Below are 69,660 nucleotides of genomic sequence, written 5' to 3'. Positions count from 1 at the left end.
GAGGTTGGGTTATGTGTGGGGATGGGACTGAGGAGAAGGGGCCAAGGTGCTCTTGGGTGCTCACCCTGGGGTACCACCCCATTGAGCAGGATGCAGATGCCTGCCAGCAGCAGTGCGGCCATCTGGGCAGGCCGGCGACCCAGGGAGTTGATGACAAGGAAGCCCACAAGCTTGGCAGGTAGGTCCACAGCACCAAAGATCACCTGGATTAGGTAGATGCTGACTCCAAAGCCCTGCAGGTCCATGACCAGCCCATAGTATGCAAAGCTAGTGGCAAACCTAGCAGAAGAAGAGAGGGATATGGAGTTTGTTAGGGAGGCTTAAAGTGGGGTCCTCTTTCAAAAGTGGGGGAGTTGCATTGGGTACCCTGCTTAAGGAGCTGGAATCTGTCTTGGCTAATATTTCTTCATTTAACCACATAATCAAACTGCAGGGTTTAAGTATTGAGGTAGTCCTCTAATACTCCAAATTTCTCAATCTTCTGATAACTAGGGTCCCAGTTAATTGGGGGAATTTTCACTTAGTTGCTGTGTAGGATTTACGTAGGTTTAGTTCTCATCTTATCAGTTGATGCTGGGCTGAGGGAGGGCAGGTGGATATCCAAGCCATCTTCAGGGCCAAGGCAACTGGGAGAGTACAGAGCCTTCTGGGACCTGTCCATGGTCCTGGGATGAGTGTTGTGCTTTTTAAGATGTCAAGAGCCCAAAAAACGAAGCTCAAGAGTATTGGCTAGAGCCCATGACTGAGAATAAATCCCAAATTGGAAGCAAATAATTCATTGGCAGGATTGTTCCTTCTGATCATGTTTCCCTTAACTGTCATGGGATTGCTATGGTGATGGGAAGGAAGGATAATGGGGAGTGTTGCAAAGGGAAAGGAAGATTTTCTTTGGCCTTGGCCAAAGTGTTCGTTGGAGATGAGTTTTAGTCATCTTGTTGCCTGTGCCTGTGTTTCTGGCAGGCACCATCAAGCCAGTAATATCTATGAATATTTTGCAAGCCAGACTGGTCTCTGCCTTCATGATGTAAGTCTATTGACTCTGGAGCCCATTGGTCCTGATGAGGTGTCTCCATATTGGAACAGGGCTAGTGAAAGGACAAGATGGGGAGACTGGTGTCCTGTGTAGAGACTGGGACTGAGTCGAGGCTGGGGGGCATTTGGTTCCTAAGGGTGATCCCTAGTGTGGGGTTACTGCTTCTCAGCATGTCTGCTGACTTTCCTGCCCTCTTGTCTGGCCTCTTCCACCCACTGTGTCTCCTCCCACCCCAGCCAGCCTTTTGTCTCAGTCTGTCCATCTTTCTGGGCCTACCACAGCATGGAGAGGCAGAGGAAGAGGTGGCGGAGGGTGGGGCAGCGCAGCAGCTCCATGGCCGATGCCTGGCCTTTGCCCATGGTCAGCTCCTTCTGCAGACTGGCCCGGAGTACCTGCTGGGACCAGCAGAGCTCAGGGCCCGGGATTTTCCCAAGGAGCTCCTCCCTAATCACTTACTCAGAGGAGTTCCCTGGGCCCTGGGTTTGGGGTTTGAGGATGAAGCCCTAGGAGGTTATCATGGGAAGTCTCAGGGGATCTCACCTCCAAACTCAACTTGGCTGCTTCTTCCCGCTTCCCATTGATCCGAGCGACTCTCTGCAGGGCCCTCAGGGTGAGGTCCAGCCTCCCAGAGGAGGAGTGCCAGCGGGCCGACTCGATGAAGAACCTGGGAGCAGGGGTGGGGGTGGGGGTCAGCATGGCTTCAGTTCCAGTCAGCTGGGTGGGGGGCTGGGGCTGGGCTTTCCAGGGGCCTGCGATGGGATTTTATTTAAGGTTGGGAACCCAGGGGCCTTGCCAAATCCCTCTGTCTAGGACCACGAGGCAGTGCCCAGCTTGGTAATGACATATTCCCCAATCCAGAAGCTCAGCTCTTGGTTGCTGGTAGGGGGAGCAGAGCAGGCAGGCTGACTGAGTGGGGGAAGCCAGAGAATTGGATATCCTGGGGCAAAGCCTTCTCCCCGCAGCCTTGTTTCCCTATCATACACACCGAGGCATTGTACTGGGTTTGACCTTCTCTCCATTTGTGGGATGGGATGTGTGCTGAGCTCTGGGAGATGTCCTGTCCCTTACAGCCCTCTGGGCTCCTGTGGCAACCATGTCCTACCCTAGGCCCCACGCACCAGGAGTAGATGAAGAAGGCAAAAAAAGGCACAGAGACCAGCAGCTGCAGGTGGCGCCAGTGGGGCACAGCATAGGCCACACCGGCCAGGAGGAACTGGCCCAGACTGTAGACATAGCCAATCAAGGTGCCCACGCAGGCCCGTGTGTGGATGGGCATCCACTCCACATCTGGAAAGAGGGTTAAGACAGGATGCTGCAACTCCCTGGGCTGCTGGGCTAGTAAAGACCCTCCCTCCATCCAAACCTTGGCCTGTCCCAAGGCTCAGTGGAAAATGCATCGAGTAAGTTGAGTGCCGGGGTGATGAGAGCGGGGCAATTTCAGTGGAGGTATGGATGGGGAATTGGGTTCAGAATATCCGGGAACTGCCCGGTCCACATTCTGGATTTTTTTGTTTTTTCTGCTCCTCCTCAACCCATTCTCCTGACTAGAGTTCCTTCTCCATTGAGAGCACCTCTGGCCACTCGGTCTGTCTTCAACAGCAACCATTCTTCTGGTCTTCCTCAGCTGTGGACTGGACTCCACTCTCACTGGCCAGAGCAGCTTGGAGGAGGCAGTGACTCTTCTGCATCCCGGAGTCTTGAGGTAGGAGTGGGACCACCTGTCTGGTGTGGTCTGGAGAGGCCTACCTCCTGTCCAGGTGGGCTCCCCATTGGGCTGCTGGGACAAGGACTTGGATACTTAGGCTGGACTCGGGGGCTGGATTTCTTAGGTGTCTTGCCCAGGTTCTAGCCCAGTCCCGGTTAATTCCTCTAGTCCAGAGAATCCCAAATCCTTGGATTTCCTTCTGTGGTTGAGGAATGACCTTGGGTAAATCCTTTCCCTTCTTCTCAGCCTCAGATTCCTCATTTGAGAAACATGGGGTAAGAGGGGGTTATCTATCAGAGGATGCACATCCATGGCCCATGGAGAGACCACACTTAGTCCACGGATGTGTCTTGTCTGCACGATGCTGCCTCACCCTATGTTTATTATTAGAGTTAATTGCAAACATTAAAAACACTGGGATATTTTACATTAATCAAAGAGGAGGGGGAAGCTATGACAGCCCTAGGATCTCCTGCCTGGAGCAGTTGTGTGCCTGGGGTGTCTCTGGATGAATGTGTCTCTCCTTTGAATATAGTTCTCACCATTCCCTAATGCCTCCTGCACCTGGCCTGCTTGGCCTCTTGCATGACCTGCTGGCTCTAACAATGGAGTTCGCAATCCTGTTTTTAAATGAGGGGTCAGGGTGGCATGAGCCTGAGGGAAAGTTGTTCTATTGGCAGGAAGGTGAGACCCAAGAGAGAGGCTGGAGGGCAGGCAGGGCTCAGGAGGGGCAGGCTGGGAGGGGAGGCTGGAAAGGGGTTGCTGGGCTGGGTGGCCAGAGGGGAGTGGGCTGGTAAGCGTCTCTCACTCAGTGTCATGCAGTTGAGGGCGATGCCAGCCAGAGACATGCCCGAGAGGAGCCGGAAGGCGCAGTAGATGGGGAAGTTGGGTGCGAAGGCTGCACAGGTCCCTGACACAGCTGTCTGCAGGTAGTTCAAGATCAGTACCTTCCGGCGGCCTAGCCTGTGGGAGGAGGGGAGACCTGTAACAGGGCCCTGGAGACTGATGGGGGCCAGGCTGAGCCAGGAGAGGAGGGCTCGCACTGGATCATGCCTAGGCTGCGGTATTTTGCGGACCTCTGTGGTATTAGGAGACTGGTGCTGTAGATTCTCAAACCAGCCCCGGCTGGCAATGCCAAGCTCCCACCTAGACCCCCTGAGCCCAGCTGAGCCCCTAATCCCAGCCCAGCCCCTTGACCCTACCCAGGACTGACCTGTCTGCGAGGTAGCCGAACACCATGGCTCCGAGCAGCACCCCCACCATGTACAGAGACTGGGCCAGCTGGCGTAAGGCCCTGTGAGAGCACACGAGGTCCCACTGTGGGGAGAGGAGCAAGGGTCAGGCAGAGATGAGTCTGGCTTCAGAGAATCCCCTTCCCCTCCTTCAGCTGGTCCTCTGGGGTCCATGTCACCCTCTTCCTCTGGCACTTTGCCCTTTGCTTCTCTAGTCCTGACAGCTGAGAGCGTTTTTCTTTTTAACTCAGCAATTAAAAAACTCAGCAGTTAACTTCTCCATGTACATTTTTTTTTTAACAAAGGCCCCCATCTTCCCATCTTGGCCCCTGGATGGGGAGCCCCAGGTCCTCACCTCAGTCACGATGGTAGATGGGAAGGTGCTGTTGTCATAGATCCAGCCATCGGTGCAGGGCTCTGTGGCCCCCGTGCCATTGGCTTCTGTGCCATTGGGAAAGGGCGGTCCCCACTGAGGGGAGGTGAAGCGGAGGCAGGACTCAGGCTGCCCCTGCCTGTCCCGGGGCAGCCAGGCCTCCAGCCCCCCGTCCTTGCTGAGGTTGGCATTGGCAGGTGGGCGGCAGTGGTGGGTGGGGATGGCAGCGGTGAAGTTCTGCACAGTGTTGTGAGAAGCCATCAGGAGCAGGGGGAGGACCACCAGGGTGACCTGGATCTGCTGGAAGCGGCCGACACCCCCCACCTGCTGCAGGAGGTCATTAAAGGCCATTGGGCCAGGCCCAGCCCAGCGGCTGGGGGCTGAGGCCTCCCAATCCCAGGACCTCTGCCTCTCTGCCTGCCTGCCGTCCTCTGCTGGAGGAGCAGCACTGCCGTTGCCTCCGCAGCTGGGTTGCTCCGGGAGCTGAGTCCGAGCTGCTCTGTGGGGGGACAGCAGCCTCCTTGGCTGCTCCTCCTTCTTCCCCGGTCTCCCTGGTCTGTCCCTCCCTTTTCCCCTTGCAGCTTCTCCTCACTTCGGGGGTCAGGGCAGCTCGGCTTTCAGGGTCGGCTGGAGGCCTGACCCTTGCATGGGCAGTTTTTAATCCTTGACCTGGAGGGAATGAGTTAAAGTGTGACTTGGTATCAGAAGGATTAACCCTCCAAGGATTCCTTGTGTCAGTGGAATTTCTCCAAGTGGTTATAAAGGGCAGGAGAGGGTGGACTGAAGCAGGAGTGGGGAGAGGGGTGTATTGGGGGGGCATCTGGGCGTCTGGGGGTAGGAGGAGCCAGAGTAGGATCTATTGGATCTATTTGTCTTCCTTTTAAGAATGAGACTGGGCTCTGGGAAGTGTGGTGGCCTCTTGAGGAGTTTCTGCCCTTTTTAGTGGATGAGATCCAAATAGTCTGCCTTTGGGAAGGGTTGCCAGGGAAATTACAGGGCGCCCAATCAAATTTGCATTTTAGGTCAATGAAGAATTTTTAAAAGTATGAGTATGTCTCTAATATTGCATGGGACATACTTATACTAAAAAATTCTTCATTGATTTGAAATGCAAATTTGGGCAGCCTGTATCCTTATTTGCTAAATGTGACAGCCCCAGTCGTTGTTCTTCTGGGGACAGCTCGCATCTTATAGAACCACGGGCTTGTTCAGTTGGAAGAAACAACAGAGGTCAGAGGCTGCTCTTGGAGTGGGACCTAAGACCAATGTCATACACAACGTGGGGTTCTGCAGTGGCTCTTCTGGCCCTTCCAAGGGTTGGATTTTCCCCTAGTCATATTGTCTTCTGTCCAAAGTGTCTCTTTCCTTTTCTTTTCATTTCTCTTTTCTTTTTCTCTTTTCTTTTCTGACACAGTCTCACTCTGTTGCCCAGGCTGGAGTGCAATGGTGCAATCTCCCCTCCCCTCACCTCCTTTTCTCTTTTCTTTTCTTTTCTGACACAGTCTTACTCTGTTGCCCAGGCTGGAGTGCAATGGTGCAATCTCAGTTCACTGCAACCTCCACCTCCCAGGTTCAAGCGATTCTTGTGCCTCACCCTCCTGAATAGCTGGGATTACAGGCATGTGCTACCACGCGTGGCTAATTTTTGTTATTTTTAGTAGAGATGGGGTTTCGCCATGTTGGCCAGGCTGGTCTCGAACTCCTGACTTCAGATGATCTGCCCCCCTCGGCCTCCCAAAATGCTGGGATTACAGGCGTGAGCCACCACGACTGGCCTCTTTGCTTTATTTTTGAGATAGGGTCTCACTCTGTCATCCAGGCTGGAGTGCAGTGGCACAGTCTTGACACACTGCAGCCTTGACCTCCCTGGTCTCAGGTGATCTTCCCAGTTCAGCTTCCTGAGTAGCTAGAACTACATGTGCGCACCAGTACACATGTATTTATTTATTTATTTTTAAGAGATGTGGTTTTGCCATGTTGCCCAGGCTGGTCTTGAACTCCTGGGCTCAAGCAATCCACCTGCCTCAGCCTTCCAAATTGCTGGGATTACAGGAGTAACCCACTGCGCCCAGCCATAGTGTTATTTTTTAAAACAATGAGCATGAACTTACTGTATTTTTAGCCACAACTCTAAGAGGACATGAATTCAATGACATGAATTCCTCCAACAGAGTTTTGGCTCCTGAGTCACATGTGATCAGGGAAGTGTGGAGCTCTGATTGGATGGGCTTCCATGGGATCCCGTTGGTTGGATCCCAGATTGGGGACACTGAGAGACAGTAGGTGGCAGCTCCTTGTTATTAACTTGTGTAATTCATATTATATAAAACATGGACTCTGGAGTCAGTCTACTTGGACCCACACCCTCACTCCACACTTATTGGCTGTGGAACCAGGGGCAAGTGACTAAACTCCTCTGTACCTCAGTGTCCTCATTTGCAAGATGGGGATAATAGCTACGTTTGCTGCCTTGAGTTTTTGGAGCATTAAATGAACTAATATCGATAAGAAACTTAAAGTAGCTCAGATGCCCTGTAATTCAGTGGTTACTGACTCTTCTTATTTGTTTCTGGTGAAAAGGTGAGACTATCACATTGATTTTAGAAAGAAAATGTGTCTAAGTACATCTTATCCAAAGAAGAGTGATTTTTGACTGGGGGTGATTTTGCCCCCCAGGGGACACTTGGCAACGTCTGGAGATATTTTTGGTTGTCACGACTCAGGATGGTGGTGGTGCTACTGGCTTTTAGCGGGTAGAGGTTAGGGATGCCGCTGAATATCCTGCAATGCACAGGACAGGCCCCCACAACAAAGAATTATCTAGACCCCCAAATATCAGTGGTGCTGAGATTGAGAAACGCTACCTTAAAAGATGTTGCAGGCCGGGCACAGTGGCTCATGCTTATAATCCTAGCACTTTGGGAGGCTGAGGCAGGCAGATCACAAGGTCAGGAGTTTGAGACCATCCTGACTAACATGGTGAAACCCCATCTCTACTAAAAATACAAAAATTAGGTGGTGCGCACCTGTAATCCCAGCTACTCCAAAAGGCTGAGGCAGAAGAATTGCTTGAACCTGGGAGGTGGAGGTTGCAGTGAGCTGAGATCATGCCACTGCACTCCAGTCTGGGCGACAGAGTGAGACTTCATTAAAAAAGGAAAAAAAAAAAAAAAGATGTTGCAGAGTTTGTGTGTTTAGTAATCAATCTTATACCTGCTTGGTCAAGGAAAGATGACTCCTATCAAAATATTTCCAGGAACCCCCAGGATCTCGTTTTGTGAAGAAAATGTTTTGGAAGGCAAGGAAGAGAAATCCTCCTCCTCCTTGTTCTGCTGGAGGACAGCTGGATAACCTGGCCTCTAAAGGCCTGCAGCTCTTCCCCAGCCTGGGCCCACCCAGCCACTTCCACCACTGGGGTGGCTGAATCAGGAAACGGATCTTCCTGTGTCTGCTCTAACACCCTTCTCCACTATGTCCTAGCTTGACTGTTGAGCTTGGCTTACCATGCTGGACTCTTCCTTGCCCTTTATGGTGTGTTTCCATTCTGGGTCTCTAACTGTCCCTCTAGGTAACCTGGCTCCTGCTGACTGCCCCTCCACCTAGCTTTGTCATTCTCTTGGCATGTGTCTAAACATGATGGGTGATTAGGGTTCCATCGTTTTACAGAAAGCAGTCTAGGTCCTATACAAATGAGCTGATGCCAAGGGTCATGAGAAGAAAGGATGTTTCTCAATTCTTTGGGGCAGAAATCTCCGTCTTGCTGTTGAAGGGATGTAGTTTGATGTCCAACTTCTCTCGTTAGAAGTCGAGATGCCGGGCCGGGCGCGGTGGCTCAAACCTGTAATCCCAGCACTTTGGGAGGCTGAGACGGGCAGATCACGAGGTCAGGAGATCGAGACCATCCTGGCTAACACGGTGAAACCCCATCTCTACTAAAAAATACAAAAAACTAGCCGGGCGAGGTGGCAGGCGCCTGTAGTCCCAACTACTCGGGAGGTTGAGGCAGGAGAATGGCGTGAACCCGGGAGGCGGAGCTTGCAGTGAGCTGAGATCCGGCCACTGCACTCCAGCTTGGGCAACAGAGCGAGACTCCGTCTCCAAAAAAAAAAAAAAAAAAAAAAAAAAAAGAAGTCGAGATGCCCTGTTCATGTTATGTAGTTTATGCAAACTTCAGTCTTGTGCATGAGGCTGGGAGGGTATTTATCATTCATCAGGACCCTGAGATCCATGAAGTCTTTGATTGGTTCAGACCTATTCTGTCTAACTTCAAAGCTGAGTTCTTAACTGCTGCTGTTGAGGTGTAGACTGCCCAGCCCAAAGGGTTTTGGATATTATCTGGGCTCATTTGCACAAAAGAGAAAAGGGGAGGCCCAGAAAGGGATGCAACTCAACCCAGCCTTCCCCCTCCCACCTGGTGTTGGTTCTGGGCTGGGACCCAGTGGGTATCCAGATGCCTGACAACATTCTCCAGGCCAAGATACATAAGAGTCCTGTGGTCTGGGGTTGCGAGGACAGCTGGACAAACAGCTTGGGGACTATGGGGCCAGTCTCCTGCTAGGACCTGGTGCCCTCATGGGGGAGTGGGTGGAGTGTTGAGGGCAGCAGGGGATGGTGGGCCCCTACAAGCACCCTCCCTCTCTAAGCCTGTGCCAACCCCGCCTTAGAGAAGAGCTCCCTCCTGACTGCCTGACGAGCTCCGAGCCTGGCTGAGTCTGGAGAAACCTCCATTGGAGACTCTGGGCCCTGAATTGTGTTTGGGTCCTGGGATCATCTGAGTGGCAAGGGATTCCCAGCAGCCTCCTGGCTCATGGAGAGTTTCTGGATGGGCATACTCGCATGGCAAGTGATTTCCAGAGCCAGGAACTGTCCCTTAGGGGAAACTTCTGGGCCACTGAAACCTCACAATTGCACTTCCTTGTGCTGACTGGAATGTAGACTTAAATTCTGGTCATACTTACTGAGAAAGGGTCAAATCTGGGAATCTCTGATTGGCCCAGAGCCATAGAACCACATGTCATCTAAGTTGAACACCATCACTCAGGTAAAAACGTCTCATTGTACACATAAGGAGACCAAGGCCCAGAGCAGGCAAAGGATTTGTCCATGATCACACAGCAAGCAAGTCTGGAACTCAACTCTTTGGACTCCATTGTTCTTCCTACCATGCCAGCAGCCATCACATATCCCAGATTTTCTGGGAGAAGTCCTGATTTTGTATAACTTTATTCCATTATATAAATGGGATTTAAAGTGTGGGACTACCTGTGATTTTGGTTTTTATTCTTTTGTGAGACGTTTCAAATAAATAATTTACAGATCTTATAAAACAGTCTTGCTTAGATCACGTGCCCTAACCATGGGTTTGAAATGATTGACTTGGGGAGGAGTCCAGCAGATTCCAAGTGTCTGCCAGGCCCCTCGCAACATTGAGTAAGGAATTCTGAGATACACTGTGAGCTTTGTGCCTTGTGGCCTGATTATCCTGGCTGATGGATGGTGCAGAAATTAGAAATTCCTCCAAAGACTTCCATTTATAGACTGGACATGAGGCCAGTGACCTGTGAGTTGACACAGCATGAGGACTCTGCCCAAAAGTGGTGCTCCATATTGGATCTCCATGCATCGAGCCAGGTGGAGTCCCTGCTTAGAGACAGAAGGGAGGGAGTAGAAAAAGCAAGCGCACCTGGGGTTGTAGAGGAATAAGCAGCAATGGAGAGGAGGAAGAATCCAGAATGGGGATTTGGGGATTGCAAGAAGAACCGGTCTTGTGAGTGGCCGGTTTGTCCTGACCAACATCCCAGTTCACCATGAGTCCTGACCATGTACCTGGAAAGCATTTTCCTGGGTGGCTTCCCTTCCCGTCATGCATGTCCTTGCAATAAGCACCCCGAAGCAGCACAGGAATAATCATGGCCAGGACATCCTGGCAACCACTCTGAATTCTGGACAGCTGAAAGATGGGGGCATGGCAGGGTCAGTGTTCCTCCCTGAGCCTAGTCCTTCTCCCTCCAGGTTGAGACCCAGTCAAACGAAGGGGAGGCATTGCTGGCTCTGTTGTCAGCTGATCCTAGGCTCCAAGGTAGAAACTCTGTAGGTAGAAACCAGGTTCTAAGATAGAAACTAGGTGGCTTCTCCCCATTCAACCCCATAGCACTTTCAGCATAAGGGCCAGATCTCAGGGGGCAGTGTGGCACAAGGCTGGTCCTAGGTGCCAGCCCCAGGTGGGCAAGAGGGAGTCCTGCATCCAAAATGATCACAAATGGCCAGTCCCAGCAGCTTCCCACGTGGCTGGGTGACAGATGGGCTGGGATGGGAGACCCTTCTTCCCTTCTCATTCTTTTTCTTCTTGCCTCTTGATTCTCTTCCCTGACTTACCCCTGACTTCCCCTACTTATGCTTTCTAGGATCTCCTGCCAAATAATCTATGGTACTTGGACTCAAATTCTTGTCTTGGAGTCTGCTTCCAGGCAAACACCCACTAAGACACGACTGTGATCATAGTTCATTGTCTGATAAGCAGGTACCCAACCCAGGCTCTGGGGCGGGCGGGGAGTCCCAGAAGGCTTTTCAGAGGAATCCATCCAAGCTAGGCCTTAAGGATGAGTTGGTGTGAGCCAAGTGCTGTGGAGTTGGATGGGGAGAAGCCAAGCGCTGGACATGGTGAAGAGCAGAGGCAGTCTAGGATCTGAAAAAAGTCAGTGGAGGCTGGATTTCTGGGTACAAGGTAGAGAGTATCAAAAACCAAAGCTGTTGAGGCAGGTTGGGCCTGGTCATGGCAGGCCTTGTGAAAGACTTTAGATTTTATCCCAGTGGGAAGTCACCAGAATGTTGAAGCAGGGGTACAATACGACCCCTTTCATATTTATTAAGCTGTCTCTCAAATATCTAAATACAGATTTGAGAGTAATTAGCTCCGTGTCTGATAATGAACGCCCTGTAGTATGTCTGAGTTGTCCAATGTGGTAGCCAGTAGACACTACTGTGTGCTTGAATTGAGTTAGTCCAAACTGAAATATGCTGCTAGTGGAAAATACACAGCAGAATTTAAAGACTTAGTTTGAATTGAAGGTTATAAAATATCTAATTAATAATGTTCATATTGATTAATCCTGAAATGCAATATTTGAAGATATTGGGCCAAACAAATATTATTATATTATATATATAATATACTCAAGATTAATCTCACCTGTTTTCTTTTAGCTTTTTAAAAATGGCTACTAGATGATTTAGAATTACATACGTGGCTTACACTCTATTTCCCCTGGACAGTGCTGGGGAAGAATGTTACAGGAAGAGGTCCTAGGAAAGATTCCTGAGGAACATCAGTGTTGAAGAGATGACAGAGGGAGAAGATCTGCTTTTGGAGCTGTTTGGTTACAAGGAGCAGCCCATCAAGTTAGCTTAAACAGAAAGGGGAATTTATTTGGAGAATTCAGGGATAGTTCATAGAATCCCAAGGTAAAAAGCGCATCCAGGGCTGATGAGGAACCGAGACCTGGAATTCATTAAGAACCAGTGGAAGTCGCCTCACCAGCTCTTTTCATCTGGGCCCATGTGGTCTCTTGTTCTCTTTTTCTCTGTGCACCTGCCTTACTCTCTTGCTGCAACTGGCCTTGTCTGCTCTATCTGCGTCTGGGTCAGCCTAGCCTCATGCTAGCTTGCCTTCCCAGGGCAAGGACAAAGACATGGATAAGAACCTCTAAGATCTCAAATCCTAGCCTAGGAAAGAGTATGTGATCAATGAGATTTGGATCTAGAGTGCCCTCTGGTCTAGTTGGTCACTACCAGAGATGGTGGGTCATGGAACTGTTCAGTTGGCAGATTCTGGGGATGCAGATCCTTAGAGAAGGGGTTGGGGCAGGATAGGCAAAGTGAACACTGCAGCATTTACAGGATACTCCAGAGGGGCCTGAGAAGGAGTAGCCAGTGTGTGGGAGGGAGCTGCAAACACGTGGCCTCTCAGAAACCAAGGAAGAAGACAGTGACCAGTAGGACCAAATCTGCCGAAAGGGCAGTAAGAGGAGGGCTGAAGAGTGACTTATGGATTCAGCACAGGGAGGTGATGAGCGTTCTTGGTGAAAGCAGTTCCAAGGGGAGAAGGGGTAGGGGCCGGAGTGCAGTGGGGGAGATGTATGAGGCTAGAAGGTGGATACAGGGAGGCAGACAGTTCCTTTATGAAGTCTGGCTTCGCAGGGGAGAAAGAGCCAGTGTGGCCCCTGGAAGGAGATACAGCAGCCTGGCATGTGTTTGCTTTGATTTTTGTTAAGTTGGGAGAAGCCTAAGCTTGTTTAACTGGTGATGGGCAGCAGCCAGGATAGAGGGAATGGGCAGAGACCCCAGAGGGAAAGGGATGGCTGCCGGTGGGAGAGGCTGGATGTGGAGGGACTGGCTGTTCTCCTGTGGAGGGAACCGGGAACGTGGCAGCAGACACTGACAGCGGTCAACTACCATTGTAGTTTTCTCAGTTAACAGGAGAAAAACTCTCTGTTGGGCATGGGGCTGAGACATAGGTCAGAGATTTGGGGTGATCAGGGGAAGGGAATCAGGATTGGTGGGGCTCTGGCTTCTGTCTGCAGCCACTCTGGGCTTGGTCAGTCATCTGCTCACATGCATACTGGGACATGTAGACACACACATGTATTTTCATGCACAGGTGTGGTGTACACACCTCAGAGCACTCACACGTGCTTGCTCATGTTCACATCAGTCCAGCTTGCATGTACCTGTGGTGCCTGTACACAGGCCTGTCATACATGAAAGTGTGGATGGACAGATGTGCATGCTCACGTGTCCACACAGTGGCCAGCTCCCATCCCCACCCCCACTCCTGAACATCATGGCTTGAGTTCTTATTGATGTTTATTGAAACCTCCCATCAAGGAAAAGTGTGGGAGTCAAGAAGGGGAGGACTTCTTATCTTGTTAAGACTCAGTCTTGTTAGGACTGAGCCGGGGGACATCAGGGGACCTCAGGGGAAGAGAACCAGGACAGTGGAGGAAGGTGGCCAGTGGGGAAGGGCTGGACAGAAGAATGGCAGGGCCTGGGTTGCAGGGAGAACAAGGACAGGGATAGGTATGGAAAGGTCTATGGCTGAACCTTTGAACTGGCCAGGGCTGGGCAGGAGGCTCTGGTGGTGGTGATGGAGACACCTTCACCAAGCTCTCAGAAGGCTTCATCCTAGGAGGGTGGACCTATCTGGGGCCTCCCTGTATCCCTAAGGTGCCTGGCTAGGATCAGTCTCTGGAGGGAAGGGAAAGGGGGTTCCGTTGTCCTCAGCTGGAGCCCAAGTCTGGTCCGTAAGGCTGCAGAGGGATCCTCTGGGAGGCCTTTTCCACCTCTGGCTCCTGCTTTGGCTCCTTTGCCCGCAGGGACCTAGGGACAGAGAGCTCAGGAAAAGCCCTGGGCCCAGACCTGCTTCCCCAGGGAGGAGCACTGATGGGGCTGGAGGCAGTGACTGACCAGTTTTCCAGGTCTTCGATAGTCTCTGGCAAGGGCTGATTCAGGGTCTCAGGCAGGAAGAGGGCAGCACTGCCCCCGAGGAGGGCGGTGATCCCGTAGATGATATTGGGGATGAAAGGCTGTACCTCACCCGTGATTTTCACCAGCGGGGACAACATGCTTCCCACACGGGTCCACAGGTTACTTACGCCCATACCTGTTTGCCTGTGAGGGTTCAGAGTAGGGATTGGCAGCCTGTGTGTGGGGTTCATAAAGGATGGCTCCCCTGGGCAGAAGACAGGAAAATGCCACAGTCCCACCTGACTTGTGTCCTCTGGCTGGGCCTGGCCCCAGGTCCAGCACCTACCTGATGACCGTGGGATATAATTCACTTGTGTAGAGGAAGAGGCAGCTGAAGGAGCTGGATAGGCATCCCTTCCCAAACACAGCCAATACTGTCCTCACGGTCTGCAAGTCTGCAGAGGGAAGAAAATGTGGTGGGCCTCGGGGTTCAGGAGCACCTACGAGTTCTCACTCCTTAGCTGATCTTGTCTCCCTTTTTGCTTTGGCTTCCAGGAAGCTCAGATCCAAACTTAAAGCTGAGTAATAGTCTTTCCACTATTCCTAATGCTTTGCATGCTTGTGTCCTGCTATGTTTGTGTTTTTCCCTGCCTCTGATCCTCTATTTCCATTTGTATTTTGTTGTATATGTTCTTGTTCTTGTCTTAAAATACCTCAGGTTCTTTTGGAAGGATATAGGTGTATCAACCAACTAAAATAAGCATAACTTTAAGCATAGCTTTTCCAGGGTCATGATGGAGTAGGTTGTGGGGTCTTTCTTGAGCATGAGCTCTGTCATTTTACCATCTCAGCTTATCCTCTACAGTGATATCACTCAGGACAATCTCAATACTTCAAAAATTTTCACACTATCCAGATACCACCGTGCTTTGCCCAGTCCAAGTCAGATCTGGAAAGAAGCTTTGATGTCATCTAGCCCAATTGAGTTATTTTCTAGATGAGAGACCCTGAGCCCCAGAGAGTGCAGTGACCTGCTCAAGGTAACACAGTGACTTAGAGGCAGAGCTAGCAGTGAAGTCCCTGGTGCCCAACCTGGCAGCCTCTTCCAGAGGGTTCTGGGGTAACCCCAGTCTCTCACCCAAGGGCACAAAGGTGAGAGCCAAGATGGCCCCTCCTGCCAGGAGTAGGGCAGCGGCCTGAGTGGTATGCCGGCCCAGATAGCTTAAGGAGAGGATGGTGATGAACTTGGCTGGGATATCGACCCCACCAAAGATGATCTGGAGGATGTAGAGGTTGACTCCAAATTCTTCCACACCCATAGCCAAACTATAGTAGGCAAAACCGGTAGCAAACCTGAGAGGCAGAGAAGGATTGGTTAGCACCTGCAGCCAGGCAGAGGCCACTCCCCATGCAGGTCATTGGGTCACCAGGATGATGAATAGCTTCACTTCTTGTGCCAACTGCGTCTGATGATAGGGGCTATTTGAGTGTCCTTTTGAGGTCTCTGAGATTGTGTCTGGGCTCAGGGAGAAAGTGCTGTGATTGATTGGTCATGTCTGATGTGGGCATGGTCCAGGGTGTGGTGGCAAAGGTGCTGATAACTGACTGTAGAGAAGATCGGGACTGAAGGGAATCTCGGAGACCAAAGGAGGCAGTAAAGGATCTCTCCTGGTTGGGTAGCAGTTTAACATCCAGACTGGGGAGGTGAGCATAGAGCTGTATGCCTGGGTCACATGTTTTCCTTCCTCTCTCTGAACTGTGGGATCCCTTTGAAGGGTTCCTGGACAAATTGAATCCTATTCACAAAGAAATGGCCAGGACGGGAAGCAGAAGCCAGGTCACAGAAAGGGCTTTCAGGGAGCTGGAGAAAGTCAGACAGAGGAGAAAACTTGAGAGAAATATAATTTTTGTCTTCAAGTCTGAAACCCATTGGTCTAGCTTTGCTCTGTGGGGTTCCAGAGGGCAGAGCTGACCCAGAGCAGGGCAGTGACAGAGAGGGAGAGCATGGGGACACTGAGCAGCAGGGATGTGAGCTGGGGAAGGTATCTGGAGCATTTGTCCTGGGGGTGAGGAGTGGGGCATTGTGACCCCAGAGGGGAGCAGACCCTGATGACTGAACCTGAGTGCGGGGCAGGAATGCAGCAGATTTCTGGGGTTGGGGCTGGGCTGTGGTGGCCCAGGAGAGGGGATCCCCTGACTTCTCTTTCAGATGCCGTAGGCCTTGCCCTTAGGTGAGCCTGCTGGAGGACTTGTCTATCACCCCTGCCTTGGCAGGGTGTGGGCGGGGAGGAGGTGGGTTACCAGGCCAGGGAAAGACAGAAGGTCATGCGGCGCAGCATGGGTATCCGGAACAGGTCAGCTGCGGTGTACTTGGCCTTGGCCAAGGAGATCTCCTTCTGCAGGTTGAGTTTGAGCTCCTTGGGGCAGAGGAGGGGGAGGGGTGCCATTAATGACCAGCTGGTGGGCAGGAAGAAGAGAGGGAGATGCAGGCCTGGTGCCTCTAGAGGAACTCAGGGAATCAGATGTGGTAATCAGGTGTGAGCCAGGGAAACAGAGGCAAGGGGAGGGGCCAGCCCCAGAGTGGAGCACAGGGGTTCTGCTCCCAGGCTATAGTCCTTCTCAGCCCCTACCTCCAAGCTGAGCCTTTCTCCCTCTTCCTTCTTGCCATTGAAGGCAGCCACCCGCCGGAGTATCTTCAGGGCCTTCGAGGACTTTCCAGTCAGGACCAACCAGCGTATAGACTCTGGTGTCCACCTGGGGGCCAGAGACCAGTCACAGTGGCTCCTCCCACTCCAGAGCCCCTTTTGAGAGGTTGGAAGAACATCAACAGCCGGGGCCAAGGGGTAGGAAGACCAGAAGCCTGAGCTATCTCACTGCAGGTGTCATGGAATTTAAACTTGGCCAAACTCTGCACCTGGGCTGCCTGCAGCCAGCACAAATTCCAGTGTTCTCTTCTTCCCCTTCCAGAAGAGCCTTTCCTCCACCCCCGACCTGGGCCACTTGTTATTGTTGGGTGTCTTCCTTAACTAGGAGCCCCAGGCTCTAGGCCAAGGCAGGTGGGGCCTGGGGAGGGGACGGCATGTTCAAGGCTGGACTGCTGGAGGGTCCTGCACATCCACCTCCCCAGCCCTCCTTGGGCTGCTTTCCCAGCCTCTCTGGAGAAGAGAGGGCAGGGCCGCAGCCACAGGGCAGCTTGACAGGGGGATGGAGGCTAAGGTGAGGTTAGGGACTAGGCTTTGGAACCTTCAGATTCTCCCTGCAAAGGACTAACTCTGCCGGGGGAGTTGTGGGGAGGGAGTGAGCACAACATGGGGTCTTGGGATTGATAAATGGGCAGTCACCCCCACTCTCCCTTGCCCCCAGGCTATGCTTTTGAGGTTGGCTCATTCTGAGCAGTCCCTGAGGGTCACTAGGATAAGAGGAAAGGAAGAGGCTGAGATGTGGGGAGAAAGGAGTGGTGTTTGGAGAAGTCTGGTCCAAGGCGGGGTCAGCTTTAGCTGTAGCCCCTGTGGGTGACCTGGATCCAGTGAGGCGCTTAGGGAGTGGACATTGGTCGCCTGACCTCAGGCCACTGCCCCAGCTGATGGTAGCAGCTTCCTGGGCCCATCACTATCCCTGCTCCTGCCCTGACGGTCTTCTGAGCCTGCTCTTACCAAGCTTATCAGTGACTTCCTCCCAAAACCATGGCAGGGCCTGGATTCTATCCTCCTCTTCCCGAGAATTATGGCAGGAATGGCTTACAGTTAGTGAGCCTTCCTGTGTACCAGACCCACGAAACTCTGGGTGACAGGCAACATTATCTTCATTTTACCTAGAAAAATCTTTTTTTTTTTTTTTTCTTTTTTTGAGACGGAGTCAGTCTCACACTATCGTCTGGGCTGGAATGCAATGGCATGATCTCTGCTCACTGCAACCTCCACCTCCTGGGTTCAAGCGATTCTCCTGGCTCAGCCTCTGAGTAGCTGGGATTACAGGCACGTGTCACCATGCCTGGCTAATTTTTCGTGTTTTTAGTAGAGATGGGGTTTCACTATATTGGCCAGGCTGATCTGAAACTCCCGACCCCGTGATCCGCCCGCCTCAGCCTTCCAAAGTGCTGGGATTACAGTCGTGAGCCACTGCACCCAGCTACCTAGAAAAATCTGGAAGCTCAGAGTGCATGAGACTTGCCCCAAGTCACACAGTGAATTGGCCCAAGCTCTCAACTGTACTCTGCTAATCGCCCACCCTTATTTTGCCTCCTGACTCTGAGTGCTCTTAGCCCCAGGTTGCCCATCCCCTCTGGGAGCTGCTAATCTCATTTCCGAGCTGATGTTCCATCCTAGCTTTGCACCTTTTCACGTAACTCTGAGGAATTGCTTCACATCTCTGAGCCTCAGTTTCCTCATCTGTAAAATGGGGACAATAACGTCTCCCTCACTCAGAGAAGCCATGAGAATCACAGACGATGTAGGTTGATGCCCAAAACGGGCCTTGTGCGTAGCAGATACTCAATAAAAGGTCACTCCAAGACTTCACTTCTTTTTCTGAGCTCCTGTGGATTTCCTGCTCTTTGACTCTGATTACTTTTTTTTGTGTGTGTGATTTGAGACGAAGTTTCACTTTTGTTGCCCAGGCTGGAGTGCAGTGGCGTGACCTCGGCTCCTTGCAACCTTCACCTCTTAGGTTCAAGCGATTCTCCTGCCTCAGCCTCCCGAGTAGCTGGGATTACAGGCATGCGCCACTATGCCGGGCTAACTTTTGTATTTTTAGTGGAGATGGGTTTCACCATGTTGGCCAGGCTGGTCTCAAACTCCTGACCTCAAGTGATACCCCTGCCTTGGCCTCCCAAAGTGCTGGGATTACAGGCATGAGCCACCGTGCCCGGTCAGCTCTGACTGCTTTCTAAAGACCCATTTCCTGTCTTTCGGTGTGGCCTCAGGTTCAACATGTTGGTAATGAGCTCTCGGCCCACTCTGGGTCTCTGACCCAGGCACCTCCATTTTCCCAGGTTCCCAGGCTCAGGCTCCTCTTTGAACTTTCCTTTGTACTTCAACTCCAGCAGTCCCAAATTCTCCAGATTTTTCCTTCAAGGTATATCCCAGATTAGTCTCCCAGAATCCCCCTCCCTGCACCGTCCCCTCCCATCTGTCTGTTGTCCCCACTCAGTTGGGTCTGTCCTTCTGGGCTATTATGTCACAGATGGAAACTTGGTCAGGCCTGTAGCACCACAGACTCTTTCCGTGGCTTTCTACCTCCCTCCACATGAAGTCCAGCCTCCCCCAGCTTTCTGTGCTCTCCCAGCCGGTCCCCATCCCGTCCACCTCCACTTACCCTCTTCTTCAGTTGCAGGCAGGCCCTGCTTCCCCACGTGCCCCCATCCCTGCTCTCTCCTGCAGCATGCATTTGTTTATGTAATTCCTCCTTCCTGGAGTGCCTGTCCCTGACTCTGGGACAGGGTGCCCGGGGACACAGGGTCGGCCAGCCTGGGCAGGTATGGGCTCCCCGTTTTGGCCCTGGGGTGCCTAAGGGAACAGATGAAGAGGAGAGGGCCACATACCAGGATGATAGGAAGAAGATGAAGAAGGGAATAGACACAGTTAATTGCAGCCAACGCCACTGGGGGATGGCGTAGGCCAGGCCGGGCAGAATGAACTGGCCAACGGTGTAGCAGTACCCGAGTGCTGTCGACATGATGGCCCGCATCCGGGTAGGCACCCATTCCACATCTGTGGGAGAAGTCCAAGGACCAGATTAGCATTCTGCTAGGTCCCAGGCACCTCCCCATGAAGGGGCACCAGCTTCTGCATCCCCACGGCTACTGATATCCTCCCCACGGATGCTGTTGATATCGCCCTGCATTGGGGCTTCCTGCTGTTCTGATGCTGACCCTAAGTTCATCATCCCCATTTTACAGATGACACAGCTGAGGCTCAAGGGGGTAGGACTCAAACCTAGGTGTGTCTGTTTCCAAACTCATGCTCTTAACCACTGCTTCTCCAGTGGCAAGTGACTTTCCTTGTTCTGCCTCAGTTTCCTGATCTGTAAAATGGGGATAACAGTGTCGCTGACTTGCAGGTGTTATTGAAGGAGATTGTGTACCCAGCAGAGTATCAGGCCCAGGGTGAGTCCTCAGTACTGATAGCTGCTATTACTATGCTTGTTGTCACTCTGTTAAGTGAGGCCTCTGAGGTCCTGAGAGGGGGTGGCACCTTGACCAAGGTCACAGGGAGCCTGTGGTTGAGCCAGACCCAGACCCCATTCTCTTTTGGCTTCTGGATGGTGCTCCCCAAAGGCCAGCTCCCTGCCCCACTGCAGCTCACTCAAGATGACGGTGCTCAGGGTAATGCCTGAGATGCCGCAGCCACACAGGAAGCGGAAGACCACGTAGACGGGGAAGGTGGGGCTGAAGGCTGCACCGGAGCCGCTGGCTGCCAGCAGCAGGTAGCTGCAGGTCAGGATGGGCCTGCGGCCAAACCTGTGGCTCAAAGGAGAGGAGGGGCCGAGTTAGCCACAGTGTGCCTGCCAAGAGGAGTGACTCTGCAGGCTGTGGGGCAAAGGGCTGGACCCGACCCCCAACCTTTTCCTGTGGGGCACATGAAGTTCCCTTCCCGGACAGAGCTTTCTTGGTAATTGCTATTTTTGACAAGTTTGCAATTAGAGGTTTGAGTTAATGAGTGATCTCCTCTACATCCGCCTCAGCTTAGCTGACTGACAGGGGTCAAAGGACCACCCATCTCTAAACAGTCCATCTTCTCTGCCTCCACTGCTACACAGCCACTACGCTGTGTCCCAAAACCTGGAGGTTTTTTCCCCTGGAAGAAAGGAAGGCTGGAGGCCAGACACGGTGGCTCATGCCTATAATCTGGGCACTTTGGGAGGCCAAGACGGGAGGATCACTTGAGGTCAGGAGTTCGAGACCAGCCTGACCAATGTGGTGAAACCTCTTCTCTACTAAAAATACAAAAATTAGCCAGGCATGGTGGCACATGCCTGTAATCCCAGCTACTTGGGAGGCTGAGGCAGGAGAATCACTTGAATCCGGGAGGTGGAGGTTGCAATGAGCCGAGATCGCGCCATTGCACTCCAGCCGGGGCAACAAGAGTGAGACTCTGTCTTAAGAAAAAAAACAAACAAACAAGGAAGGCTGGAAGATTCCAGTTGTAAGGGCCTTGGGGTGGAGAGAAGGCTGTAGTCCAGAAAGGTAGTGAGGTTTGCCCAAGGCCACACAGCAAGCGCCATCCCACCCTCCCCCAGCTCTTTGCCTCTTTGGGGGTACATGGGTGGAGCAGAGTAGGGAGGGGTCTCCATGGGTCATGCCTCCATGGGCTGTGCCCCCACGTCTCACCTGTCAGACAGGTCTCCGAGCACGAGCCCTCCAATCAGTATGCCTGCCATGAAGATAGACTGGGCCATCTCCTTCAGTTTGTTGGAGTTGCACACCAAGTTCCACTGCACGAGAGAAAGGTAGGGCTAGCCTGACTCAGTGTAGACAGCCTGCTCAGCCATGCTCAGCCTGTGCCCTCATGCATGTAGGCTTCCTCTCCCAGCGTCCTGACTCAACCCCTACCTCCCAAGGACCATTTCCTTTTTCAGCCTGGCTTGGAGCTTCTTGGTTTGTCTGTGGTACTCTGGCCCCTGACGTGCATCCCTCAGGCATGTGTGGCCTCTCGTATGGGTCTCAAAGTCTACTCAGCTGCCACATCCAGGTCTGACCTCAACTTCTTCCTCCTCTCCAAGTTGCCTGCATCCCTGTTTGCCTCCTCCATGCCCCTCACATAGTCCAGGCCAGTCCCTCTGCCTACCCCCTTGACCTTGCCTTCTCTCCTCTACAGGGACGTTCCTCTATCCTTGCCGCCTCTCTTCCTCCTGCAGATCCAGTCTCTCTCTCTCTGCTCCTCCTCATCAGTATTTAGGTGTGTCCAAATCTCTCCATCTTAACACCTCTTTCCTTTCCCATTCACTTCATTTCTCTCTTCCTTTCAAAGCCAAATCCTTTGAACGAGGAGCTGTACTTGCTATCACTCCATCCTCATCTCCTTTTCATGTCTCAATTCTGCCCCCAACCCGTCCACTGAATCTGTGCCTATCAAGGTCACCAAAGCTTCATTTTCACAGTGCACAGCGCAGCGTCCCGAATCCTGGCCTGGCTTGCCCTCTGGAAGATGTGGACGCTGCTGATCTCACCCTCCATCAGGCTTCCTGCTGTTCTGCGCTCCTCTCCTTCACGGCTCCTTTCTCTCTGCCTAGCCCTTGAAGTTTCCCAGGGCTCTTCCTGAATCCTTCTCTCTCTCCACTTTCCCCAGGCGATGCCATCTGTTCCTGTGGCTTCAATTCCTATTTTATGCTGAAGCTTCCAAATCTCTACCTGCAGCCCAACCTCTCTTCTGACCCCCAGAGGAGCAGATTCAGTGGTCCCAGTTGAGAACTCCACCTGGATAAAGTCTGGCACATCCCAGATTCAATGAGACTTATCACCCCACTTCTTATTAAAGTCCCAATCTCAGGGACTGGTAACATTCTCTTTTTAATTAATTAATTACATTCATTTTTTTTTGAGACAGGGCCTCACTCTGTTGCCCAGGCTGAGTACAGTGGCATGATCGTGGCTCACTGAAGCCTCAATCTCCTGGGCTGCAGCCATCCTCCTAGCTGGGACTACAGGTGTGCATGACCACACCTGGCTAATTTTGGATATTTTATATAGACAAGAGCTCACTATGTTGCCCAGGCTGGTCTCTAACTCCTGGCCTCGAGTGATCTGCCTGCCTCGGCCTCCCAAAGTACTGGGATCACAGATGTGAGTCACCACATCCAGCCTCTTTTTTATTTTTATTTTTAAAAAATTATATTATTTTTAATTGACAAATCATAATTATTTTACATGTATGAAAACAATGTGATGTTTTGATATGTATATGCAATGTGAAGTGATGAAATCAAGCTATTAACATCACTTCATTTACTTGACGTTTTTTTTGTGGTGATACATTTGAAAGTCACCTTTTAGTTACTGTGAAATAAACAATCCATCATTGTTCTTGACTGTAGCCATCATGCTGTGCAACAGATCTCAAAACATATTCCACCCATCTAGCTGAAACTTCGTACCCTTTGATCAGTAACTCCCCATTCCTTTGCTCCAGAGCCTTCCCCCTGAGCTTCTGGTAACCATCCTTATACTCTCTACTTCTGTGAATTGGACTTTTTTTTAGATGCCATGTATAAGTGAGATCATGCTGATAACCCCCTTGATTCCTTCCTCCCTCTCCTACTCCACCATCACTTGATCTTCAAGATTCTAGCTTTTTTGTATTTCTTGAATGTGGATTCTTCTATTTCCACTACTACTGCCTTAGTGTATGCCTCATCATCTTGCACTTAGATTAATAATAATAGCTGATATGTATTGAGGGCATTCTAGGTACCGAGCACTGTTCTAAACTCTTTCCATGTTTTAATTTTAATCTTCACAATAACTTTATTATGTAGGTGCTAATATCACCCTATTTCACAGATAAAGAAACTGAGGCCCAGATGAGGCTGCCGCAGCAACCTCTTGACAGGTCTACTGGCCTTTGGCCTCATCCCTTCCTAGCCATTCTTTCCCTGATAACCTGAAGGGCTAAAACGTCACTCAAATCAGGTGCCTGTCTTGCCTAAAGTGCTCACTGGCTTCTCCTTGCCCTTTGGGTAAAGATAATGCCCCATTAACACAGGTTTATGAGGCCCTCATGCTCTGGCCTCTGCCTACCTGTCTGGTCTAATCTGCTAATCCCCAACATGCACCCTTTGCTCCAGCCATCTGAATTACTTGTGCAATGAGGTGGAGAATTTAATTCAATAGAAATGCCTCACAAGAATGTTTTGGAAGCAAAACATTCCAAAAGGTGAAGAACCACACATTCCAGGGAGCTCTTTCCCACTTTCCTCAGCTGGAAGTGAGAGAGGATGATGGTGGATGGAGTCTCCAGGTCCTGCAGCTGTCTCAGAGTGGCCCAGCATGGCCAGCAAGCCTGGTGGTCCCTTTTAGTTGGGAAGGTGGCCTGCGTGGTATGTGTGTTGGGAGGAGATGGGGGCGGGAAAAAGGTAAAGGAAGAAGCAAGGGGGTATGAGGTGGAATATGCAAGTGGGCATCTAGAGAGACTTCTGGTACTTTGTGGCATGCTGTGTAAAGTCCCTTTAGGAAAATCTAAAGGACAGACCTACCGTTCACCTATATTCATTCACCCCTTCTTCTACAGTAAATAGCACATTTCGCTGATGACCTCGTACTGGGTGGGGCCATGTAGTTCTTGATAATGGAATGTGAGTAGAAGAGATGTATGTTACTTCCATGTCATCTGCTTAAGAGGGATTCCTTAGTCTGGACTTGCACACTTTCTCCCCTCCTGTTGGTGGGAATGGTGACAACTAGAACAACTCTGGAGAGTTGCTGTCAGTCTGGGTCCCTGAATGACCCTGTGGAGCAGAACCACCCACTGGCCTAAAATGCTACTCACCTTGGAACTATTACATGAGAAAGAGAAACACTTCAATATTCTTCAAACCATGAATTATTGTTGTTATAATAACCTAACCTATCCTGTTACATCCCATAAGAAGTTGCAAATGGAAATTAGATTTTAATCCCAACCTCCATGATAATTAGTGCCGTAAGAAATCAATCATCTGTTTGGATCACGAGAAGGTCAATTGTCAGACCTGCTTGGAATAGTTTCAGGCTGCTGTCCTGCTCCACCGTCTGAGACCAGATATGCTGGGTCTTGGTTTCTACCATGATGCTCATGATCATGTAGGCTTTAGAATAACTGTCACGAGCTGGTTTCTACCAGAAAATGGAGCAATTTATAGAAAATATCATTCCTGGAATAAACTTTGAGTCCTGTTTAGAACATGCCCGAATCCTTACAATGGCTTAGGAGGCCCTGGAAAATCAGCTAACATCTTTATCCCTGTCACCTCTCTGCTCTCACCTGCTACTGCCCTCTCCCTCACATACTCCACTCTTGTTGAATTGTTTGCCTTGCTGCTCTGTAAACATTTCAAGCATGCTCCTACTTCAGAGTCTTGGCGTATGTTGTTCTCTTTTTCTAGAATGTTCTCCCAGATAGCTACTTGGCTTGCACCTCCTTCAGATCTTTGCTCAAATGTTATCTTCTCAGTGAGACCTCCCTATCTACAATTATAACCCCCAGTAGCCTATACCTCTCTACCCTACTTAATTTTCTCCACAGTACTTATACCATCAGAATGCTGCAAAATTTTCCCTCTTTTTGGTTTATTGCATGTTCCTCTTCCAAGAATATCAGCCTGATGAAGATAAGGCTTTTAGTCTGTTTTGTTTACTACTGTACTTTCATTGTCAAGAACAGCACCCAACACATAGTAGGCACTCAATAAATACTTGTGGAATTGAATGTGTGAACATTCCACAGAAAGAACAGAGGGACTGAAAGCCTTAGAAGTTAGAGATCTGCCAATGTCTACAAGAGAGGTTGGTCATAGGGCCCACACTCCAAATGCTATGTGGAGAACTGCCTCATTTCACCAGAATGAGCGCATGTCAAGATGGATAGTGTCTAGGCTGTGTGTGCTGAGGATATAACCACACGCCAGTGAGCAGGAGAGAAGTATTTTTTCTTCACAGTCAGATTGGAAAACCTTCTATGGAAAAATTGTCTACTGGAGGATTATCATCCTTCAATGAAGTTTTGAAGCTTGGAAGGAGGAGTGCTTTGTGGTTAAATATTTTTTAAAAATTTAACTTCAATTGCACTCTAAATTGCTCCAGAGATTTCATGGTTAATGAAGCACATCAGAACTGATGAGAAAAATGTGGCCATGGCTTCCCTAAAGATCAACACAAATCTATTTTCCCTGAAGACCAACACAAATCTTCCCTGAAGATCAGGAGAAAGCTTTGCAGATAATGCCATAATAACCTTATAAAGTAGGTACTCATGTTATTTCTTTTTATAGGCAAAGAACCTGATCTCACAGGGTAAGTGACTTGCCCAAGCATGGCATGGCTCAGGACAGAGACTGAAACTCAGATCTGAGACCTGCAACCGTGATGGGCTGACTTGTGTCCCTCCAAAAAATACATGTAAGTTTTAACAATTCGCGGATCAGAATATGACCTCATTTCTGAATAGAGTTGTTGTAGATGTAAGTAGCTAAGTTATAATATGATGAGATTATACTGAAGTAGAGCGGGTTCTTAATTCACCATGACTCATGTTCTTATAAGAAAAGAGAGAGACACATGGGGATGTTATGATGCAGAGGGGCAGAGGTTGGAGTGATACATCTACAAGCTGGGGAATGCCAAGGGTTGCCAGCAACCACCGGAAGCTGGCAGAGGCAAGGAAGGATTCTTCCCTAGAGCTTTTGGAGAGGACACACTGACACCTTGAGTTTGGACTTCTAGCCTCCAGATCTGAGACAATAAAATCTCTGTTGTTCTGAGCCACCCAATTTGTTGTGCTTTGCTATGGCAGCCCTAGGAAACTAATATATGGCATGATTCCTGAATGTTTGAAGGACCTGCTGGCTTTATAAGGGGTGATTGGAAGAGGATTGGGACTCGACAAGCATGGCAATAGGGAACCAGATGTAGAGCAAAATGGGAGAGATTTTTAAAGGCATCCTGGAATTTCTGGGAGAGAGGAAGGTATTTAGAGAGAATTTTGGCATGCTTTCTGTGCAAAGACCCTAAGAAGGCCCTGTTAAGAAAACTTATGGCAGATGTCTTAATTATTACTCAAGGTGTCAAGAGTGTGACTTGTGTTTCCCTTGACTGTGTCTCCATGATAGTCTGAGCCATGCGGAGTCCTTGGATTTAATCAGGTTACACTACAGAAGCTCCGTGCTATTACATTTCTCTTTGCTTTGGTGTTGGTTATGATCCCCTTATTCTAGTAATGTTGGCAGTCTTTTGAAACTCATGTCAGTATCATCTTTTTGGAGAGTCAGGAACTTCTTTTATGGTTGTCTGGTACAAACAGGTGGTCAGTAAGTGTCTGTCAGATCGATAATTGGCGGACAAGAGTGTCTAGCCGCCCAGGGTAGGTAAGGTGCTCCTCATTTCCCTTTCTTGTTCTTACCTCCAGTAACGTACATATTACATAGCATTCTAGCTGCTTATTCACTTGTTTGCTCTCCTGTATTCTGTAATATTGCTCAGGACAGAGAATGTCTCATTTGAGTTTTTTTTTTTTTTTCTTTGAGACAGAGTCTCGCTCTATCACCCAGGCTGGAGTACAGTGGTGCAATTTCAGCTCACTGCAACCTCTGCCTCCCAGGTTCAAGCGATTCTCCTGCATCAGCCTCCTGAGTAGCTGGGATTACAGGCATGCGCCACCACGCCTGGCTAATTTTTTGTATTTTTTTTTTTTTTTTTAGTAGAGATGAGATTTCACCGTGTTAGCTAGCATGGTTTCGACCTCCTGACCTCGTGATCCACCTGCCTAGGCCTCCCAAAGTGCTGGGACTACTGGCGTGAGCCACCGCGCCTGGCCTTGAGTTTTTATCTCTAATGGCTAGCAGAGTAGTTGCTACATAGTATATGTTAATGTTTCCTCAGCAAATAATTAATGAGTGAACAGGGCTGGGAGAATTTTGGCATGCTTTCTGTACAAAGCCCCTAAGGAGGCTCTGTTAAGAAAACCTATAGCAGATGTCTTGATTATTACTCAAAGTGTTGAGTGTGACTTGTGTTTCCCTGGACTGTGTCTCCATGCATAGGCTGTGCCACTTGGAGCCCTTGGATTTAATTATCCTTATTTCATTGAGGAAGCCCAGAGAGGGAAGAAAGGCAACTTGCTGGTTGAACAGAGCTAGTTACTCAACTTCCTGGTGCTTCTGTCTAGTCCTTGACGTGACCGTGGCTGATCCGTCTCATCAACTTGGCAATTCCACATAATGTTCTCGCTCCCAATATTCTAGGTCAGAGTTTTTTTTTTTTTTTTTTTTTTTTTTAAGATGGAAGCTCACTCTGTCACCCAGGTTGGAGTGCAGTGGCGCGATCTTGGCTCACTGCAACCTCTGCCTCCCAGGTTCATGTGATTCTCCTGTCTCAGCCTCTGGAGTAACTGGGACTACAGGCACCCACCACCATGCCTGGCTGGTTTTTGTATTTTTAGTAGAGATGAGGTTTCACCACGTTGGACCAGGCTGGTCTCAAACTCCTGACCTTAGGTCATCTACCCACCTCAGCCTCCCCAAATGCTGGGATTACAGGCATGAGCCACTATGCCTGGCCTAGCTCAGTGTTCTTGACCATCGTTTTCCTTTCTTGGAATATAGCCGAGCCCCGAGGGAGCTGGGTTCTGGAAGGGAAGGGTAGGAAACTCACTGCCATGCCTTCCTGTGTGGGCTGATGCATCAGGAAGGTGGTGGGGAAGAAAGAGAAAAGCACTATGCTCAGGAGAAAGCTTTGCAATTTGTGCCATAATAACTTTATAAAGTGGGTACTATTGTTATCTCTTTTTATAGACAAAGAAGGCTTTGTCTATAAAAACTTACCCTCTGAGGTTCAGAGGGTAAGTGGCTTGCTCAAGTATAGCTTAATTCATTTCAAGAAAGAGACTCAAACTCAGGTCTGCTGGACCCAAGATGCTGCCCTTGGCCTTGAGCACAGCTCCTCGATGCCTCCCTGCGTGCCATGCTCTGAGGCCTGGGCTGCTGAAGGAAAGGCACCATACACGGGAGCAGTTACTGGGGGCCACTGTAAGACAGCATAGCCCAGCATAGGCTGGGATTGTGGTCAAGGAGGCAGTCAAGGTCAGAGCCAGATGAGCTGCTCTGACATCGTATCCAAAGAGTGAGCAGCAAGAAGCGAGGCCAGGTGGCCCTTGCAGAGCATGAGGCAGAAAGTGGGCTGTAGAGAGTCAGGATGAGCCGTTTGTGATCAGGACCATGATCAGCGGGATGGGGCCCTGCTGTGTGTGTGGGGAGCTGGCTCTGCCTGGAACCACATATGTGGTCCCTACCCCCTAGAGCAGGAACAAGGAAATAGCCTGCCTTCGTTCAGGGGCCTTTTGGAGCTAGGTCAGATCTAGCTTAGGGGAGAATTGCTGCTGCCTGTGTGCATTCCTGGATCCCTAAAGGAACCTGTGCTGGGGCACAAGGACCAGAGAGGATGAGCCAGGTATCTTGGGGACAGTCAAAAAGACATCAGTTTCCAGCTCTGCCACTTAGGAGCTATGTGTTCTGGGGCCAATTACTTAACCTCTGTGTGGCTCAGCCTGTTCATCACCTAGTACCTGCTTCTCAGGCTTGTGAATGACATAGGAATGAAAAGCATCCAGCATATTCCTATACCTGGAAAACAAGAGGCACTCAATTCACAATAGCTGTCTTATTATTCTTGTCACTATTAATGTCAGTAAGTCATTGTAAGGCCTGTGCTCACAAGGACAGGTAATGCAGTAGAAAGGGCATGGATTCTGTAGTCAGGACCTCCCAACACCCCCCTTCTTCTATAAAAGCTTGACCCACCAGCGTGGCTGGGAAGGCCACCTTCTGGATCTGAGCCCAGTGTACTGAGCCCAGTGTATCCCTGTGTAAAATGGGGACAATAGTGCCTGATTTGCAGGGTCACGAGAGAAGGGATGCAAACGCCAGCCCAGGGCCCTGCATACAGTGGGTGCTTACTGGTGAGTTCCTGATCCTGGAGAGCTCACAGGAAGGTCCCAGCTCCTCCTGTGCACATAATCAGGGGCTTTCTAGGTCAGGGCTGTCAATAGGGATCAGGCTGGCTTGAAAAGTGGTTTGGGTGGGGGCTCTCAGGCCTTTTCCCAGGAGTCAGATTGGAGGCGAGGGAAGAGATGGGGGAGGATGAGCCCCCGGCAGGGCTGAGGGTGGGCAAATGGGGGTGTGAAGCGGAAGTACTGCTGGAGATGAGAGATGGGCAGCTGGGGACTGGGGATTGGGATGAAGGAGTGTCAGAGGTGGCTGACCAGAGACTCGGCAGGGGACCCTCCCCAGGGTGGAAGTCTGCTCCCCGGAGGCCTCACTGGGCAGCCTCTCTGCTTCTCCAGCAGCTGACCTGGGGGCCCCTTGGAGCAGTCTTCCCCCCTGGAGAGGGTGGGAGATGGGCTTCTTGCAGCCCTGGAGACAAGACAGGGAGGCTCAAGGCCCGGAGAGGAAGCCCAGGGCCCTTAGAGAGATGAGTCTTGCTCATCCACGGCCCGGCCGAGGCCCTGAGGCCCACAAGCTGAGGTTCGGTGGTGTGGACTATGGGGTACGTGCCTCTCCAGGGAGCCCAGCGTCCAGAATTCATGTTCCCATGCTTTCCAGACTTAAAGGCCTTTGTTTTCTCTTAATGTCCTAATAAAGCTCATTCTGAAAAATCTTGACCTTCTCTGCTGCACCAAGAGAAAGGAATTTGTGGTCACCCCTGCCAGGAAAGCTTAGGGGATCAGAAGGGGGAGGGAGACTGCCTCCACTCCTGTCCAGACCCGGTGCTGGGCTTGCACACTGCACCAGCTCAGTCCTCCAGCCCTCTTGCCCACGCCAAGAGGGAGGATCCCTAAAATCCCCATTCTACAGATGAGGGGACTGAAGCTGGAGTGGCGAGGTCACTTGCCAGGTTGCTGACTGTAGGGGAGGAGCTGGATCTGAGCAGAAGAGGAGGGCCAGGCTGAGGAGGGAGGCAAAGTTAGGGCTTGGGTGTGAGCCAGAAACAACTGTGAGAGCTGGCTACCCTTTTTTACTGGGGGATCCCCCTTCTCTTCTGATGGGGACAAACCCGCTAGTTCTCAGACATCCCTATTAACAACAACAGCAAAAAAGCATGGCACCAGCAAGCAGTGCCGCTAACATGAAAATGGAATGCTGTGTGCCAGGCCCTGGGCTCAGTACTGTGCTTGCGTCATCCCCGTTAACCCTCACACTTGCTTTCTTAGCCCTTTTTACGGATGAGGAATCCGAGACTTCTAGGGATCATGACATTCCTGACCATTGGCAGAGGCAGGTTGTGAGCTCTGGTGCACGATCCCACACTGTTTGCGGGATGACTCCTTGCTTCTACTAACGGGTGTCACCTGGACTGACCTTGCGCTTCACCAAATACCCTGCCTTCCTCATTACCACCCTCTTCACCTGGAGCCAGCGCAGTGGTTCCCTGCCTCTGCGTCAGAGATCTACTTCTAGGGAAGGTCCAGCCACTGCTCTGTCTCTAGCCAAGGGGTGCCAGAACCTGACCCAGGCACATGGAGCTGGACTCGTTATGGCTGAACCAGAAACAGAAAGATGAAAGGGTCTGCCCTTGCTGTGCCGGTACCAGTGTGGCTGGCTGGGTCCAGCCACTGACGCATTAATGGCTGGGCAGGGATGCTTCCTAAGGGCTCTCACAGCTGAGAGTCCTAGGGATCCAGCGCCTGATGAATGCCTGGCCCAGACCTGACCCAGAGAACGGTGCAGTGCCCTGAGGCCTGGCGACCCCTGGCGTCCTGTTGGGATGGCGGTTCACACCGTCTCCGCTGCTGAAATGGTGACTGGGAACTGGCTCAAGCGTGAACTGATGCTTGACTGGGTTCAAGGCCTGCAACCTCTCTCTCCGTCTGGCCTTCCTAGAGGCTGCTCGAGGGATTTTCTGGAAAGGAAGCCACTTCCCCGCAGTGAGCAGGGTCTGCATCCCTCCTGTCTGTCTCTCCCACCAGGCTCTGAGGGGGCAAGTCCTTCATTCAGTGTTGATTGAGCGCTTGCCATGCATCTAGTCCCGTGATGACAGAGATGGGTGAGAGAGGCATGGTCCCTGACCTGGAGATGCTACCGGAGGCAGGGAAGGAGGGTCTGTGATGCCCTGGGCAGCAGGGTGCACAGTCAGCCTTACAGGTTGTGGGTTGGGGGTTGTGCGTTCCTGAGGAGCGTAGGCTCTGCAGCCTGACTCCTGACTTTGACTCCTCACTCCATCCTGTATGAAACGTGAGGCCTTGGGCCGGTGACCTGTCCCTCAGTGTCCTCATCTGTGAAATGGGATAATAAAGGTGCTAACCCTAGAGGGTTATTGTGAAGATGAAATGAGTTTATGTGGCTGAAGTGCTTGGAACCACGTGGCACAGTGCGAGCATGCAGTCAATGTTATTCATGATGGTGATTTAATTGTTCCCTGTGAGATTTTTGTTTCTTTGGCTAGGTTGTGTGTTTTTGGAGGACCTGGGTAGTTGTACTCCTCTTTGTCTTCCCAGGTCGCAGGTGCATGGCAAGTACATTTGGAAACTTACTTATGGCTATTGAGGCATCTTTGACTCCCTCCCTGTCCCTCACTCCCTACATCATTCAGTTGCATTCAGTTACCAGGTCCCAGAAATTCCAACTTCCTGACCTTCCTGGTGTCTATTCTGACTGTCCCTTCTATCTGTCGTCTCTGTCCTGGATCCCTGGGCAGCTTGCTAATGGGTCTCCCCGCTGCTGGACTAAAAGACTCCACAAACTACTCTAAGGGGCAGTCAGAGTGACAAGCCTTTGAAGGTGACCTGTGGTGCCACTCTCCTGCTTAACACCACCACAGTCACTGGCTCCCCATTGCCCTTAGGACAGAGGCTACACTTTCACCTCTGTATCATCTAAGATGGGCCCTCTTGCTGTCCTCTCCAGCTCCGTGTCTGGGGACCCCCATATCCTACTGCTCACTCCTCCAGCCTTCCCCTGGCCCTTGCAGTCTTGACTTTTTGAGACGGGGTTGTCTTGCTCTGTACCCAGGCTGGAGTGCAGTGGTGCGATCTTGGCTCACTGCAATCTCTGCCTCCTATGTTCAAGCAATTCTCCTGTCTCAGTCACCTGAGTAGCTGGGACTACAGGTGGGCACGATCAGACCTGGCTAATTTTTATGTTTTTAGTAGAGACGGAGTTTCACTGTATTGGCCAGGCTGGTCTCGAACTCCTGACCTCAGGTGATCTGCCTGCCTTGGCCTCCCAAAGTAGCTGGGATTACAGGTGTGAGCCACTGCCCCCGGCCTTTCTTCTTGCTTCTGTGCCTTTGTATTTGACTCTCCTTCCCCGCCACTCTTCCTTTTGCCTAGGGTTCACGGCTTACTAACTCTCACCTCCCAAACTGCTGGGATTACAGGCATGAGCTACTGTGCCGACTCTTTCTTCTTGCCTCTGTGCCTTTGCATTTAACCCTTCTCCCCCGCCACCCTTCCTTTTGCCTGGGGTGCGCTGCTCACTAACTCCCACCTCTCCATGAACAGTGTGGGCATTACTGACTCCAGCCTGACTTTGATCCTCACTCCAGGCTGGTTAGATGACCCTCCCCTGGGCCTCAGAGCACTCTGAGTGTACAAAGCGAATATTCATTCATTCATTCCACAGAACACCTCCCCTGTACCAGGCACTATTCTAGCTGCTGCAGATAGAGTAGTAAACAAAGCAGCAGCAAATCCCTGCCTTGGGAAACGTGTGTATTCCACCAAACTGCCCATGATCCTTGAGGATGGGTCTGCGTCTCACTAGTGGTGTGCTCCTGGGCCGGCAGGGCTAGCGGCTCTTTGACTTTGTGTCCTTAGTATTATGCATTGGGTGTCCATAAATGGATACTTGATGGGTTTCAGGTGTTATGCTTGGTGCTGGGGGGAAACAGTAGCAAACATGACAGGGAGCAGATATAATCTAGGGATATGAGAGCAGCAAATGTCGTGGTGTGGAGTGCAGGTGTGTGTGTTTGGGTCCTGAATCTGCGACTTACTAGCTATGTGACGTTGAGCAAGCTACTTAACCTCTCTGTGCTTCAGTTTCCCGATCTGAGAGAGAGAATGACAATACAGACTATCTTATAGTGTTGTCAGGAAGGTTAAAAGTATTAATATCTGTGAAGCTCTTAGAACAATGCCTGGCACATAGTAAGCACTTTATATAAAAATATTTGTTAAACAAATGAATAGCAATCACACAGACTCTGAACATAGCCTTAAATTCAAATCCTGCCTCTGCCAGGTTCTAGCCATGTGTAACATAGGCAGATCATGGAATCAAGCTGAGCTTCAGTTTCCTGATCTGTGAACTGGAGATAATACTTCTCTTAAAGAGATTACATCTCCTGGGCCTCCAGGAGCCCACAGACATATAGTGCTTAGCACCAGGTAAGGGCTTTGCAACACATCTCTTCTCATGAGGAAAAACAAGTTCCTGCCCTTGAGAGGTTCATGGTTCCCGAGGGAGGATGAAAACGCTGGTCCCTGCTCACCGCTCAGACGCCACCTCCTCCATGAAGCCTCCCTTGAATCCAACGGTTTCTCCCTCTTTTGGACTCCCATAAACATTTGTCTCCCTGTACCTCTGATGGGCTTTAGCTCTAAATTCCAGTTCTGAAACTGACCAGCCATGTGGCACTGGACAATCATTTGCCTTCTCTGGGTCTTAGGTTTTTATTTTTAAAAATTCTGTAAGGGGAGATAGAGTTCACCTTCAACGGAGCATCACGTTGGAATCAAGCAAGACAGTGTCTACAAACAAAGCACCCAAATGTGCCTGGCGGTTAGTGATGTCCAATACATGCCACTTCCCAATTTCTCATCTTCATCCTAGCATAGGCTCCTGACTGGCCTGTCAGTTCCCTGAAGAGTCCGATTTAACCCTGGATTTCCCTGAGGTGGCAGGTGAGAGAGTCAATGAATCAGTGAAGGGCTGCGGGAATGAGAGGTGAACCCACGAGTGCCTGTGTGTGGGGATGAGACATTTTCTGGGTCTGCTGTGGAGTGTTTCAAGCCTGTGCGGTCCCCTCCTCCACAGCCCTCCCACCTTGGGGCCTTTGCACAAGATGGAATTTTCCTCCTTTCCCTCACTGCCTGTTTGGCCCTTGACGGATGTTTCTATCTCAGTTCCAGGGGCCTTTGTGTAGGGAGGGTTCCTTCAATGCCCATTCCCCACGCCCCCACTCTCACACCTACCCCAGGGGTAGGTCATAGTGCAAAGTCACTTTGAAGTTGCGATTTTACACTTCTTTGCGTGGTATTTTTCTTAATGGGTGCTATCCCCACCAGGCTGTAGACCCCTGGGAGCAGGCATAGTGCATTTTTGTATTCCCAGAGCTGAGCTCTGTGCCTGTCACAGAACAGGCCCTCGGTAGCAGTTTGTTGAAGCACTGCTTGGACTCTGAGTGGGAAGAAGCCAAGGCTCTTGGCGCTTCTGCACTCAGGTCCTTCCTCTTTGCCTGCCCAGTGGCCTGTCCTCAGTTCCTGGGAACACCAGACCCTAGCCGCCTCTGCTGCCCGCCAGGGTACGGGGCACATGGGTAAGTGGAGGGAGAGGGTTTGCCCAGGCATACCTCTGTCACAATGGAGTCCTTGGTGCTGTTGTAGACCCAGCCATCCAGGCATGGCTCCGTGGACCTCTGGGTGTCATTGGGCAGGCTGGCATTGGACGGATGTACAAAACGGAGGCACCTCTCAGGCTTCCCATTTGGGCCCATGGGGATCACCCAAGGCCCTGCGGAGGCATTGGGGGGCGGGCGGCAGTGGTGGACAGGGGTGGCGGCTGTGAAGATCTGCAGCAGGTTGTGGTTGGCCATGTTGAGGATTGGGAGGCCCAGTATGGCTACATGCAGGAACTGGAAACGGCCCATGCTTCCCACACGGTCCAGGATCTCCGAGAAGGTCATGGCACTGGGGCAAGATGAGCCAGAGCTGTGGGCAGGGCATAGGCCAGGGAGAGGTATCTGTGTGCCTGGTGGTGCGTGGGCCTATGGAACCATATGTGAGAGGGTGAACCAGGTGGATATGCGAGCACAGGTGTGTGGAGCGGTGCGTGTGTGACTGTGTAAGGATGTGGAAGCTCAGGCGTGTGGAGCCGCAGATTCTTGTGCAGATGCCTGAGGAAGAACCCAGCTGCGTGGAGGGCTATGGGATCAAAGGTGTAAGTGTGTGTCCAGGTGTGTGGACACAAAGGTATCTGTAGGTATGTGCTCATTTAGGCTGGAGCATAAGGACGCAGCTGTGTGAACTCGGGTGTGTGTTGCATGTGTGTGCACCTGCGGGTACGAGCCTGTGTGTGCTCAGCTAGGCTGGTCGCACATGCTGCGTGCACGGAGCAGTGCAGGACGCATAGCAGGGACCAAGAGGCCCGGCCTTGGATGTTGGCTACAAAGGATGGATTGCGAGGTGGGTGGCAGATGTCCCCAGTTGCTCCAGGCAGATACACAGGGTTAGCAGAGTACAGGTTGCCTGGTGGGAAAGGCCTCGCCAAGCCCAGAGCCTCCTGGCTTCTGGCAGTTCCCTGGGGCTGGGCCCACCATGCTGGGGTATCTGTAAGAGCCCGAAGTGGGTCTCAGAGGGCACTAGTGGCTTGGCCAGTCGCAATGAGAGCCTGGCTGCGGGAGATTCCCAGGGATTCCTGGGCGCCTGGGCTGGGGGCCCTCCGTCCCTCCTCACCTGGTGGCTGGGTCTGGGTCCGATGAGGCTGGTGATCAGTGTAGTTGAGGTCCCTTGCTCTGTCCTAGGGGCCGGCAGCTGCTGTAGTTGGGCAGCTCAGCTCTAACAAGCTGTGTTTGTGCCTCCCCCAGGGGGGCTTATATAAGGCATAAGCTGTTTCCCGGGCTAATGTTTGACTTTCTTTTGCGGATTAACATCACTGGCAGGGAGAGTGCTGTGGACCCACCAAGCCCAGGTCTCCTCAAAGGGCTGCCTCAGCGAAGGCCAGTGGGGGTGGGGCAGCGTGGCTGAGCCTAGCAGGGCTGCTGGATGGACACCATGGGCCCAAATGGGAAGCCCGAGAGGTGCCTCCGTTTTGTACATCCACCCAGTGCAAGCAGCCCAGGCAGGCTCACCGAGGGGAGAGTCTGGGAAGGAATCTGGCCTGACCGCTGAGGGTTCAAGGTTCTTCTCAACTGATGTTCAGAGGACTTGGAGCTGAGGACAGCCAATGGGAAACACACGGGTGCCCCTAAGCAGGCAGCATTCTCCTCCGTGCTGCCTCCCCTGCCTGGCACCTCCTGAGTAGGGGAAGGGGATTTGCCTCTCGGGACGTGTTAGGGCATACCCAGACAGAAAATGTCACTTTCATCTATCCCCCAGGATGCAGGGCTGCCATCTCCTCGGCCCCTGGGGCAGCAGCCAGGACCTCCCTGTCTGTGTCTCTGACGCAGGTGAACTGTCCCCTTCCATCCCACCCTCAGTGGACAGGCCTCTCTCCTGATCAGCCGCTTCCCCCTGGGGACCAAGTGCAGTCCCTACTGTTTTATTTTCACTCTGAATATTATTTTAATTATATAATAATGTGTGTTTCTTGCATAAAATGTGGGAAATACAGACAAGCCAAAGAAGACAAAACAAAACAAAGCACAATGTCCAGTCTCACCTGAGAGCCTATCTGTTCTTCTGGTCTTTTCCTCAGCAGACTTTAGTCTAAGGCCCCGACTTCTAGCCACCAACATTAGACTCGTTTAACCCTCACAGCAGCCCTGTGACTAGTCTAGCATTAATAATTAGGGAACTGAGGCAAAGAGAGATTAAGTGACCTCCTCACCATCCCCCAGCCAGGAAGCACAGGGCAGGGCAGGGTGGCCCTAAGCCCATTCCCTCCCTTAGAACCAACATTTTCTATAAAGCCGATGGGGGCACTGTACTATTAATATATTGCCTCTCCCTTAAAAAGTCACCTAGAAGGCTGGGCGTGCTGGCTCACGCCTGTAATCCCAGCACTCTGGGAGGTCAAGGTGGGTGGGTCACGAGGTCAGGAGTTCGAGACCAGCCTGGCCAATATGGAGAAAGCCCGTCTCTACTAAAAATACAAAAATTAGCCGGATGTGGTGGCGTGCGCCTATAGTTCCCAGCTACTTGGGAAGCTGAGGCAGGAGACTCACTGGAACCGGGGAGGCAGAGGTTGCAGTGAGCCAAGATTGCGCCACTGCACTCCAGCCTGGGTGACAAAGCGAGATTATGTCTCAAAAAAAAAAAAAAAAAAAAAAGTCACCTAGGCTGGTCTTCAATATCACTCCTGCTTCCTTTTACCTCTCTGTTCCTACCTCCAGAAACCCCTGGGAGCTGCCCCTTCCCACCTGCTCTGGGGGCTAGGGAGGGTCCCCCTTAGGGCTCCCCTTTTCGGTTGGGGACAGCTTTCCATTCTCCTCCCGGGCCCCCCTCTCCACCAAGGCAGCATCCAGCCCGCAGGGTCCAGACTGAGCTTCCCTTCTACCACAGCTCAGGGTCAGCTGGTCAAGCTGGGTCCCGCCCTGCCCCTCAGCTTCCCACCTGGGCCCAGCGGTTATTGATGCTTTCAGAGGGGCCTGAGGCAGGGTGAGATCCGGAGTCATCAAAGGAAGATTAAATTATGCTCCAAGGCAGCCAAGGGGTTGTTTTAGGAAGGTTTTCGACTGTGAGGCTTGCAGTGAGCTGGGCGGCTGCCCTGAGCTCCCCCTGCTCTGGGCATTCGCCCTCTTGGAGATTTTCTGGTTCCTAATTGGCTTGGGTTATCCATCTGTTCCTGTCCTAGTGGAATGTTGTTTAAAGGAGCCTGGCGACTCCCCACTGAGGCTGCTGGAGTGAAGCCAGAGTATACATATCTAAACTGCCCAGCCAGGGGCAGCTGCATCCGGGCAGCGCCCCCAACCCCTAATGGATGTGATTGGATTAGTGATATCAGGAATTGTGTGATGCACTTGTTATATGACCTTGGACAGATCACTCTCTCTGTGTGCCTCTTGTTTCTCTTCATTAGTTAAGTGGCTTTTTAAAAGAAAGCACCAGAAACCTTGTATTCAAACAATATATTGAGTTCATAACATCAATGTATAAAGCAGACAATGGAGGTTTCTGGCTAAAGTGGGGTCTGTGGGTGTGGGGGGATGCTCCGGCTAAAGTGGGAGAGAAAGTGACCAGAAGAACCCTCTGCCCTCAAACCCCAATCTCTCTCTCCCTTCACAGGTTGATGCTAAAGTTTCCTTTCTGGGAGGGAGGCAGTTCAGGGAATGGGGATTCCGTGGGCCTGAATCTGAATCTCGACTCCACCTCTTGTTAGCTGCGTGGACTTGGCCAGGTGATGCCCACCTAAGCCTCAGTTTCCTCACTCGTAACTGCCAAATGGGGAATAAAACCTACCTATGGGATTGTTGGGGTTTTAAATAACAGTGTATAAAGCCTGAGCACAGTGCCAAGCACACAGTGTTTAATGACAGGGTCAGCCCTAGGACACAGGCCTCAGGAAGGCCGGACACTCCCGGAAGAAGAGGAGGAAGAGAGGCCAGGACAGGAGGCGTGCTCTCCAGCCCTTGGGCACAGGCCGAAAGCGCTTCCAGGTGCGTGGGTTTCTTGAGGGCCTCCCTGGGCCCCTGGAGGCAGCCCTGGCCCAGTCAATTCTGGTCGAGCCCATCATGTTGCCAGGCAGCCTGGGCCTCAGCTGCCACCTCAGGTGGCACAGGGCAGGGACACAGGATGCTCCGAGGGCTGTGCTCCAGTTGCCAGGGCAAGGCTAGGAATGGCCCTCATGGGCAGCTCTGAAGGCGCGGCTGGGAGAGTCGCCCCCTTCTGGTGTGCACTGGAACGACACCTCTTTCCTCAAGAGGGCGTCGCTGCATTTTGGAGCCCTCGCCCCACCTGGCAAAGAACCCAGCACAGGGAACGGATTATGTGGTTCCCGGAGCTCCCTCACACCAGACACCTGCCTGAGAACTCGAGGGCGGGACCCCAGGCTGACGTTCCTTAGCAGCAGGCGGAGGGGACACATGCCACTGTCCCCATGTCCCAGCATGACTTTCTGTTGATCCGATGTCTTAAGCCAGGGTTGGCCGACTCATCCCAGGGGGCCAGGTGATGTGGCCGAGTGAGGTGGGCCGAGTGCCAGCGAAAGGGAGCGCAGGGCCTCGGGGAGTTGCAGAGCGCATGTCCAGTCTGAAGGGGGCAGCGCCCGCTCAGCACCAGCCGGTGTTGCCATGGGGATGTGCAGGTTTCGGTTGCCAGATCTTCAGATATTTTAAAAATAGCTTGAAATCTGGACTTTTGTGTGAAATTTTCCAATTGTGTAGGCGACCCCTCCTCCCACCTTCTGGAATCCCTTTGTCTTTTCTGCTTGAACCACCTAAAGGGGCCATCAGCTCCATCAAGTGATTCCTTGCAGAGGAAGGTAGGATCTCCTCTGATTCGTCCTCACAGTTCCTCCTTGCTTGTCTTCGGGAGTTTATTCACTCAGCAAACATTTATCCAGCACCTGCTCTGGGCTAAGCCTTGTGCAGAAATGGATTCTGAAGATGGGAGGAAATGGAGAAGACACAGAGCATTGCTTTGGAGAATGAAGGAAGAATGGAGGGGCCAGGTGTCAGGTTCCCTGGGACACCTTCCCACCACTTTCCCACTGGGATCTCCTATCTGAGCTATGCAGTCTTCTCCCTGCTATGCCATCCATGCTTTGGGTGGAGAGCCTCGTTCCCACTCAGCATCTCTTTGCTAGTTGTTTCCAAGGCTGGGTCTTTCTTGGCTCCACAAATCACACCTCCTCCGAGAGGCTTTCCTGGACCATGCTAGCTAGAGCAGCGTTCTCTATACTGCCGTACACTCTTTATAGCACTCATGACTCTTTGAAATGACACGCTTGCTTATTATCTGCCCTCTCCCCACCGAACTCTAAGGTCACAAAGGCATGGCCTTCCTGAAGGATGTGTTTGCTACTCTCTGAACCCTTGGCAGGAGTTGGAGAATTTATATTCCCCAGATGCTCTTCAGGCACAAAAAGCTAGACTAGAGGTTTTCAACAATGTCCTAAGGGTCTTTAAAACTCCGGAGTCACCTCCATCATCTGTAGTCCTTTTACCTCCACTGGTGTGTCCGTGGCAGGGCCCTGCTTTTTGCTGTCCTTTGGGGCCCTGGAAATCCCAGATCTGTTTTCAGGAAACATTCTTAGCAGAGGTAGTGCTCTGCCCCAGACCACACTTGCTGGGCCTCAGTTTTCTCGCCTGCAAAAATGGATGGAAGGATAACTGTTGCAAGCTCATAGGGGTGTGAGGAGGGGAGGGCACGTTGTCCTGTGAGGTGGTAACCCCAGACTCTGTCATGAAGTATGGTGTCCCCTGGGTCCTGCCTGGGAGCTTGGAGCCCATTTTATACCTACCCCCACCAAGCAGCGCATGTATTCTGCCTGCCTTATTTCCTGCCCATGGCGCTTGCACAGGCCTGCTCTGCAGTTGATCTCCCTCAGCGTGGCAGAAGAGCTTAATGATAAAGTTGGGCTGAGCCTCCAGGAGCAGACAGCGTGGGAGAGAAGTCACAGATACAAGGAAGATACTCAGAGCCTGCGAAATCCCCTCAGCGGCCTCTCGCCAACCTTGTCCTTGGACTTGGAGTGTCCCTCCTGGGGAGGGGGATTGGCAGATGAAACTTTATCATGATGAAGGCAAGGGCCAGTCACAGCTGAGCTCCTACACGTAGAGGACTCGGCAGTAGGGACCAGTTTGATGATAAAGATGACAGCAACCATATACATAGCTGCTTGTCAGGGGAGGGAACCTGGGGCTGGGGGTGAGGGCAGGAGTTCACTGTTGGGTGCATTTGTATCTACTGAACCCACAGGGTTCAGAATCATAGATGACTGTTTATCTTGGGCAGGGGGGCACGGGTGGCCTACCCCAGAGCTCTGATCTCATCTTAGCTTCCTCGGTGCCGTTGATGAAATTCAGAGAAGTTTATCAGGTTTGCAGAGAACCCAAAACTGGGATACAAGGTGTCTTAAGTAGGAGGACAGAATCAAGATCCAAAGCAATTGGAAGGTTGAATACTGGGCTGCTTCCTTCTGGCAATGTCATTTCAGACAAGCCTCAAAGTTTTTGAGCCTTGGTTTTCCCATCGCAAAATGGGGACAACGCCACCGACGCTGCAGTGCTGTATGGGTTAAGAAGATAGCCTACATACAGCACCCAGCAGAGGCTGTATGCCTGGCACACAGTAGGCCCTCACTCACTGGTGCCTACTGCTGAGATGAATACCAATGTGAGCTCCTTAGGCCAGGAGCCTTGTGTTTCGTTCCTGTATTCCTGGTGCCTGGTATGGCGTGGGCACTGAACAAATGTTTGTCAGATGAATGAACAAGATGAATTTGACAGGGATAAATGTCAGTTCCTGGACTCGGATCCAAAGACCCAGCTGCACAAGGATGCAGTGGGGGAGAAATGGCTTAGCAACAGCACATGTGAGAAAAGCCGAGGGATTGAAACTGACAGAAATTCAGTCAACATGAGGTGGCTGCCAAAACCAGCCAGGGCAAACTTGGGTAGCATTATTAGAGGCTGGGTGCTCAGAGGAGGGAGGCCACGGTGGTCAGATCAGCCTCAAGAGCCACAGACCCTTGTACGTTTCGCCTGTAGGGAGGCTGGCCAAACAGATGAGGTGGGGAAGAGCCCTAAAGACCACATATCATGAGATACGGCTGAAGAAACCAGGGCACTGAGCTTGGAGAAGAGAATCACAAGGCACGTGGCGGCATTCGGATCTTGCCTCTTCCACTTGCTCTGGACAATCAACAGCTCCAAGTCCCAGTTTCCTCATCCGTAAAATGTGCAAGCCACAGGTTGGAGGTCACGCCACTGCTGGAGAAGGGCACGAATGGGAACCCGAGCCTTACTGGACCCAGCCCCCCTCCGCCTCCCTCCTGAGCTCTTCAGCACGGAGGTTGTTCACGCTGAGGACAGCTGGCAGGGAAACTGTGGGTGGCCAGAGGCGTCTGTTTCCATTTTAGGGGTTGGACCAGGATCACAGGGGCAGCTCCTTCCAGCCCTAACACTCCCTTCTCCTTTTCTCCACTTGCGGCCGATTCTGTAGTCTGGGTGCTTTCCTGGCGGCCAGCTTTCCTCTATTTGCATGGTTTCTGCGTGTAAGATTTTGTGTGCAAAAGGCTGGATCCGTTCCATCTTCTTCCCAGAAACCGCCCGGTGCCTGCAGTGTGCCCGCCTGGTGTGCCCTCTGCTCCCTCTGGTGGCTACAGGGAGTACTGCACCGGGCTCAACAGAGCCAACCAGAATAGCGTTGGAATCAGACATCTTGGTAAAAGTCCCCGCTCTCCATCAAGAGATGAATGGATAAACACAGTGTGATATAACATACAGTGGAATATTATTCAGTCTTAAAATGGAAGAAAACGATGACACCTGAATGAGTCCTAAAAACATTAAGAGAAAATAAGTTGGCACAGAAGGACAAATATTTTATGATTCCATTTATAGGAGGTACACAGAACAGGTAAATTCAGAGATAGAAAGTAGAACAGAAGTTACCTTAAACGATAACAGAAGGTGAGTTATCGTTTAATGGGTACTGTGCTTCTATTTGAGATGATGAAGAAGTTCTGGAAATGGGTAATAATCGTGGTCACGCAACATCGTGAATATACTTAATGCCACTTATTGTACCCTTAAAAGTGGTTAAACTGGTAAATTTTGTGTTATATATATTTCATTACAATAAAAAGTAGTAAAATATACGTAACACAAAATTTACCGTTTTAACCATCTTGCCACCTAAGGGCTGCATGAGGTTTATCAAGTCACTTAACTTCTCTGGGCCTCTCTTTCCTCATCTGTAAAGTGGGGAGAGCAATAATGCTTACCCCACTGCCACCACCCTGGTCCAAGCCACCTTACTTTCTCACCTGGAGGATTGAAAACTGCCTCCTTGATGGTCTCCTGGCTTCACTTTGGCCCTCCCCGACAAGTCTTTTTCTACTAAGCAGCCATAACATCTAGAAACCTAGGCCAAATCAGCCATGCTCCTGCTTAAAATTCTCCCCACACTCCTCTTCTTGACCAACAGGATCTGGTCTGTGATCACCTCTCCTCCCTCAGTGCTTTCTGCCATCTCTCCCTCACCAAAATATTACTCCATGCTCCTTTTGCCTCCAGGCTTTTGGCCTCATTGGTTACCCTGACTTGAATGCTGTTTTCCTGATTGTCTTATATTGTCCGGTCGTCCTTGTCATCAAAGTCTCATGTCAAATGTCACCTTCTATTTCTGGGGATTTCATTTCTTTCTTTTTTTTTTTTTTATTATTATTATACTTTAAGTTGTAGGGTACATGTGCATAACGTGCAGGCTTGTTACATATGTATACTTGTGCCATGTTGGTGTGCTGCACCCATCAACTCGTCATTTACATCAGGTATAACTCCCAATGCAATCCCTCCCCCCTCCCCCCTCCCCATGATAGGCCCCGGTGTGTGATGTTCCCCTTCCCGAGTCCAAGTGATCTCATTGTTCAGTTCCCACCTATGAGTGAGAACATGCGGTGTTTGGTTTTCTGTTCTTGTGATAGTTTGCTAAGAATGATGGTTTCCAGCTGCATCCATGTCCCTACAAAGGACACAAACTCATCCTTTTTTATGGCTGCCTAGTATTCCATGGTGTATATGTGCCACATTTTCTTAATCCAATCTGTCACTGATGGACATTTGGGTTGATTCCAAGTCTTTGCTATTGTGAATAGTGCTGCAATAAACATACGTGTGCATGTGTCTTTATAGCAGCATAATTTATAATCCTTTGGGTATATACCCAGTAATGGGATGGCTGGGTCATATGGTACATCTAGTTCTAGATCTTTGAGGAATCGCCATACTGTTTTCCATAATGGTTGAACTAGTTTACAATCCCACCAACAGTGTAAAAGTGTTCCTATTTCTCCACATCCTCTCCAGCACCTGTTGTTTCCTGACTTTTTAATGATTACCATTCTAACTGGTGTAAGATGGTATCTCATTGTGGTTTTGATTTGCATTTCTCTGATGGCCAGTGATGATGAGCATTTTTTCATGTGTCTGTTGGCTGTATGAATGTCTTCTTTTGAGAAATGTCTGTTCATATCCTTTGCCCACTTTTTGATGGGGTTGTTTGTTTTTTTCTTGTAAATTTGTTTGAGTTCTTTGTAGGTTCTGGATATTAGCCCTTTGTCAGATGAGTAGATTGCAAAAATTTTCTCCCATTCTGTAGGTTGCCTGTTCACTCTGATGGTAGTTTCTTTTGCTGTGCAGAAGTTCTTTAGTTTAATGAGATCCCATTTGTCAATTTTGGCTTTTGCTGCTGTTGCTTTTGGTGTTTTAGACATGAAGTCTTTGCCCATGCCTATGTCCTGAATGGTACTACCTAGGTTTTCCTCTAGGATTTTTATGGTATTAGGTCTAACATTTAAGTCTCTAATCCATCTTGAATTAATTTTCGTATAAGGAGTAAGGAAAGGATCCAGTTTCAGCTTTCTACTTATGGCTAGCCAATTTTCCCAGCACCATTTATTAAATAGGGAATCCTTTCCCTATTTCTTGTTTCTCTCAGGTTTGTCAAAGATCAGATGGCTGTAGATGTGTGGTATTATTTCTGAGGACTCTGTTCTGTTCCATTGGTCTATATCTCTGTTTTGGTACCAGTACCATGCTGTTTTGGTTACTGTAGCCTTGTAGTATAGTTTGAAGTCAGGTAGCGTGATGCCTCCAGCTTTGTTCTTTTGACTTAGGATTGTCTTGGAGATGCGGGCTCTTTTTTGGTTCCATATGAACTTTAAAGCAGTTTTTTCCAATTCTGTGAAGAAACTCATTGGTAGCTTGATGGGGATGGCATTGAATCTATAAATTACCTTGGGCAGTATGGCCATTTTCACGATATTGATTCTTCCTATCCATGAGCATGGTATGTTCTTCCATTTGTTTGTGTCCTCTTTTATTTCACTGAGCAGTGGTTTGTAGTTCTCCTTGAAGAGGTCCTTTACATCCCTTGCAAGTTGGATTCCTAGGTATTTTATTCTCTTTGAAGCAATTGTGAATGGAAGTTCATTCCTGATTTGGCTCTCTGTTTGTCTGTTACTGGTGTATAAGAATGCTTGTGATTTTTGCACATTAATTTTGTATCCTGAGACTTTGCTGAAGTTGCTTATCAGCTTAAGGATATTTTGGGCTGAGACAATGGGGTTTTCTAAATATACAATCATGTCATCTGCAAACAGGGACATTTTGACTTCTTCTTTTCCTAACTGAATACCCTTGATTTCTTTCTCTTGCCTAATTGCCCTAGCAAGAACTTCCAACACTATGTTGAATAGGAGTGGTGAGAGAGGGCATCCCTGTCTTGTGCCAGTTTTCAAAGGGAATTTTTCCAGTTTTTGCCCATTCAGTATGATATTGGCTGTGGGTTTGTCATAAATAGCTCTTATTATTTTGAGGTACGTTCCATCAATACCGAATTTATTGAGCGTTTTTAGCATGAAGGGCTATTGAATTTTGTCAAAAGCCTTTTCTGCATCTATTGAGATAATCATGTGGTTCTTGTCTTTGGTTCTGTTTATATGCTGGATTATGTTTATTGATTTGCGTATGTTGAACCAGCCTTGCATCCCAGGGATGAAGCCCACTTGATCATGGTGGATAAGCTTTTTGATGTGCTGCTGAATCCGGTTTGCCAGTATTTTATTGAGGATTTTTGCATCGATGTTCATCAGGGATATTGGTCTAAAATTCTCTTTTTTTGTTGTGTCTCTGCCAGGCTTTGGTATCAGGATGATGTTGGCCTCATAAAATGAGTTAGGGAGGATTCCCTCTTTTTCTATTGATTGGAATAGTTTCAGAAAGAATGGTACCAACTCCTCCTTGTACCTCTGGTAGAATTCAGCTGTGAATCCATCTGGTCCTGGACTTTTTTTGGTTGGTAGGCTATTAATTATTGCCTCAATTTCAGAGCCTGCTATTGGTCTATTCAGGGATTCAACTTCTTCCTGGTTTAGTCTTGGAAGAGTGTAAGTGTCCAGGAAATTATCCATTTCTTCTAGATTTTCCAGTTTATTTGCGTAGAGGTGTTTATAGTATTCTCTGATGGTAGTTTGTATTTCTGTGGGGTCAGTGGTGATATCCCCTTTATCATTTTTAATTGCGTCGATTTGATTCTTCTCTCTTTTCTTCTTTATTAGTCTTGCTAGCGGTCTGTCAATTTTGTTGATCTTTTCAAAAAACCAACTCCTGGATTCATTGATTTTTTGGAGGGTTTTTTGTGTCTCTATCTCCTTCAGTTCTGCTCTGATCTTAGTTATTTCTTGCCTTCTGCTAGCTTTCAAATGTGTTTGCTCTTGCTTCTCTAATTCTTTTAATTGCGATGTTAGAGTGTCAATTTTAGATCTTTCCTGCTTTCTCTTGTGGGCATTTAGTGCTATAAATTTCCCTCTACACACTGCTTTAAATGTGTCCCAGAGATTCTGGTATGTTGTATCTTTGTTCTCATTGGTTTCAAAGATCATCTTTATTTCTGCCTTCATTTCGTTATGAACCCAGTAGTCATTCAGGAGCAGGTTGTTCAGTTTCCATGTAGTTGAGCGGTTTTGATTGAGTTTCTTAGTCCTGAGTTCTAGTTTGATTGCACTGTGGTCTGAGAGACAGTTTGTTATAATTTCTGTTCTTGTACATTTGCTGAGGAGTGCTTTACTTCCAATTACGTGGTCAATTTTGGAGTAAGTACGACGTGGTGCTGAGAAGAATGTATATCCTGTTGATTGGGGTGGAGAGTTCTATAGATGTCTATTAGGTCTGCTTGCTGCAGAGATGAGTTCAATTCCTGGATATCCTTGTTAACTTTCTGTCTCGTTGATGTGTCTAATGTTGACAGTGGAGTGTTGAAGTCTCCCATTATTATTGTATGGGAGTCTAAGTCTCTTTGTAAGTCTCTAAGGACTTGCTTTATGAATCTGGGTGCTCCTGTATTGGGTGCATATATATTTAGGATAGTTAGCTCTTCCTGTTGAATTGATCCCTTTACCATTATGTAATGGCCTTCTTTGTCTCTTTTGATCTTTGATGGTTTAAAGTCTGTTTTATCAGAGACTAGTATTGCAACCCCCGCTTTTTTTTGTTCTCCATTTGCTTGGTAAATCTTCCTCCATCCCTTTATTTTGAGCCTATGTATGTCTCTGCGTGTGAGATGGGTCTCCTGAATACAGCAGACTGATGGGTCTTGACTCTTTATCCAGTTTGCCAGTCTGTGTCTTTTAATTGGAGCATTTAGTCCATTTACATTTAAGGTTAAGATTGTTATGTGTGAACTTGATCCTGCCATTATGATATTAACTGGTTATTTTGCTCGTTAGTTGATGCAGTTTCTTCCTAGCCTCAATGGTCTTTACATTTTGGCATGTTTTTGCAATGGCTGGTACCGGTTGTTCCTTTCCATGTTTAGTGCTTCCTTCAGGGTCTCTTGTAAGGCAGGCCTAGTGGTGACAAAATCTCTAAGCATTTGCTTATCTGTAAAGGATTTTATTTCTCCTTCACTTATGAAACTTAGTTTGGCTGGATATGAAATTCTGAGTTTAAAATTCTTTTCTTTAAGAATGTTGAATATTGGCCCCCACTCTCTTCTGGCTTGGAGAGTTTCTGCCGAGAGATCTGCTGTTAGTCTGATGGGCTTCCCTTTGTGGGTAACCCGACCTTTCTCTCTGGCTGCCCTTAAGATTTTTTCCTTCATTTCAACTTTGGTGAATCTGGCAATTATGTGTCTTGGAGTTGCTCTTCTCGAGGAGTATCTTTGTGGCATTCTCTGTATTTCCTGGATTTGAATGCTGGCCTGCCCTACTAGGTTGGGGAAGTTCTCCTGGATGATATCCTGAAGAGTGTTTTCCAACTTGGTTCCATTTTCCCCCTCACTTTCAGGCACCCCAATCAGACGTAGATTTGGTCTTTTTACATAATCCCATACTTCTTGCAGGCTTTGTTCATTTCTTTTTTTTCTTTTATCTTTTGGTTTCTCTTCTTGCTTCATTTCATTCATTTGATCCTCAATTGCTGATACTCTTTCTTCCAGTTGATCGAGTCGGTTACTGAAGCTTGTGCATTTGTCACATATTTCTCATGTCATGGTTTTCATCTCTTTCATTTTGTTTATGACCTTCTCTGCATTAATTACTCTAGCCATCAATTCTTCCACTTTTTTTTCAAGATTTTTAGTTTCTTTGTGCTGGGTACGTAATTCCTCCTTTAGCTCTGAGAAATTTGATGGACTGAAGCCTTCCTCTCTCATCTCATCAAAGTCATTCTCCGTCCAGCTTTGATCCGTTGCTGGCGATGAGCTGCGCTCCTTTGCCGGGGGAGATGCGCTCTTATTTTTTGAATTTCCAGCTTTTCTGCCTTGCTTTTTCCCCATCTTTGTGGTTTTATCTGCCTCTGGTCTTTGAAAATGGTGATGTACTGATGGGGTTTTGGTGTAGGTGTCCTTCCTGTTTGATAGTTTTCCTTCTAACAGTCAGGACCCTCAGCTGTAGGTCTGTTGGAGATTGCTTGAGGTCCACTCCAGACCCTGTTTGCCTGGGTATCAGCAGCAGAGGCTGCAGAAGATAGAATATTTCTGAACAGCGAGTGTACCTGTCTGATTCTTGCTTTGGAAGCTTCCTCTCAGGGGTGTACTCCACCCTGTGAGGTGTGGGGTGTCAGACTGCCCCTAGTGGGGGATGTCTCCCTGTTAGGCTACTCAGGGGTCAGGGACCCACTTGAGCAGGGAGTCTGTCCCTTCTCAGATCTCAACCTCCGTGTTGGGAGATCCACTGCTCTCTTCAAAGCTGTCAGACAGAGTCGTTTGCGTCTGCAGAGGTAAAAATATGGAACGCTTCACGAATTTGCGTGTCATCCTTGCACAGGGGCCATGCTAATCTTCTCTGTATCGTTCCAATTTTAGTATATGTGCTGCCGAAGCGAGCACTGGGGATTTCATTTCTTACCAGCCACTCCAATGTTGCCTTACCTTCTAGTCTGACTCTTATCACCTCTGTCTGGTTTGATTTTCTTCATAGCACCTGTCATGATCTGAAATTGTCTTACCTCTGTGAAATTGGGTCATTTTATGGGCTGGATTTTGTAGAGTGTAAAGTAGGATATAGTTTTTATTTTTCTTCTGCCTCCATCCTTGCACTTGTTCTGTTGCTTCTCTTTCCCCACATTGTCTTAGTCCATTTTCTGTTGCCTATAACAGAATACCACAGACTGGGTAATTTTAAAAAATTAAAAAAGAGATTCATTTGGCTCATGGTTCTGGAGGGTGGGAAGTCCAAGAGCATGGCACCACATCTAGTGATGGCCTTAGTGCTGCATCATAACATGGTGGCAGGCATCACATGGTGAGAGAGGGTGAGAGAGTGTGAGACACAGAGAGAACTGGGACACAGAGTGTGAGACACAGAGAGACACAGTTGAACTTATCCTTTTACCAGGAGCTCGCTTCCAGGATAACTAACCCACTCCTTTGATAACAGCATTAACCCACTGATGAGGCCGGGCGCGGTGGCTCAAGCCTGTAATCCCAGCACTTTGGGAGGCCGAGACGGGCGGATCATGAGGTCAGGAGATCGAGACCATCCTGGCTAACACGGTGAAACCCTGTCTCTACTAAAAAATACAAAAAACTAGCCGGGCGAGGTGGCAGGCGCCTGTAGTCCCAGCTACTCGGGAGGCTGAGGCAGGAGAATGGCGTGAACCTGGGAGGCGGAGCTTGTAGTGAGCTGAGATCTGGCCACTGCACTCCAGCCCAGGCGACAGAGCGAGACTCCGTCTCAAAAACAAAAAAAAACAAAAAAAACAAAACAAACAAACAAAAACCCACTGATGAGGGCAAAGCCCTCATGACCTAATCATATCTTAAAGTTCCCACCTGTTTCAGATGGAATTTCACTCTTGTCTCCCAGGTTGGAGTGCAGTGGCATGATCTTGGCTCACTGTAACCTCCACCTCCCGGGTTCAAGCGATTCTCCTGCCTCAGCCTCTCAAGTAGCTGGGATTACAGGTGCATGCCACCAGACTCAGCTCATTGTTGTATTTTTAGTAGAGATGGGGTTTCACCATGTTGGTGAGGCTGGTCTTGAACTCCTGACCTCAGGTGATCCACCTGCCTTGGCCTCCCAAAGTGTTGGGATTACAGGTGTGAGCCACTGTGCCGGGCGCCCAGCTATTAATACCATCACAATAGCAATTAAATTTCAACATGAGTTTTGAAGGGGACATTCAAACCACAGCACCCCTCCTTGAAAATGTTTCAGCTAAGTATAGTTTACCCATTTTTTTCAGGTATTAGATCAATTTCAATTTTAGACATTAAAAGTCTGATTCTTTTAGAAGTTGTACATTGAAGGATTTAAGAATGAAGAGTCATGATGTCTGAAGCTTGCTTTCAAGTGGTTTAGCAAGACCATGTATATACACATACACACAATGTTAATAATTTTTGAATCTAGGTGGTGAATATATAGGTATTTATTATACTATTCTTTCAACTTTTCTGTATGCTTGAAAATTCTTATAAAATGTTGGGCAAAAAGGAAACTGCTTTTGTCAAGTTAAGAAAATAAACCCAGTCCTATCTAAATAAAACTATTTATCTCCTATCGAATATAAACCTTCTCCTATTCAAGCTGGCCCAGGCCTGGCTTTCTGCAGTGGGGAAGGTTGCAGGGATGGGCAGTGGGTGTATGGCCAATGTCCTTACTCTCTTGGATTTATCTCCTCTCCCCATGCTAGCAGCTGCTTCAGCTCCTTCAGGGTCTGGGAAGGGAGGAGGGAGGAAAGGAAAAGGAGAGGGCTCCTCAACTGTGCTCTTGTCATCCATGTGGGGTGTACTGCTGGGCGTCCCCCTCCGGGAACTCTGCCCACACTATTGTTTTATTATTATTTTTATATTATTTACTTATTTATTTGAGATGGAGTCTCACTCTGTCACCCAGGCTGGAGTGTAGTGGTGCAGTTTTGGCTCACTGCAACCTCTGCCTCCTGGGTTCAAGCAATTCTCCTGCCTAGGCCTTCCTAGAAGCTGGGATTACAGGTGTGCACCACCACATGCGTCTAATTTTTGTATTTTAGTAGAGATGGGGTTTTACCATGTTGGCCACACTGGTCTTGAGTTCCTGACCTCAGGTGATCTGCCCACCTCGGCCTCCCAAAGTGCTGGGATTACAGGCGTGAGCCACCGCACCCGGCCCCCATACCATTGTGGATGTGGGTGATGCCCAGCTGATCTCTCACACTCTGCCCAGTACTACCAACAAAGTCTCTTTCTGCTGGGGTCACCTTCTGCCCGCAGGTAGCCTTCTTGGGTGAGGTCCCATTGAGGGGACAGTGTATTATTAGTCTGTTCTCATGCTGATAATACAGATACCCAAGACTGGGTAATTTACAAAGGAAAGCAGGTTTAGTGGACTTGTAGTTCTACATGGCTGGGGAGGCCTCACAATCATGGTGGAAGATGAAGGAGAAACAAAGTCACGTCTTACATGGTAGCAGGCAGGAGAGAGTGTGTGCAGGGGAACTCCCCTTTATAAAACCATCAGACCTTGTGAGACTTATTCACTATCATGAAATCACTATCATGGGAAATGTCTACCCCCGTGATTCAATTATCCCCTACTGGGTCTCTCCCATGACACGTGGGAGTTATGGGAGCTACAATTTAAGATTTGGGTGGGGACACAGCAAAACCATATCATTCCACCCCCGGCCCCTCCCAAATTTCATGTCCTCACATTTCAAAACCAATCGTCCCTTCCCAACAGTCCCCCAAAGTCTTCACTCATTCCAACATTAACTCAAAAGTCCACAGTCCAAAGTGCCATCTGAGACAAGCCTAGTCCCTTCTGCCTATGAGCCTGTAAAATCAAAAGCAAGTTAGTTACTTGCTAGATACAGCGGGGGTACAGGCATTGGGTAGAGACACCCATTCCAAATGGGAGGAACTGGCCAGAACAAAGGGGCTACAGCCTCCACGCAAGTCCAAAATCCAGCGGGGAAGTCAAATCTTAAAGCTCCAAAATGATGTCCTTTGACTCCATGTCTCACATTCAGGCCACACTGATATGAGAGGTGGGTTCCCATGGCCTTGTGTAGATCTGCCCTTGAGGCTGGGAAAAAAACAGAAGCGATCATGTAACATTCCTGAACACCAAGGTATAGTACAGTGGACTTTCCTGAGCCCTGCTTGGTCCCTGATGAAGGGATAGGGTTAGCGTCAGGGTTAGGGTTAGGATTAGCGTTAGGGTTACAACGGGCTGGGATGGGGGTGGAGGTCGGCAGGGCTGCACTTCTTTTGGAGGTTTTCTCAGGCAGAATCAGTCCTGTTTTTCTCCTAGCTTCTGGTGGCTCTGGGTCTTCCTTGACCTCTGGATGCACTCTCTGCACTCTCCAATCTCCGCCTCTGTGGTCACACGTCTCCTCTGCTGTGGGTGGAATCTCCCCCTGCCTCGTGATCATAGAACATTTCTCACTGAACTTAGAGCCCTCCCAGGTAACCAGGATGAGCTCCTCCCTTCAAAACCCTTTTTTTAAAAAAATTAATTGATTTAAAAAATTTTTATTTCCATAGGTTTTTGGGGAACAGGTGGTATTTCATTACATGAATAAGTTCTTTAGTGGTAATTTGGGAGATTTTGGTGCACTCATTACCCGAGCAGTGTATACTGAACTCTATTTATGGTCTTTTATCCCTCACCTCCTTCCCAGCTTTTCCCGCTGAGTCCCCAAAGTCCATTGTGTCATTCTTACACCTTTGCATTCGCATAGTTTAGCTCCCACTTATGAGTGAGAACATATGATTTTGGTTTTCCATTCCTGAGTTACTTCACTTAGAATAATAGTCTCCAGTTCCATCCTGGTTGCTGTGAATGCCGTTAATTCATTCCTTTTTATGGCTGAGTAGTATTCCATTGTATATATATACCACAGTTTCTTTATCCATTCGTTGATTGATGGGCCTTTAGGCTGGTTCCACATTTTTGCAATTGCGAAATGTGCTGCTATAAACATGGGTGTGTAGGTATCTTTTTTGTGTAATGACTCCTTTTCCTCTGGGTACCCGGTAGTGGGATTGCTGGATCAAATGGTAGTTCTACTTTTAGTTATTTAAGGAATCTCCACACTGTTTTCCATAGTGGCTGTACTAGTTTACATTCCCACCAGCAGTGTAGAAGTGTTCCCTGTCCACTGCATCCACACCAACATCTATTATTTTTTGATTATGACCATTCTTGCAGAAGTAAGGTGGTATCACTTTGTGGTTTTGATTTGCAGTTCTCTGATCATTAGTGATATTGAGGATTGTTTCATATATTTCAAAACCCTTAACTTAATCACATCTTTTATCCTTTACAGTTATATTCCCAGGTGTTGGAGTTTAGGATGAAGACATATCTTTTTGGGAACTGCCTTTCAGTCCACTACAAGTGGATTTGGAAAGCTAGATTGACCTCCATCAATTTTATAAAGGTGGAAGGAGAGAAAGAATGTGGATGAGGATTGTTTTCTCATTTGACCCAGCAATCCCATCACTGGGCAAATACCCAGAGGAACAGAAATTATTCTACCATAAATACACATGCACATGTGTGTTCATTGCAGCACTGTTCACAATAGCAAAGACATGGAATCAACGTAAATGCTCGTTAGTGATGGACTGGGTAAAGAAAACGTGGTACATATACACCATGGAATATTGTGCTGCCATAAAAGAAGAATGAGAGCATGTCCTTTGTAGGAACATGGATGGAGCTGCAGGCCATTATCTTTAGCAAAGTAACACAGGAACAGAAAGCCGAATATGCATGTTCTCATTTATAAGTGGGAGCTAAATGATGAGAACACATGGACACATAAAGGCGAACAGCTCACAGTGGGGTCTGTTGGAGGGTGGAGGATGGTAGGAGTGAGAGGAGCAGAAAAAAATAGCTATTGGGCAGTAGGGTTAGTACCTGGGTGATGAAATAATCTGTACAACACACCCTCGTGACACAATTTTACTATATAACGAACCTGCATTTGTACCCCTAGAAAAAAAAAAAAGAGTGTGGATATGGGAGGAAGCAGGCACTGGGAGAGCCTGCGGGTGGAGGTTTGTCGTGAAGCACTATCCCGGCCCGCGGGATCGTCGAAGCAGGCCCTGGAGGAGGGAGTGGGAATTTGGGGAACAAGAGACACAAGAAATGGAGACAAGACAGTGCTTTGATCAAGTCTCGTTTAATGGTGGTAATGCAGTGCCTTATATACACTTGGAGAGGAAGGGGTTGGGCCAAGGTGGAAATGATCTCATTTCAGAGGGCGCGGCCAGGCAGGATTCGGTTTCAACGGTCGGTCGTCATGTTGCGCCTGCGCTAGGAAGTAACAATTTTGCTACGAAGTAACAATTTTCGCGCGCGCGGGAAAGATGGGTGAAGAAGAAGCAGGAAGAGCGCCATCTTGTGCGAGGTATTTAATACAGGGAAAAAGACAAATCTGGGAAGGAGGTGAGAGGTGGAAATGAATAGAGCTCAGGCGTCTAATCGTCAATAATTACTTGCTATGGCCGGGGTGCGCAGCTCCAGACAGGTCCCCCTTTTTATTGTTTTATGACAAGAAAACGACCCCCCGGGGAACTGCACCTGTCTTAGGTTGGGTCAACTCATCCCCACCTTCTAGGCCCGTCATGGGATAAGGCAGCAGCAAAGGTGGCCCTCCTGTCTTAGGCTCCGGTGGAGATAGTGTCCTCTTACCCGTCATTGACTGTCCAGTTCAGCACACAGGGGAGGTGGTCTTATTGAGGTAAATAAGACTCACCATTTTCAGTCATCTCAAGGCGATGATAATGGACCTGTATAGGTTTGGCCTGGAAGGCCTCGATTTGTTGTCTGACGAATGCCATAAGCTTATTAAGGATTATAGGCCCGAGAGTGAGGAAGAGTAGAAGAGTAAGTAAAGGACCAAGAAATGGCAGGAGATAGGGGAGAAGTCCATCGAGTCCCGTCCACAATGGATTGGCGGCCAGGCCCTTTCTGCGCTTTTCTAGTTCTTCTTGTAAAGTCTTTATCTTATCTCTGACAATTCCGGATTTGTTGGCGTAAAAACAGCACTTTTCATTTCCACGACTGGTCTGGCATTAAGTACGCTGTCTTGCCCGAGCAAGTCACCTGGGTGATTCTGTCTGACGGAGGTTCAGATATTTGTCCCCCTCTGCAGTCACAAGGCTGGCCGTATTGTTTTCGTAGTAATCCTCTTGCTTTACGAGGGTCACCAAAACCTGCGTAGACTGTCACTATGTTATATAGAGCGATTATTCTCCAAAGGAATCTCATGTTAGGCTTCATTTCCTGAAAAACAAAAAGGAAGAAACTTCTCAAGGAGATTTATCTTCCCTGGACTGACAATGGTTATGATTTATTTGTCTTACCAATCTTTCAGGCAGCCATCTGGCTGCATCATTCTTTTGTGAGAAGATGCATACTGAGCCTCTTCCCCAAATTAAAACTGGATCGGGGCCATGCCATGAATTATCAAGTGGATCTTTCCATTTTACCATTGCAAACTGTTTTTGAGATTCAGGATGCCAGAAACGGTCGGCAGCAGATTTTCCATGACTGTCCAAATTTTAAAAATTAAGGATAAACAGGGCATGATTGAGTATGTTTCTGGGGGTACCCTTCACGGGGTACCAGCTCCCCCCTTTTAATTTTGTGATAACAGTTTTTAATGACAGATGGGCTCTTTCTACTATACCTTGTCCTTGGGGATTGTAGGGAATGCCTGTGGTATGTTTAATTTGTAGGGTATTGCAGAATTGTAAAAAGGTTTTGGCTATATAACCAGGGCCATTATCTGTTTTAATTTGTTTGGGTATTCCTAAAATAGAAAAGCAGTGTAATAAATGAGCTACGACATGTTTGGTGGCCTCTCCTGTTTGGAGAGTTGCACTAATGAATCCACTATAGGTGTCTATGCATACATGGATATATTTTAGTCGGCCAAATTCTAAGTGGTGAGTAACGTCCATTTGCCAAATTTCGTTGGGGATGAGTCCTCGGGGGTTAATTCCTAAATGAGGAACAGGTAAATACGTTATGCAGTTGGTGCATTGTTTAACTATTTGTCGAGCTTGTTCTCTAGTAAGTTTAAACATGAGTCTTAAGGTTTGGGCGTTTAAATGATGTAAGGCATGTGCTTTTTGTGCTTGTTGTAAATTGTCTGTAGTGACTGTGGCTATGGTTTTTGTTGCCATGTCGGCTGTTGAATTACCTTGTACTAAAGGTCCCGGTAATCCTGAATGTGCTCTGATATGCCCAAGAAAAAAGGGAGTAGTCCTTTTTTGAATAAGTCGTTGACATTGTAAAAATAAGTTAGCTGTGTCTGAAATATGTTTAATTTGAGGCACAGTCTCTAAGAGGGGTATTGAATGAGCCAGGTAGGCGCTGTCTGTGTAAATGTTAAGTGGCTGACAAGGAAAAGCTGATAATGCTGCAATTATAGCTTGCAATTCGACTAGCTGAGCTGATGTATAAGTGGTCTGGAATTTAACGACTACATTATTGTAGGTGTAAGCGGCAGGTCCTGTGGAAGATCCATCAGTGAAAATTAGTAATGCGTCATTGAGAGGTTCTTTATGGGTAATATGGGGAAACACAAATGCATGAAGTTTGCAAAATTGAATGAGTTTGTTAGGTGGGTAATGGTTGTCAATTGTGCCAGTGTAAGAAGCGCAAGCAATTGGCCAGGCTTCCGTATTTTGTAACAGCCAATGGATGTGTGATTGAGTGTAGGGCTGTATAATGGTAGAGGGTTCTATTCCAAAGTACTTTCTACTGTTTTCTCTTCCCAAGATAATTAGATCAGCTATGGCATCATAATAAGGCAACAAAACCTTTTTAGGGGAGGAGGGCAGGTGTACCCACATAATGGGATTGCTCTGCCAGAATAAGCCAGTAGGGGTTATTGTTGTGTTAAAAATAATGAATATTAATGGCTGAGAATAATCAATACTGGTAACAAATTGTGTTGCAATGGCATATTCCACCTGTTGGAGTGCTATTAATGCTTCTTTAGTAATGGACCTGGGGGATTTTGGATTAGAGTCTCCTTTTAATATATCGAAAAGAGGTTTTAACTCTCCTGTAGTGAGTTTTAAGTATGGCCGAAGCCAATTTATGTCTCCCAGTAATTTTTGGAAATCATTTAAAGTTTTTAAATGATCACGACGTATAACGGCCTTTTGATTAATGATTTTAGGTCCATTAATTTGAAAACCAAGATAGGTGTATGGATCTTGTAATTGTACCTTTTCTGGGGCTATTTGTAGTCCGACTGCTGTTAACTCTTGTTTGAGTTGGGCAAAGCACTGTAAGACTTGTTCGCCAATTTCCCCTGCTATTAAAATATCATCCATATAATGTATAATATACATTTGTGTCCATGTTTTTCTGACTGGCTCTATAGCAGCAGCTACATATTTTTGACACAAGATAGGACTATTGGCCATACCCTGAGGTAAGACTTTCCATTGATAGCGCTTCATTGGTTGTTTAAAATTTGTAGATGGAAGACTAAAGGCAAATCTTTTTTGGTCAGCAGGGTGAAGGGGAATTGTAAAAAAGCAGTCTTTAAGGTCAATAATGATTTTAAAATATTTTTGAGGAATCGCAACTGGTGAAGGCAATCCTGGTTGTAAGGCACCCATAAGGATCATAGTGATATTTACCGCTCTTAAATCTTGTAAGAGTCTCCATTTGCCAGACTTCTTTTTAATAACAAAAATAAGTGTATTCCAAGGAGAATTACTTTCCGCAATATGTCCTGCTATCAGTTGTTCCTGCACTAACTGTTGGGCAGCACTTAGTTTATCATTGAGTAAAGGCCACTGATCAACCCAAACGGGCTCATCTGACTTCCAAGTAATGGGGTCAGCTCACCTTTGGGGTGCAGGTATGTCAGTGGCCTGAGCTAAAAATTTCCAAACCCCTTTTTATCAAGTTGTCCTGAAACCAGTATAGGCTGTGGAATACCGTTTTCTCCTTTTCCAAGACCTTTACCAAGGGTGTATCCTTGAGTTAACATTTGTGCAGTAACTATATCATTTGGACTACACATTATAATTTTCATTTGAGAGAGCAGATCTCGCTCCCAAAGGTTAACAGGTAGGTAAGGGATGACAAATGGCTTAATAAGGCCTGAATTGTTTTCTTTATCTGTCCATGTTAGGTACTTAGAACTTTGTTTAGGATTACTGCTTTGTCCAATTCCTCTCAAGTGAGTTAAAGTCTCTGTAGTAGGCCAATGAGAGGGCCAATCTTCCTGTTTAATGATAGTTACATCAGCCCCTGTGTCTATTAGTCCAGTGAATGCCTTCCCGTCTAACCATAAGGTTAGAGAGGGTTTTTGATTTGTAATTGGTTGCACCCAATATATGTCTGATGATCCGAAACCTTTTATATTTCTATTAGAGTGTTGAATATTATTATTTGTTTTGACCAAAGGTAGCAGGATTAACTGAGCTATTCTAACTCCTTGAGGGACAGTAATAATACTATCAATAGCTCTGGCCATAATTTTAATTTCTCCTTCATAATCATTATCGATAACTCCAGGGAGGACTTGTAAGCCTCTCATGGTGACACTACTTCTTCCCAAAAGCAGCCCAAAAGTATTAGGTGGTAAAGGTCCATATATTCCAGTATTTAAGGTCTGTGGTCCCATTTCAGGTGTTAGTACTGTGTGGGAGGTGGAACTGAGGTCCACTCCTGCACTTCCTGGGGTTGCTCTACTAAGTTTTGAAATGGATTGCTGTTGCTGGCTGGAACAAAGCTGACTGCCCCATATGCTTGTTTCGGGGCCTGAGGCTGGCCCCTCATCCCGTTTCCCTGCCTAGGGGATAAAGGATTTCCTTGACTGTCAGTTTTAGATTTACATTCATTTGCCCAGTGCCTTCCTCTTTTACACCTTGGGCAAAGGCCTGGAATTTTTGCTTCTGGATTTTTATTTTGGTTTTCATGGCAATCTTTTGCAAAGTGTCCCCTTTTACCGCATCTAAAACATCCCCCTTTATCTCTACCTTTGTTAATGAGGAAGTCTCTTACTGTTTGGCCGCTAAAAGCGGTGGCCATTGCTAGGCCTTGTTGATATGAGGGCCCAATATCTGAACAAAGGCGAATGTATCCTGTTAAATCTGTTTTCTTTCGATAAGGTCTGATTGCCGCTTGGCAGGCGGGGTTAGCGTTTTCATAAGCTAACTGTTTAACATAATCTACACCCGTTTCTGCATTTCCAAAGATTCTACCTGCCGTGGTCATAAGTCTATGCACAAAGTCTGAAAATGGCTCATCGTGTCCTTGTTTAACTGCTGTGAGCGAGGCCCCTGGATCTCCTTTAACGGGAAGTTTTCTCCAGGCTTTTGTAGCAGCAGCCTGGATTTGTGAGAACAGTCCAGGATCATATTGCATTTGGGCCTGAGTGTCTGCCTAATTACCTAAACCAGTTAACATATCAAAATCCCAACCGTTTCCTGCCTGTTGATTTCTTTTAGCCGTGTCTCTACAATTTTCAAAGAACTCTGACTTCCAAATTAAATGGTCTCCCCCAGAAAGGACTGCCCTAACTAAGGTATTCCAGTCTGTAGGAGTGAGCCAATTCTCAGCTACAGATTCCACTATAGCAAGAGTATATGGAGCAGTAGCCCCATACTGAGAGGCAGCAGTCTTTAACTCTTTTATAATAGTAAAGTCAAATCCAGTATGATGCCTCCAAGCCTGTCCCCGTTCATCTATGGTTTCAGTGACCGGAAAAATGTCTTTGGGGGAGGAGTCTTCTCTATGTCGGCTAACAACTAACCCCCCTTTTGGAACATGTTGTCCAGGCCGCTGAGGTGGGCGCAAGGAACCCTCCATAGCGTCTGAGTTGGGTATCTTTTCATTTCCTGTCTTTAGCTTTTGGAGCCTAATTATCAATGATTGATGTAACTCTTCAAGTTTAATTTGTTCCTCTAGTTGAGCAATTTTTTGTTTTAATTCTTCTTTGGGATCTATTGCTGCCATAACAATGGGCACAGAAGCCTCATTATGTGTCTTATTATATGGGGGCGGGCATGAAGTAAAGGGAGGCAAATCAGGGTTGTGATATTTAGCCGCCTCTTCCTCTAAATCATCCCAATTTATGTCTGATTGATTAGGCTTATTAATTTCCTCCTCTTTTTGAAGCATCTGTAAAATTGGGTATTTTTTTTGTTTGTTTTCGTGTGGCATTTCCTTATCTGTTACAGAAGGAGACTTGATTTCCTCATGATCACTTTCGAGGGAAATGAGATCCTCCTCCGTATCTTGCGGAGGCTTTGTAAGGTTAGAGCGGGAGCTAACCTTTAAAATATGCTCTGTCTGAGCAACCGCAGCCATGACTTGCGGATCGGCCTCCTTCTTATCTATTAAATCTCTAATGAGGTTCCAATAAGAGAAGGCGGTCACAGGAATTTTTTCTGGCCCAAAAGTATTATAATAGTCCTGAAGACAATCCCCTACTCTACGCCATCTTTTAATATCAATAGTTCCTTCCTGTGGGAACCAAGGGCAAGTATCTTTTACAAAATCAAAAAATTTAAACAAATCATTACCTTTAACCTTTACTCCTCGTATCTTTAAAGCCTCTTTTAATTGTCCTACATAGATCTGATGTTGGCTTAATTCTTGTCCCATTTCGGACGCGTCACTTACCTTCGATTCTGACGCGGCAGGTTCCCGCGGTGATCGGAAGAGTTCACTTTCTTTTGTCTTCGTTAGCGGTCGACCGTCCTTTGGCGTCCTCTTCCTCACGGAGTCCCTCGTTTCCAGGTCCCTGTTCAGGCGCCACGTATCCCGGCCCGCGGGATCGTCGAAGCAGGCCCTGGAGGAGGGAGTGGGAATTTGGGGAACAAGAGACACGAGAAATGGAGACAAGACAGTGCTCTGATCAAGTCTCGTTTAATGGTGGTAATGCAGTGCCTTATATACACTTGGAGAGGAAGGGGTTGGGCCAAGGTGGAAATGATCTCATTTCAGAGGGCGCGGCCAGGCAGGTTTCGGTTTCAACGGTCGGTCGTCATGTTGCGCCTGCACTAGGAAGTAACAATTTTCCTACGAAGTAACAATTTTCACGCGCGCGGGAAAGATGGGTGAAGAAGAAGCAGGAAGAGCACCATCTTGTGCGAGGTATTTAATACAGGGAAAAAGACAAATCTGGGAAGGAGGTGAGAGGTGGAAATGAATAGAGCTCAGGCGTCTAATCGTCAATAATTACTTGCTATGGCCAGGGCGCGCAGCTCCGGACAAAGCACACAGACCCAAAGTGTGTGTTTCATCCCTTGTGCTGAAATTGACCCTGACTTCAGTCTGTTCTCTTAATTTCCACGCCATTAGAGGAAAATCCAAGCTCCAGTCTTCAGAATACCCATTTCAGACCCTGCTGCAAAAACTCAGATTCCCATAGGACATCTCTCTATTCATTATTACTGTGTGGCAAATGACTCCCTCCACCAACCCTGGCTTAGTGATTTAAAACAGCACCTTTGTACTAGCTCACAGTTTCTGCGTGTCAGGATTCTGAACCTGGCTTAGCTGGAGGTCTCTGGCCCAGGGTCATTCCTGAGGTGGCCGTCAAGCTGGTGGCTAGACCCAGGGTTTTATCTAAAGGCTCTTTTGGGGCAGATGATCCAACTCCATGTGGTCATTGTCAGGTTTCAGTCCCCTACCGTGTGAGCCTCTCTGCATGGCTACCTCACAGCATGGCAGCTGGCTTCCTCTGGAGTGAGCCGTGAGAAAGAGCCACTTTGACTCTCAAGATGCAAGTCACAGCCCTTTTATAATGGAATCTTGGGAGTGACAGCTCGTCACTTTTGCTGTTTTCTTTTATTTCTTTTTTTTTTTTTTTTTTGAGACGGAGTCTTGCTCTGTCGCCCAGGCTGGAGTGCAGTGGCCGGATCTCAGCTCACTGCAAGCTCCGCCTCCCAGGTTTACGCCATTCTCCTGCCTCAGCCTCCCGAGTAGCTGGGACTACAGGCGCCCGCCACCTCGCCTAGTTTTTTGTATTTTTTAGTAGAGACGGGGTTTCACCATGTTAGCCAGGATGGTCTTGATCTCCTCACCTTGTTTTCCACCCGTCTCGGCCTCCCAAAGTGCTGGGATTACAGGCTTGAGCCACCGCGCCCTGCCCCTGCTGTTTTCTATTTGTTAGAAGCAAGGCAGTAAATGCAATCCACACTTGGAGGGATTACATAAGGGTTCCAATACCAGGAGGTGGGGATCATTGGGGCACCTTAGAAGCTGCCTACCACAGCCTCCAAAGTCTAATATACATAAGACATAAAATGAATTGAATTACCTTTAAGGTTAATCGTAGATTTATTTCCTAATTTATGATAATAAACCCAAACACTGGGGGGCTGTGGGGGAGATGGGTGTTATGGTTTCACTGTGTCCCCACCCAAATCTTATCTTGAATTGTACTCTCATAATTTCCATGTGTTGTGGGAGGGACCTGGTAAGAGAGAATTGAATCACGGGGGCAGTTTCTCCCATACCGTTCTCCTGGTAGACAGTAAGTCTCATGAGATCTGACAGTTTGATAAGGGGAGACCCGTTTTTCTTGGCTCTCATTCTGTCTCTTATTGCCACCATGTAAGAAGTGCCTCTTGCCTTCTGCCATGATTGTGAGGCCTCCCTAGCCACATGGAACTGTAAGTCCATTAAACCTCTTTTGTAGATTGACCAGTCTTGGGTATGTCTTTATCAGTTGTGTGAAAACAATACAATGGGGATGGTTAATGGGCACAAAAAAATTAGAAAGAATGAATAAGACCTATTATTTTCAGCACAATAGAGTGACTATAGCCAATAATAACTTGATTGTATGTTTAAAAATAACTAAAAGAATGTAATTGGATAGTTCGTAACACAAAGGATAAATGCTTGAAGGGGTGGAGACCCCATTCTCCATGATGTGATTATTTCACTTTCCATGTCTGTATGAAAACATCTCATGTATCCCATAAATATATACACCTACTGTATACCCACAAAAATTAAAAATAAAAAAATAGCTCAGGTGTGGTGGCTCATACCTGTAATTCCAGCACTTTGGGAGGCCAAGGCAGGTGGATTGCTTTAGCTCAGGAGTTTGAGACAAGCCTGGGCATCACAGTGAAACCCCATCTCTATCACAAGAAATACAAAAAATTGGCCAGGCATGGTAGTGCATGTTTGTGGTTCCAGCTACTCGGGAAGCTGAGGTAGGAGGATTGCTTGAACCTGGGAGGCAGACGTGGCAGTGAACTGTGATCACACCTCTGCCCTCCAGCCTGGGCAACAGAATGAGACCCTGTCTCAAAAACAAAATAAAACAAAAAATAAAACAACAATAACAAAAAAATCACATACACACACACAAAACCAAAAAAAAAAAAAAAAAAAAAAAAAAAGAAAAACAAAACCCCCAAAACCAAAACCACAAAAAACCAAAAGGACCCATATAAATTAGTTTAAAAACCCCTAAACACCTTAAAACTAATGTGAATGTTCCCAAATCATCAATGAAACTGACATAAATGTCTCAGTAGGATTTTGAGTTAGTTGGCTTGATCCCCTTCTCTCTTTGTTTTTCTAGAGGAAGGGCCTAGAGAAGTTAATAACATTTCTGGAGTAAACACAAGAGTATGCTAGTATTGAACCCTAGGTCTCCCCAGTTTCACATCCTAGATGTGCCTGGGTTCCTGACAGGAAAGTAGATTTTATGAGTGACCTGCCACTGTGTGTCAGTGCTCAGCTTCTCCACTCAGTTGACTTTATATTAGTTTCTTAGGGCTGCTGTAACATGGTCCGCCAAACTGTGTGATTGAAAAAAACCCAGAAATTTATTGTCTCACAGTTCTGGAGGCTGGAAGTGCAAAATTAAGGTGTTAGCAGGGTGAGTTTTTTTTCTTGTTAAACAAAGAATGCTTTATTAATACAAATACACATAAACCCTAAAGCATCAAGAAATTTAAATATTTATGTCATAGCATGGCTGGGCGCGGTGGCTCACACCTGTGGTCCCAGCACTTTGGGAGGCCGAGGTGGGCAGATCACCTGAGGTCAGGAGTTTGAGACCAGCCTCTACATGGAGAAACCCTGTCTCTACTCAAAATACGAAATTAGCCGGGCGTAGTGGTGCATGCCTGTAATCCCAGCTACTCGGGAGGCTGAGGCAAGAGAGTTGCTTGAACCTGGGAGGTGGAGGTTGCGGTGAGCTGAGATTGTGCCATGGCACTCCAGCCTGGGCAACAAGAGTAAAACTCCGTCTCAAAAAAAAAAAAAAAAAAAAAAAAATTATGTATATATTTATATATATATTTATGTCATAGCAAACATGTGGCAATTCCACATCCAGGGTCAACAGAAGGGTTGAAGGAGACTACAACAGATTGGGTTCCCATGATGGAGAGGGCATCTTCACAGGTGGAGGCAGGCCCAGCTGAAACAGCTTTTCAAGCTCTCTCTCCTTATCAAGGATCATAAGAGGCATTCCACTCAAGGGGAGGCCTGTAATCTGGTGCTCTTCAGGTTGGTTAAAACTCTCAAAATCTAGAAGATTGAAGTGAAAGAATTTTTCTATTTCTGGATAACATTATCTGAGGCAGGAACAGAGGTTTTTGCTTTAACAGTCTTCCTGGTCATCTTTTTGGCAGAGAAATTTGGGTGTTTTAGTTTGAGGAGTCCGTTGGTCTTTACTCGCGTTTCTGTAGCCCTGTCGACAGTTCCAAAAACCTTTCCGGTAGCTTTAGGTAAGGCTGGTAAAGCACCGGACATTTTGCCAACACATGGTGATGAAACTTGAGATCTCCCCTTTAAGGCTTTGATTGAAGGTCCAGATCCCAGCTTCAGCCTATCTTTAGGAGCTGCATGGATACCTGGTTCTCCATTCTCCTTATCAATATAGATCAGAGCAGGGTGGGTTCCTTCTAAGGGTTCCGGGGGAGCATCTGTTCCATGCCTCTCTTTGCTTCTGGTAGCCCCAAGCATTCCTTGGCTTGTGGATGCATCTCTGCAGTGTTCCATCTCCACCTGGTGTTCTCCTTGTGTGTCTGTGTCTTCTTGCATGGACACCAGTCATATTGGGTTAGGGGCCCACTCTGCTCCAGTAGGACCTTATCCTGACGAATCACATCGGTAACAGCCCTATTTCCAAACATGGTCACGTTCTGAGGACTTCACTATATCTTTTTTGGGGCCGCAATTCAACCCATGACATACCCCTGAAAGATGAAAAGAGTAGAATTTGGGACATTACATTTCTAAGTAGTTAGAAAAACTACTTTTGTTTATCTAATAAAGGAGGTATTTGAAGTTGCCCCTTCAGTTTTAATGTTTTTAAAAACTGTTGACTCTAGGGTTTGCCCGATGGGTTAAAGGCTATCCCAATTTTAGCCGCATGTCAGTCATGTCACCTGCACCCTTCTTTGCCCTCAGGTGTGGATTAAGGACCTGGAGGCTGGAGGGGTTTTTCCTGTAGCCAAGTGTTCCTATGACAAAATACTGAGCTGTTGACTGAGGCTGGGAAGGGGGATATCCTTAGGACTCCTGTAGAGGGCTTATTCCAAGCTGTCTCTAAAGTCTCTTGGGCAGTGGGCTTTTGGGATGAGGACTGACACACCCTGCATGCCTGGAGGATGCTGGGCCACTGGGAGCTGGTTCTTCCTACTCTGCTCCAGGCTAGGGACTGAACAAGCTCAATGAGTCATTTGCACAGCTGCAATGAGTCCAAGAAGAGGGCTTCTTACCTGGTTTTGCCCATTCCTGAATCAAGAATCATTTCAGCGTTAGGTGGGATCCATCCAGACCAGTCACCTAGACATTTCCTTAAATTGGGATTTTTTTTTTTTTTTTGAGATGGAGTCTCACTCTGTTCCCCAGACTGGCGTGCAGTGATGCAGTCTCCGCTCACTGCGAGCTCCGCCACCCGGGTTCACACCATTCTCCTGCCTCAGTCTCCTGAGTAGCTGGGACTACACGCGCCCACTACCACGCCCGCTAATTTTTTGTATTTTTAGTAGAGACAGCGTTTCACCGTGTTAGCCAGGATGGTCTTGATCTCCTGACCTCGTGATCTGCCCGTCTCGGCCTCTCAAAGTGCTGGGATTACAGGCGTGAGCCACCGTGCCTGGCCAATTGGAATTTTTTTAAACAAAAAAAGAGGATATATTGAGAATGATGGAACTCCTGGTCTGAAATGAGAGCTATATATAACTCCTGGATTTTTTCCTTTCCCTCAACTCCCCTGCAATGGACTGAATGTTTGCATCTCCCACAAATTCTTATGTTGAAATCCTAATCCTCAATAGAACAGTATTAGAAGGTAGGACTTTTGGAAGGTAATTAGATCATAAGAGTAGACCCCTCATGAATAGGATTCGTGCCCTTGAACAAGAGCCACAGAGAGCTCTCCAGCCTTCTGTCTGCCATGTGAGGAGACAATGAGAAGACAGTAGTCTTCAACCTGGAAAAAGGCTCGTACCAGAGCCTGACCAAGCTGGCACCCATCTCAGATTTCCAGCTTCCAGAACTGTGAGAAATCCATTTCTGATTTTTATAGGCCACCGGTATATTGTATTTTTACGGTAGCAGCATGAACAGACTAAGGCCTGTTGGCTTTACTTTCACAATGGAAACCAGTCTTTTCACTCCTCATTCTCTGCTGCTTCCTTTTTAATTCAAGCTACCATCACCGCTCCTCTGGACCCCTACACCCATCTTCCAGCTGGTCTCCCTCCTCCATCCCTGTCTTGTACAATCTATCCTCCGCCTAGAAGCCAGAGTGGCGTTTTAGAAACCTGAATCCAAGCATGTTATCTCTATGTTAAAACTCTCCAATGCATTTAAAAATCTCCACAATCTGGCCCCTGTTTACCTTTATCTGACACCACTTGTGTTGATTTCTTTTTTTTTTTTTTTCTGACAGAGTCTCACTCTGTCACTCACGCTGGAATGCAGTGGCACGATCTTGGCTCACTGCAGCCTCTGCCTCCTGGGTTCAAGTGATTCTCCTGCCTCAACCTCTTGCCGTAGCTGGGATTACAGGCGCATGCCACCACGCCTGACTAAGCTTTGGATTTTTAATAGAGACAGGGTTTTGCCATGTTGGCCAGTCTGGTCTTGAATTCCTGGCCTCAAGTGATCCACCCGCCTCTGCCAAAGTGCTGGGATTACAGGTGTGAGTCACCGCGCCCAACCTCGTGTTGGTTCATTTCTTGTTATTGTCTTTTCCTTCGCCCACCCTTACCCTCCTCTCCCCTTAGAATGTACACCTTTGAAAGAAGGGGCCTTGTTTGTCTCAATCATAGAGACAGGGCTGTGCCTGGCACTGGGTGGATGCTCAGTCAATATGTTTATAATGCAAATGGCAGAGACAGAAATTTAGGCAAGCAACCGTGGGTTTTCTGTATTCAGTTCTGATACCGACTTTCAGTTCTTTTCACCAAAGAATTGGCAAGAGTCCTGAGCTGGAGGGAATCATTGTGACTTCTCTTCTAGGCTCTGCAGATAGCCTTTTGTGTGTCCCAATATTGTTCTTTTCGCACACTGATCCATGGCTTGGTGGCCCTTTTCACATCCAGCTTTCATTCTTGCCAATGTAGTTATGCAATGATTGTGTCAAGTACCGGAACATTCCACTAGAGGGCAGTAGAATATAGTGTTAAAGTTTGTGATCTGAAGCCATTGACTGCCTTGCCATCTATTCTCTTCCAGGAATCATTTTGGAGAGAGGGCAGCAATCATTTTGAACTGTGATGATATGAGGGCAACCACCTAGGGATGGCAGAAGAGCAAGCTGGATCAAATGGCCATATAACACAAAAATCACTATGGTTAAGAACTTAGTACCCCCTGCCCCTCCTTCCTGCCCCCTAAAGGCAGGCTGCCTGGGTTAAAAAGGGGAGGGAGAGGGAGGTGATGTACATTACTTCTGCTCACATCCCACTGTCCAGAAAATACTGCTTGCTGAAGGGTCATATGGCTACACTTCCCTATAAGAAAGGTTGTGAAATGTAGCTTTTTTTCTTGGTGGCCAAAAATCTATTATGGAAGAATGGGAAAATGGATATTGGAAGTTAACTGGCAGTTTCTGCCACAAATTCTTAAAGCAGCTGAGGTTAAATAATCTGAGTTAAGGCCGGGCGCGGTGGCTCACAGCTGTAATCCCAGCACTTTGGGAGGCTGAGGCGGGGGATCACGAGGTCAGGAGTTTGAGACCAGCCTGGCCAATATGGTGAAACCGTGTCTCTACTAAAAATACAAAAATGTGGCAGGTGCATGTAATCCCAGCTACTCGGGAGGCTGAGTCAGGAGAATCACTTGAAACTGGAAGGTGGAGGTTGCAGTGAGCCGACATCGTGCCACTGCACTCCAGCCTGGGCAACAAGAGCAAAACTCCGTCTTAAAAAAACAAAAACAAAAACAAAAACAAAAAAAAAAAGAAAACTGAGCTAAATGATCTGGGCTTTTGTTAGGGCAAGGGATTTCCAAGGTGATTCAGACCCAAGCCACTGGTCATCAGGCTTTGCTTCCTTCTTTGTAGTTAACTTAACTTGTTATGTCAACTAGATTTTTGGATTTTATAGCCTGGAACCTCCTCCAGGGATGCACTTTTAGAATCCCCTATAACTGGTGTCCTATCATTATGATTATGCAAAACTGGTCTGTTAATATTATTAAAAACTTTTGTTTGCCTTATTAGCATCTTATTATATTTAGTAGTGCCATCTGGAAGTTTCATTTACTAGTGAGAGGTGACAACATGCTAGCAGCCCTCGCTGGCTCTGGGCACCTCCTCGGACTCGGCTCTAGCAGCGCTTGAGAAGCCCTTCAGCCCACGGCTGCACTGTGGGAGCCCCTCTGTGGCTGGCAGAGGCCGGAGCCGGCTCCCTCTGCTTGCCGGGAGGTGTGGAGGGAGAGGCGCGGGCGGGAACCGGGGCTGCCAGCGGCCTGGCCAGCGGCCTGCAGACACTGGCCTGCAGGCGCCGCCAGCCCGGGCAGTGAGGGGCTTAGCAACCGGGCCACCAGCTGCGGAGGGTGCCCAGGGTCCCCCAGCGGTGCCACCCGCCCATGCCGCTCAAATTGTTGTTGGGCCTCAGTGCCTCCTGGTGGGGCAGGGCTCGGGACCTGCAGCCCACCATGCCCA

At 48.4% G+C, this 69,660-nt stretch overlaps 2 protein-coding genes, 1 non-coding gene and 1 pseudogene across 6 annotated transcripts in view; all 4 read right to left on the bottom strand.

Moving 5' to 3' along the window:
* The window catches only part of SLC22A6 (solute carrier family 22 member 6), a 7,688-nt gene extending 2,716 nt beyond the window's left edge, over positions 1-4,972 (bottom strand). The window contains exons 1-7 of the mRNA XM_007995035.3: positions 4,326-4,972; positions 3,952-4,055; positions 3,547-3,701; positions 2,152-2,320; positions 1,574-1,697; positions 1,310-1,425; positions 65-279 (exon numbers count right to left, since the gene is read on the bottom strand). Of these exons, the coding sequence (XP_007993226.3) occupies positions 65-279; positions 1,310-1,425; positions 1,574-1,697; positions 2,152-2,320; positions 3,547-3,701; positions 3,952-4,055; positions 4,326-4,694 (1,252 nt within the window). The 5' untranslated portion in view covers positions 4,695-4,972. The remainder of the gene's footprint in view (positions 1-64; positions 280-1,309; positions 1,426-1,573; positions 1,698-2,151; positions 2,321-3,546; positions 3,702-3,951; positions 4,056-4,325) is intronic.
* Positions 4,973-13,189: 8,217 nt separating this feature from the next.
* On the bottom strand, positions 13,190-36,356 carry SLC22A8 (solute carrier family 22 member 8). Of its 4 annotated transcripts, none has more exons than XM_007995000.3 (11): positions 36,161-36,356; positions 35,059-35,416; positions 21,133-21,236; positions 20,108-20,262; positions 19,345-19,513; positions 16,436-16,559; positions 16,107-16,222; positions 14,944-15,158; positions 14,152-14,260; positions 13,806-14,009; positions 13,190-13,718 (listed from the first exon to the last, which is right to left on the bottom strand). In XM_007995000.3, the coding sequence occupies exons 2-11, from the start codon at positions 35,389-35,391 to the stop codon at positions 13,619-13,621; spliced, it is 1,629 nt and encodes a 542-aa protein (XP_007993191.1). In that variant the 5' UTR covers positions 35,392-35,416; positions 36,161-36,356; the 3' UTR covers positions 13,190-13,618. The 4 variants fall into 4 exon arrangements, with proteins under 4 accessions (XP_007993191.1, XP_072871436.1, XP_072871446.1 ...); XM_073015335.1 differs by having other exon boundaries at positions 35,059-35,395; XM_073015345.1 differs by having other exon boundaries at positions 35,059-35,143.
* A 12,954-nt stretch (positions 36,357-49,310) lies between these two features.
* On the bottom strand, positions 49,311-49,417 carry LOC119624528 (U6 spliceosomal RNA). Its single transcript, XR_005240694.1, has one exon. It is a non-coding gene; the product is annotated as a U6 spliceosomal RNA (small nuclear RNA).
* A 15,423-nt stretch (positions 49,418-64,840) lies between these two features.
* LOC103247027 (securin-like) lies at positions 64,841-65,582 on the bottom strand (annotated as a pseudogene).
* Between the last annotated feature and the right edge of the window lie 4,078 nt (positions 65,583-69,660).

The sequence above is a fragment of the Chlorocebus sabaeus genome, chromosome 1, assembly GCF_047675955.1.
Source record: "Chlorocebus sabaeus isolate Y175 chromosome 1, mChlSab1.0.hap1, whole genome shotgun sequence".
NCBI lineage: Eukaryota > Metazoa > Chordata > Mammalia > Primates > Cercopithecidae > Chlorocebus > Chlorocebus sabaeus.
The sequence above is the reverse complement of the archived record's forward strand: the minus strand, read 5'-3'. Positions and strand labels throughout refer to the sequence as shown.

Excerpts from the sequence above, each read along its gene's own strand:
- SLC22A8 (XM_007995000.3), bottom strand. The coding sequence starts at position 35,391 with ATGACCTTCTCGGAGATCCTGGACCGTGTGGGAAGCATGGGCCGTTTC. Across the intron at positions 21,237-35,058 it reads AGGACTCCATTGTGACAGAG|TGGAACTTGGTGTGCAACTC; the intron begins GTATGCCTGGGC and ends TCTCTCGTGCAG. Across the intron at positions 16,560-19,344 it reads ATCTTCTTCCTATCATCCTG|GTGGACACCAGAGTCTATAC; the intron begins GTATGTGGCCCT and ends TCTGGCCCCCAG.